At 37.0% G+C, this 71624-nt stretch overlaps 6 protein-coding genes and 3 non-coding genes across 9 annotated transcripts in view; 7 read left to right on the top strand and 2 right to left on the bottom strand.

Moving 5' to 3' along the window:
* Positions 1–3326, top strand: part of crkl (v-crk avian sarcoma virus CT10 oncogene homolog-like) — a 6478-nt gene extending 3152 nt beyond the window's left edge. Inside the window, exons 2-3 of the mRNA XM_058758703.1 lie at positions 1–124; positions 1600–3326. The exon at positions 1–124 is cut by the window's left edge and continues 348 nt beyond it. Coding sequence (XP_058614686.1) covers positions 1–124; positions 1600–1734 — 259 coding nt within the window. The 3' untranslated portion in view covers positions 1735–3326. The remainder of the gene's footprint in view (positions 125–1599) is intronic.
* A 4392-nt stretch (positions 3327–7718) lies between these two features.
* nefla (neurofilament light chain a) lies at positions 7719–16346 on the top strand. The gene is made up of 6 exons (XM_058758885.1): positions 7719–7839; positions 8393–8571; positions 13564–14747; positions 14823–14947; positions 15030–15367; positions 15449–16346. Exons 3-6 carry the CDS (start codon positions 13704–13706, stop codon positions 16042–16044), a joined length of 2103 nt encoding a protein of 700 aa, XP_058614868.1. The 5' UTR covers positions 7719–7839; positions 8393–8571; positions 13564–13703; the 3' UTR covers positions 16045–16346.
* Positions 10644–12413, bottom strand: pgam2 (phosphoglycerate mutase 2 (muscle)). The gene is made up of 3 exons (XM_058758886.1): positions 11878–12413; positions 11408–11588; positions 10644–11031 (listed from the first exon to the last, which is right to left on the bottom strand). Exons 1-3 carry the CDS (start codon positions 12292–12294, stop codon positions 10862–10864), a joined length of 768 nt encoding a protein of 255 aa, XP_058614869.1. The 5' UTR covers positions 12295–12413; the 3' UTR covers positions 10644–10861.
* Positions 16347–20458: 4112 nt separating the features above from the next.
* nefma (neurofilament medium chain a) lies at positions 20459–25760 on the bottom strand. Its single transcript, XM_058757237.1, has 3 exons — positions 24013–25760; positions 23049–23173; positions 20459–22643 (listed from the first exon to the last, which is right to left on the bottom strand). Exons 1-3 carry the CDS (start codon positions 25039–25041, stop codon positions 21275–21277), a joined length of 2523 nt encoding a protein of 840 aa, XP_058613220.1. The 5' UTR covers positions 25042–25760; the 3' UTR covers positions 20459–21274.
* Positions 25761–44989: 19229 nt separating this feature from the next.
* rpl17 (ribosomal protein L17) lies at positions 44990–47795 on the top strand. Its single transcript, XM_058758181.1, has 7 exons — positions 44990–45051; positions 45546–45595; positions 45671–45711; positions 46391–46525; positions 47067–47165; positions 47312–47503; positions 47715–47795. Exons 2-7 carry the CDS (start codon positions 45556–45558, stop codon positions 47760–47762), a joined length of 555 nt encoding a protein of 184 aa, XP_058614164.1. The 5' UTR covers positions 44990–45051; positions 45546–45555; the 3' UTR covers positions 47763–47795.
* On the top strand, positions 46242–46310 carry LOC131529562 (small nucleolar RNA SNORD58). The gene has a single exon (XR_009268131.1). It is a non-coding gene; the product is annotated as a small nucleolar RNA SNORD58 (small nucleolar RNA).
* On the top strand, positions 46577–46643 carry LOC131529561 (small nucleolar RNA SNORD58). Its single transcript, XR_009268130.1, has one exon. It is a non-coding gene; the product is annotated as a small nucleolar RNA SNORD58 (small nucleolar RNA).
* LOC131529560 (small nucleolar RNA SNORD58) lies at positions 47563–47626 on the top strand. The gene has a single exon (XR_009268129.1). It is a non-coding gene; the product is annotated as a small nucleolar RNA SNORD58 (small nucleolar RNA).
* A 1728-nt stretch (positions 47796–49523) lies between the features above and the next one.
* On the top strand, positions 49524–52527 carry nkx6.1 (NK6 homeobox 1). Its single transcript, XM_058758530.1, has 3 exons — positions 49524–50611; positions 50748–50920; positions 51605–52527. Exons 1-3 carry the CDS (start codon positions 50068–50070, stop codon positions 51848–51850), a joined length of 963 nt encoding a protein of 320 aa, XP_058614513.1. The 5' UTR covers positions 49524–50067; the 3' UTR covers positions 51851–52527.
* The last annotated feature ends 19097 nt before the right edge of the window (positions 52528–71624 follow it).

The following is a 71624-nucleotide window of genomic DNA, read 5'->3' as shown; positions in this document are numbered from 1 at the left end:
TCCTCCCATCACACCCGGCGCTGTCATCAACCCACTGCCTTCCATGCAGAACGGGCCAGTAATGGCGAAGGCGATCCAGAAACGAGTGCCATGTGCATACGACAAGACTGCCTTAGCACTGGAGGTAGGTAGCTAAATTATGGATTTCCGTAATACAAAATTTGCATTTGGCACCAGCCAAGGTGAATCTGCAAGTTTCCATTGTTTTATTGATGAGGGATAATACGAGCAGCCTTATGCCCACTAAAACCCATACCGTCATCTATTTCTTTCAGTTTACTAATTACCAAATGTTATTCAGTAAGCATATATTTTTGCTGGCTAAACTATTGGTTGATTTATAGCAATACAAGATGCAGTATTGGCTGCCATAGACACCTAATGAAGCTATTGCTCTATAGTTTATAAGATTTAACTGGTGCAATGATCACACATTTTACCCTTCATTACTTTAGGTCAGATGGTGTTGATAGCATGGAAATGTGAAATGACCAATATTTTCTTTTGATGACACACTTGTCAGCTCAGTTCTATGTTTTTGAGGGACTTTCCTTAAGACAGACCTATCGACTTGTTTGTGAAAAATGCTTTAGAAGAAAATAAAGCTTGCTGTCCTTGGTGTTTGTTCCTGTGCTCACTGACTTGCAATAGATTTAAGATGTTAGGCTATTTTCATTTTCTTCTACTTTTCATATTTTGCCATTTGCATGGGCCGCATGCGTCTCTAAGGACTGTAGCACAGAGACTCTCTCCACGGTTACTGATCAGTTTTAAGTGGGGAGGATCTATTTTGTGTTCAATTCAGTATAGAATTTATTGTTGGTTTGTTCAGTGTCTAGAATGAAATTCCATACTTAGTCATCGCACTTGGCAAGTTCCAACACTCCTCTATCCGTTTCTACATGCAAGGCCTTGTCCATTTGTAGAAAACATTACATAAGCTATGTCTTAGTCAGCCTGAGAATACGTCAGTTGATTCAGGTAGGTACAGGGAAAAGGTGGGGAAGCTCATGGATGCAGATTTACTTTGTAATTTGGCCTCATTTTATTAATTTTCTTTTTGTACATACCTGTCTACTGTATTTTACATATGAGTGCAGCTTATATATGGAAGCAAGGATTATATCACAGTTTGTTATGGCCTAAAGAAAAATGGTTTAATTTAGAACAGCTATTTCAAGCATTTTGGGAAAATGAAGTTGAATGTTGGTTTATATGCAGAGTCCTGTACAATTGGTGTCAAAATGATAATTTTATAATGGTTTTATAATGCCTAACATGCTTCAATAATGATTTTAGATAAGAGTGGTATTTTCATCAGTGTTTTAATGGGTGTAAACTGGTACCTCTGTACTGCTTTATGCACTCCATATCTTTGAAAAATGTTGTTTCTTGGATCTGATTTCTGGTGGGTAGGACATAATCTTTTCCACAGGCTTTCCCAGAATTTCTTAGATTAGGGTTTGATAATGTCAGAGCTTTCACAGCACTGTTTAAGAAGCCAGTAATATTTTTTTATTATTCTAAATGCTTTACAAGACCTGTATGTTATGTTTTTCCAATTCATCTCGTTTTTTTGTTGTTGTTTTTTTCTTATAGGTGGGCGACATTGTGAAAGTGACTAGGATGAACATCAGCGGCCAGTGGGAAGGGGAGGTAAATGGCCGGAGAGGTTTATTCCCTTTCACCCATGTGAAAATATTGGACCCCCAAAACCCAGATGAGAGCGAATGATCTGGGTCATGCGCTGTCAGCACCCCGTCAGCTCGCCGGCCGCCCCATCAAGTCACCACCGGTATTGCGCTTGCCTGCCTTGGGGCCCAGCCGTGGCGCATTTCTCAAGCAAACCATTTGCGTGGCTTCTGACTGTTTACAGCTCCGAAATCAAACGGTTCTTAATCCCCCTCACTTGGTTACAGGTGAATCAGTATTTTTTTTTTTGTGTCTGCCCTTAATATTCTGTTGTTTCCACACATCGGCCATCTGTACCTCTGACAAGGTGAAATGAGGCCTCCAACGTGACCTGAGCCTTCTTGCCAATCTCCTGCAGTTCTCTGTCTTTTAGCTTTGACTTTTGCCAGCTAAACTATGTTGTGTTAAGAAAGGGAAATGATGATCATTATACCCTCTGTTTTGATTGCCTACTGCTCACCCAAATTTTATCTTTTATTTTGTCGTTTGTTACATTTAAACAGAATTCTAGTGATACTGATCTGACCTTTGGTAGCAGCCATGACTTGAAGATAAAGGTAGGGTATAGCAGTGGCAGGTTCTTAGAGTAGCATCAACTGCACCACTCCTCCTGATTGACCTTAGAAACAGACTCACCAGGTAAAGTTTTTTTTCCACTCAGCTAGTATGTGGGACTAGTCTACTGTAGCCTTTTTATTTGTGCCATAATAACTTATATGTAAATTGCAGTAGTAGTGTAGCTAGATGGTTGTGGCTAGACTCTCGGGGGATCTTTTGAATGGTGAAGGGCTTGCCTGTGGAGCTTTTTGCATCCGGTTGTGATGCCTTAAATGCGCGATTGGGTCTGGGGAGAGTAAAAACACACCTCATCTATTCCATTGGACAAGCTGGAAATGTCACCTGTGCAATCATGAGCTCATCTCTTGAAGACTGGATTCAGTGTCTGATTCTCCCAGTCTGTAAAGGTGACAGTAACATTTGGATCTTGCTCCATTTCATGACTGTTTCTGCACATCACAAGGTCTCTGCTATTACTTTGATGGTTTCTGCCCAATTTTGATTGAGTAACCTGACATAAACATGACTTTTAGGTTTTGTCCATCTGTAATAATTTTCTTCTATTAGCCAGGTGTTACTGTGTGTTGAAATAAACTGGCGTTTTCTAAAAAGGGATTTAAAAAGCCTGCTGGTGGCCTCTGCATGACCTTCTGGCCAAGAGGGATTTCCCTCTTAGGTTAAATGCTGCTTCATGTCATGTCTTTTATTTCTGTCTGTTGATTTTTTTCTTTATTTTTCCTTTTTGAAATTAATTCACCTTTGTCTGGTTTACATCCCTAGCATCAAGTTAAGGCTAAACATTCATATTAAGCAATAGACCAACCCGAATCTTTTAAGCGCTCAAATAATTTAAGGTTTCAAATACATAAGTTTTTCTTTTTTCTAAGGCTTTAACAGTATTACTGTTTGTTTCACATTGCAAAATATCCATGTGGTCTCATTCGTTGAAAATGAAAATTTGTGCCTTTTATTTTCTTACATCATTTACATGTTAATAATATTTCCTGTGGTTAACACCCATGCTGGTATTACCTATTATGTACAGAACGAGTAAATAAAATTTATGTCTACTTCTCTGTGAGTGTATGACCAACTTTGTGTATATGGATTTGCCATGGTTATGGAAAATATTAGGAAATATAAAATGTTATGTAATTCTAAAATGCTTTGGACATTTACATAGTGAATACTGTTTTTTCACTAGTTATCATGCTATTGGTTACATCGGAATTTGAAATATTGGTACCACACACACAAATGAAAATCCATCCCAGCAGTTTCTGCTACATCGAATCCTAAAAATTAAACTTTTAATCACAAATGGCTGTTAATTAAAAAGTTAAAGGGATAGTTTGTCCAACAATGAAAAATCTGTCATCATTTACTCCTCCTCAAATTGTTTCAAATCTATGAATTTCTTTCAGATGTTGAACACAAAAGATAATACTTTTAAAAAAAATGTCGGTAACCAAACGTCAACGGTAACCATTGACTTCTATAGCACAGAAAAATTACTATGGAAGTCAATGACCTGTTTTGCTAACATACTTTAAAATATATTCTTTTTGTCAGCATGAAAAAGAAACTTGAGGGTGAGTAAATGATGACAGGATTTTCATTCTTAGGTGAACGATCTCTTTAAATAGAATGGGAACCCTGTAAACAGAAGTTCAAATATCATTCTGGAGACTTCTGAGTCCTAAAGTGGGTCATTTCAAAGCTTCTGTTTCTACAGACATTTTGTTCAACCAAACGGTGACGTAACAGCCTGTTTAGAGACTGTTCAGTATCTGGAACAAGAGGATGGTTACTCCATCTCACTTGATTTTTTTTTTATTAGCACCAGTTGTGATTGTGACTGTACCCTGGAGACAAGACATAATTAAAGAATTTTAATGAAGTGTCCAAAAAAAGAAACCCTGTGCTATGATGACCTAGAGAAAGTTATGAAGGTCAAGCTTTGCTTTTTTTTTTAGTAAATCAGGAGCCCTTCTTTTTGAGTATTTGTATCTGTGACCTTGATGTAATGTATGCATCAACATCATTATCACAATAGTTCAAACGTGATTTGGTGCAAAATGGGTTCCTCGTGCCTCAGGTTCTTTTCACAAGTATTTGCTTGTGTTTCCTTGTCTGTTGGCATGGATTCATCATGGCAGTATGCCTTAGCTATTTGAGAGCACTGTGAAGCAACTGGTGACAAAGGAATATTCGGGGGAAATTTGTGCACAACAACCTGGAGGCCAGATATGAATGATTTAAAGGTAAAGTGTGTAATTTCTTCGCCACTATATAACGGCAACAAAAGGGACTCCAGTCTGTTTGAGCAGCTCTATCATTTTCCTAAGGCTATAGTGTGATGAGTCATTTACAAATCTTATATTTCTCATACAAAATGGGTGGTTCCCAGCCAGAATAAGCTGCAAACTGGACCAGACTGGTTCAAGTTAATAGTCAAAAGAGTGACTAAACGGACGTAACGACCTTTGTTAAGTCAATGTAAATGATGAAAGATGGGAGGAATTAAATTCTGTTATGGTGGTGTAGAAATTACTCACTTCACCTTAAAAGTGGTCTCCATGTTTAAACAAACTACTGTATGTAGTCCAAATGTAAATATATCAAATGCTGGGTTTTGTTAGTGAGAATACAGTCACCAGCTAATTGTTATTTGCAAGGCGTCTGCTCATGGCTTTTAGATGATAGTGTTGGTTTAAAGATTCTTACAAACAGGTGCAGATAAGCTTGACAGAATCAAACCATTACCCAGGACTGTGTATCCGATTTGGAAGCCTGACAGACACTGCAATGGAGGACCTAAAAATAAAGCAAATTGCGCAATTGTTGCTGGGCTTTGATAACTATTGACTGATATTTATTTTAGGAAGCTTGCAGAGGGAGAAGTGGACTTTATGTCAGTTCAATCAGAGGCGCAAAAGTAACAGTAATTTGATTTATGTCAAGATTAAATTAGCATTGCATAAATTTCAGTGATTTTTTGTTTGTTGTATGGGCAAAACTCCAGATATATTACATATAGGTTACTTTTTAAAAATCTTTTCAAAGTTAACCAAAAGTGAAAACTAACTCATCCTCAGGCCATCCAAGATGTAGATGAGTTTGTTTCTTCTTCGGAACAGATTTGAAGAAATTTAGAAATGCATCACTTGCTCACCAACAGGTCCTCCGCAGTGTTTATTTTGGTGCCATCAGAATGAGAGTTCAAACAGATGATAAAAACATCACAATAATGCACAAGTAATCCAAATGACTCCAGTAAAGCGAAAAGCTGCATGTGTGTAAATAAATCTGTTTTTAACGGCTAAAATGTGAGTCCTCTATTCATAATATTCCTTTCTCCAGTGAAAACGTTGTCTGGTCTGAATATGGAGAGAAATATGCACAGATCACACACAGTTAAACAGTCCAAAACTGTTCTAAACAAATATGTCGGTGGATGTAAGAGGACTGGACAAAATGTTATTATGGATTACGCACTTGTATTTTTGCCAGAATTATTACTTTAAAAGCTGATTTATGATTGATTATATTTAAAAAACACTGGTTGTGGATTTGACACCATTCACTTATGTAATGCAAGACATTAAATGGAAACATCAAGTGAATAAAATCAACAGTACAGCATGTATAGAAACAGCAAGTCTGTCCCAATTTAAATCTATTTCACCTGAGCATGTGATGTTGTTGACTTGCTGCATAGTGATTTTTTTTTTTTAAATGTGCATGGTTATTTTAACTATAAACACACCAACACTCTCATATTTGCTGTGTTTAGAAAGCATATTTTAAAAGCATAATAAAAGACCATAACTCTCACATGAGGTTTACTGAGTCCTCTTCTCTTTGTTGAGTTAAATTTGCATAATTAAATGTGATATCACCCATCAGGAATGATGGAAATTGATTCTTTTTGAGAATCATTACTGGGCTACTGAAACAGAGGTCGATGAAGGCCCATTTCAGCCCATTACCAGCTTGTCCCAAGGATAATTCTGCTGCTATAGATTGAAACTTGCCATGAGTGGCTGGTTTGGTCTTAAAGTGACAGCCCCAATTTCAGCATAAAATTACATTTAAAATACGTAAACATAAGATTAAACATAAAGATGTGTTCTATAATCACTTTGCATCACAGTTTATCTTTTCTGTTAAGGTGCTGCAATAGGTAAACCTCATCTCACAGAAAATCTGTGCAAAAACAATCTGTGTGCACAGAACGGCAGAAGCACTTATGTCCTATATTTAGCATTTGATTAGTCTCGGTCAGCTGAACCTTCACAACATCTGTGCAAGGTAACATTTTAATTGGAACAACCACTACATGTTTCCTAGTATCATCTTATTTTAACTACTGAAATGACAGTAAAATGTGTAAAATATGCATTTATTGTTATTATAATCAGTTTGGTTATCATTTTTCTCTGTTAAAATACTTTTAAAATATCAAATTAATGGTAATTGTTTGCCATTCTGTTTGTGATGCTAAACCAGCATAATATGCTTATTTAGCTACTCTGATACACAATGAGAAACATTGGAACAGTATATTATTTAATCATCACCCCTGCTTCTGTTGCAGAGTAAATGTTAGTAGAATGTTGTCTTTGTGTTGTCTAAATCAATCCTGATCCCTTCCAGAATCTTCACGCCCCATTTGGGAGTGCTGCTGACGATTAAACATTTACAGGACATACTCCGCTGCCTTCTGCTGTGGAAATGAGGCCATGTTGAGTTATCGTGACTCCCCACTGGCTCTCTGTGGGATCTGGGTCAGATATAGAGTCAGAACCGGGGCTAAATTCAAGCCCCAGAGATCTTGCTCATCTCTGCTTCTCTTTCTATACCCTGTGCCCTCACCTAATAAGAAACTAAAATGAGGATAACGTTCTACACTCAGCAGATTTAAAGCACTATTATAATACTTAATCTGCAGCCTGGTATTACAGTTCAGTACATTATATAGATAGCCAGTAACTTCACTGAGCACTCAATGTAGGCTATCCAATGTGAGAAATAACACAATGACTGAAAATCAATAAGAATGGCATCTGTGGTACAATAACTGACAACATCCTTAGACTTGTAGATAACTCTATATCCTATGAAAAATGTCTTAATCTGAGCATAGCATAAATTTTTCCCGGGTTACTACATATCACAAGAGCTGGAGATAACAAAAAGTTTAATGCATGCGCCTTTTTCCATATATCAAGGACACTTCACAATTGAGATGCTGAAGAAATACATCAATGTACTAACGCCTTATTTTTGTACTCTAGTATTTAGGGCAACAGATTTTCAAAACGTGTTTTGAGACTCGTTTTTAAAGTGACATTAAGGTTTCAAGCAGAATGTTTTTCAGAATTGTGTTTTAATAGAAAACGTCCTCTTTTTCCCGCTCACGAGTAAAATAGACCAGTCTCGTAAAAGTCTCGTCTCGTGATTCTCGCGATATTGCTACTACAGGACTAATCTTTTAGAAACATCGCCATCTACTGGTGCAAGAAAATGTTCCAGTCAGGGTTACTACAACTCAAAACAGCTACTTGCACCACATTTTTTATCTAGGTAAGTTTCTCTTAATACAATAATGGTTTGGCGTATAACTTCCGTTATATGACTGCATGGTAAGCTTTATTTTCAATTCTTCTCTCTTTTCTCCTAATCATCCACAGCGCGCCCAGTGACCCACAGGCATGATACATCAATCAATAAATCAGTCATTATACGACTATGACCTTCTGTTTTTACGGGTGGCTCCCAATATAACTTCTCTTTTAATGAGTAAGGTCTCTGAAACTGAAGATAAATGATAAATGAGCTATGATTTTATACGAGCTAATGTATCATGCTGAGAGATTTGTTTATTTACTATGTTTTCATCTATTGTTCCTCTTTCATATCTATTACTCCTCTCTCTATGCTACTTTAATTTATATTAGAGTGAATTATAAACTCTCCAGCAGTACAGTATTAGAACAGGATACAGTGTATCTGTTTTTCAAATGGTGGTCTTTTTAAAAAATAATTTGTCTCTTGCTCTTAAGTGAAGGCAACTAAACATTAATTATTATATGTTTTGTCTTATATTTTATATCATTTATATCTGTCTTTGCCACAGGACTGAAATCTGATGAATCTGAGGAAAAGGAGAGACATCACAGCAAGTGATCACCAGAGCGACATGTAGAAACATCTCACCACTCCTGAAGTAAACCTAACACAGAGAGCTGGAATTCACTCTGTGCCTGAGGAGAGAATTCTTGTCTTCAACAAGAATGACTCCACCTATCAAGAACGGTAAGACGTTTTGGCCAGAACTGACTGTGGAAGTAAGAATTTAAGAGGAAGTAAGAACTGTTGTGGTTGTCAATGTGAACAATAACCAATGAGAACATCCTCACTGTGCTGGACTCACATGCTTTACTGCTTTATGAATTTACAGTGTCTAATTAGCTGACTTTATAAACCAAAAACATTTTTTGGCCAAACAAATCTAGTTTTATAAGACTCAATCCTATAAACAGGGATAGGAAGTTCATTTTTAAAGACGGTTAAATAGACATTTATTATAATTGGGTAGATGCCACTTCTTGTTGCTTGCCAGTTAACTGTTATTTGGCAGTATTTGTTTTGGCTCTCTAGTTCATGATTGCCCTCTCCATAAACCAAGATTTCACAAATAGATTTGGAATAAAACTTTAAATAAAATGTAGAATGAACTCACTCCCAGTACTTTTTCTGTACTTTTTCCATGGCTAACCAGAATGTTATGTAATACTATAGGTTAAACATTAGATGGCAGTATTGAGTTGATTTAGGAATGCAATTTGGAAACTCACCCATAGTCTTAGGCAAATTGTGCCATTGCACCATGTCATTGTTTAACACTATATTGCCATGATTTTCTTTTCATACTTTGCCCTTTGTAGAATTGCATTTAAAAGTGCTGCATTTGCATTTAAAATTTGATCGCTCACTAATAGCTTATTTGTGTTTTATCTCATATCCTAAATTGTGTTTAGGATTCTGATATGCTGACCGGCCTTTCAGCACTAAACCAGCATAAACTACACACACACACACACACACACACACACACACATATATGCAGGCTACTAATCTTTTGCTTCAAATATCACTTTTGTGTAGTTTTTATTTTTTAAATGTTTTTTTTTAGTAATAGTTTAGTAATTTAGTAATTAACATTTTTTAGTAATTACTACTATAGTAATATAACTAATATAATTAGTAATATTAGTATTTATTTTTGGATTAATGCTTAAACAATAGATTAAAATAAATTACCAAACCAGAATAAACAAAGGCAGATAAAATAAACACAAATTAATATTTAATAATTAATTCTAATTATATATATATATATATATATATATATATATATATATATATATATATATATATATATATATATATATATATATCCAAATTACATGACAAAAATTGTATTTAGTAATGTAATCCATTACATTACACATTTTAGGTAATTTAATCAGGCTATTTTTAGGTTACTTTCAGATTACTCTTTGACCTATCTCGTTTTTCATATTGATTTAAATAGGATAGTCTTGTACCACATTAATATAAAAATACAAAGAGTAGGAAAATGTATTACATTTGTTGTTATCAACAACATGAAGTGCGTTAAACATTATATTACCTTAAAATTTCCACAATATTTAAAAATTAAATTAAATTATAATTACAGTTACTTAATTTTTGGAATCTGATTACATAATCCAGATTACATGTAATCAGTTTACATTATATTTGAATTTGTATACATATATAATAATGTGTGAATATATATGCAGGCTACTAATCCTGCTGTGTAGTTCTTGTTTTTTTTAGTAATATAAATCGCAGTAATATTATTTTTGGATCAATGCTTAAATAATAGTTTCAATTATATGTTACTCTATGCTGTCAGTACTGAAGGCCCAACCTAAAATTAGTCTTCCTACATAATGAATTAGTCCCTGAGCAATTTTGGGGTACTGTGACTGTCTAGTTCCGACTTTGTCCTTTTCCAATCACAGACCGTCACACATGCACATCCACACACACTCCTGTCCTTTTGTCACCAGAAAACCTGAGCTGCTGCTAATTGTGGTGCTGGCAGGATGCCGTAGCCATTATGGGCCGTCTGTGCAGCGGGCTCTCGTAGAGAACTATGGCTAGATGAGCCGCCACTGCACCACAGTGTGGGACGGCTGCCAAAATGAACTCAACAACCTCTTTGGTGTGCCCTTTGGGTCAGCTTACACAGCAGCGCACCGTTCTGCTGAAATCCCTGAATTAATGCAGAGAGGGAAGAAGAGGGGGAGGAATGACTCAAGCGAAAAAGGAGGTACACAAAATGGTGCTCACTTTTATTTGCTGTGTCAGAGTGGGGCAGTCCAACACAAGGGGGTTTACAAATGGTGATGAAATGTGAGAATGTTTGGGGGGGGGGGACGGTGGTGTTCATGTCGTGTTCACTTTCATTCATTTGGTGGTCTTCAAACAGATTGGATCGAATAGTGCGCCCTAGTTTACTTATTTCAGTTTCTGGGTTTGTGTCAGCTCTTCATTTTTTGACCTTGCCCTGGGCGGCCACAGCCTCCATGGCTTTGCGCACCGTTTCTTCGTCTCCTAGGAACTGCATGGGTTTGATGGGCTTCAGGTCCTTGTCCAGCTCATAGACAATGGGAATGCCTGTGGGCAGGTTCAGCTCCATGATGGCTGCATCTGACATGCCTGTAGACACAGGTGAACATCATGTCACATAACATTGAGGTTTCAAAAGTCTCAACCTTTCCTTGACCCCTGTGACCTTTACTTCCTACAGTGCATCGCTGTCGAGTCAGAATGCAGAACCTTTCTACCGAAAGGTTGTGCCTGTAACAGGAACCTCCTCGTCTCTTCTATGAATGAATGAGGGCTATAAATAGTCCCTGTGTCATCTGGGATCATTGAGGCCTGGTGGTCAGACACGTTCTGTGTGTCTGAATGCTATATGCACTTCTTCCTTGACATGCTGAGCTAACTTGAAGTTCTATTATATAACGCATTACTCGCCCGATTGATTCCCTGAATAGTCTTTTAACTAAATGCTTGGTGGGATGATACTCACTCTCTAAGTGCTTGACGATGCCACGGAGGCTGTTTCCATGGGCTGCGATTATGACGTTTTTGCCGGCCTTGATCTCAGGTACAATAATCTCATTCCAGAAAGGCAGGGCACGAGCGATGGTGTCCTTCAAGCTCTCACAGGTGGGAAGCTCGCCCTGTTTCAGACCCTTGTATCGTCTTGACTGGTGAAAGATAGGAATGGAACATGATCAAACATGCAGACAAGCCATCATCAGTGTTTACATGAGTGACGTAAAAGCAGAGTCTCACATGCATCAAATTATATATTACACACACACACAGTAATATTTATCATAAATATATCATAAAATATATTATGATTATATATTATCATGTACATATATATTTAAATAATTTATATTCTGAAAACATTATAATATATAATATTATATCAAATTTACTTCATATATTTTTAATATTTATCTTTAACATCTGATCTCTTTCTCTTACCTCACTGATGATCTTGTGGTATGGATGGTCCTTATCCATAGGAGGAGGGGGAATATCGAATGATCTGCGCCAGATCTTGACCTGCTCCTCTCCGTGCTTGGCTGCCGTCTCTGCCTTGTTCAGACCAGTCAGACCACCGTAGTGACGTTCATTCAGACGCCAGGTGCGCACTACAGGCAGCCACATCTGGTCTGTGATCTCCATGATGGTCCATAGAGTCTTGATAGCGCGCTTCAAAACGGAAGTGTAGCACACGTCAAACTTCATGCCTGCATCTTTGATGGCTTGAGCGCCACGCTTTGCTTCCTCCAGACCCTTTTCACTGAGGTCTGCATCAAACCAGCCACAGAAACGGTTCTCCTGGTTCCAGGAGCTCTCACCATGGCGTACAATCACTAGACGATGAGCAGCAGCCATTTTGAACGAATTTGGGTTTTACTACAGTATTTTCTAGACTAAAACCACCAAACACAGCCCTCCTTGCTGTTGTGCACACACTCTGTGGCAGACAGTGAGCCCTGCGTGCCTGTGCAATGCTCTTTTTATAGCATTCTGGTATGTGGCCCGTCATATATGTCAAATCTATTCTGCTTTGAACCAATCAGAATGTTTCAATTTCAGAATGACAGCTGAACTTACCAATTGACACTCATGTGCTAGGGAGCGGACCGGATATCTATCTACTGCTCGAAGGGCAGAGGTCGTGAACAGATTCAAAATAGCAACATGACTTTTAAACTGAGAAGTGTGGAATAAAAGTGCAAAGATCAGATTAAGCTTTAGATCTCAGAGGCCATCATAGCTGAAACATAGAGAGAGAATGTAGAGGCCTCATAAGTACTGTACTATAGTACAGCAAGAGTTTCCAGGCTTTTTTGGTCACCGAGGATTTAAGTATCCTGTTAATCTTTTAATAGCTAGCTATAATGAACTTCTTAATGTCATAAAGTATTATGTATATAACAATTTATTTAAAGAAATTAATGTATGTTTAAGCAACATTTATATTTGAGTTTGTCTGCTTACAATAAAAACATAGCGTGGTCTTATTAAAAAACTCATTTAGTTTATTTGTGATATTATGAAGTTCATTATTGCTAGTTATTAAAGTGTTAAACACAATTTAAATCCTAATTTAGCAGTAGAAATAAAAGCAATTCAGTCTGCATAAGGAGAAACATTCACTTTTTTGTTCAAGTGTTTAGTTTTATATGTACTACCTCTCATATCCAGCAGAGGCGATGGTGTGTTTCCACAGGTAAAGCACTGAAAATAGAGCTGTAACCATTCCTCACTTCTTTTCCACCCCCCTCCTCTCTCCCTCTCTTCCTCCAGCTTTCATCTCTGTATCTGCAGTGGAAACTGTGTATGTATATATTTTAGCCATTTACATACCATAATTAGGTTCATAATTAAATTACATATTAAATCGAGGCAAGATGCAAAGCATGATTTGCTTAATTTTAGCTTCTTATGCAAATTAATGACCTTGGTGGCAGTTGCAGTGCGTATTCTTAAACATGTATAAATATAGAATTTTGTTTTATGATACTTTCAGAGCAAAAATCTCATAATTTCTTATCAAAATTGTATTATACTCCTTGCCTTGCACATATAACTGCACATAGCTCTCACTGTCTCTCTCCCTCTCTCTCTCTCTCTCTGCTATTGATACTGCATTGTCAGAGTTTAGAAAATCACTTGCGTCAGAGCTCCTTTCTGGCTATATAAGCTGCACTGACTGCGGTAGGAGCAGCAGATCAGTGTTTGAGGGCTGATCGAGCTGACTGTGGTACTGAGGCACAGAGCAGCTTGTCCTTGGAGCCATGAGTGCCGTCGGGTTTGACCCCTACTTCTCGTCCTCGTACAAGCGCTGGTATGTGGAGAGCAGCCCTCGGGTTTCTCAGCGTGGTCGTTCTCGCACCACTTTCTCCTCCCATGCCCCTTCTCTCTCCTCGAGCCGCCTCCACTATGCCTCCCCCGGAAGGACCTCCGCCGGTCTGTTGCTGAGCAGCCCTGGCCGCTCCGTGGACATGGACATCAGCCACGCCGCCCAGGTAAGCTCCGAATTCCGGGCAGTGCGAACTCAGGAGAAGGCCCAGTTGCAAGACCTCAACGACCGTTTCGCTGGTTACATCGAACGCGTCCATGAACTAGAGCAGCAGAACCGTGCCCTGGAGGCTGAGCTGCTCCTGCTGAGGCAGAGGCATGTGGAGCCTTCCCGCCTGAGGGGCCTGTATGAGCAAGAGATCCGCACTCTGAGAGCCGCCGTCGAGGAGGCCCGCATGGAGAGGCAGGCTGCACTGAGCCACCGCGAGAGTATGGAAAATGCCTTGCGGAGCCTGCAGGCCAGCTACGAGGAAGAGGTGGTCGCCCGCGAGAACACCGAAGGCAGGCTTCTGGAGGCCCGCAAGGAGGCCGACGACGGCACTCTGGCTCAGGTGGAGCTGGAGAAGAAGGTTGATATATTGCTAAACGAGCTGACGTTCCTGAAGAAGGTCCACGAGGGTGAGATCTCAGAGCTGCAGGCCCAGATTCAATATGGAGCCCAGATTGCCATTGAGGCAGAGACCGCCAAGCCCGATCTGTCCAGTGCCCTGCGTGACATCAGAGCCCAGTACGAGAAGCTGGCAGCCAAGAACATCCAGTCAGCTGAAGAATGGTTCCGTGGGAAGATGGGCCACCTGACGGAGAGCGTGGTGCACCACACTGACGTGGTGAGGAGCTCCAAGGATGAAGCGGGAGAGTATCGCCGCCAACTTCAGGCATGTGTCCTTGAGATTGATGCTTGCAAGGGTCTGAATGAGTCTCTGGAGAAGCAGCTCCGGGAGATGGAGGACAAGCAGAGTGCAGAGATTGCGGGCATGCAGGTTAGTTCTAGTAAGCACTATTTTGAGTAATTTAAGTTCTCATACCATTATTTTGACACCCATCCTTCCCTGCAGGATACAATCAGTGACCTTGAGGATGAGCTTCGAGCTACTAAGGGTGAAATGGCGAGATACCTTAAAGAGTACCAGGATCTTCTCAATGTCAAGATGGCACTTGATATTGAGATAGCTGCTTACAGGTTGAACTACTAATATAAAGTCAGATTTTTAGATTCATGTCAATGCTTCCAAATCGTCACATGATCTTTTCTGTTTTTGCAGGAAGTTGCTTGAGGGGGAGGAGTCTCGCTTCAGTGTGGGTATGGGAGGACTGGTCGGTGCTTACTCTGTTGGTCCTGTTTACTCCCGACCCATGTTCTCACTGTCCACCCTGAGCTCTGGCGCCCCCTACCTGCTTGGATCTCGCCTGCTTAGTGCATCCCTCTCAGTCGATGACGCCATCACATCCAGTCAAGCTCAAGAAGCTGCTGCCAGTCCTACCAAGGAAGAAGAAGAAGAAGAAGAGGAGAAAGAGGAAGAAGAGGAAGTAAAGGAAGAGGAAGCGGAAGCGGAAGTGGAAGAGAAGGAGGAAGAAGAGGAAACAAAGGAGGAAGAGGAAGGTAAGATGCAGATGCTGTTGATGTAATTAGGAATTCTAAATACTGTCAAGAAGTGCATTACTAAATTACTGTTTTACACAGGTGCTGAACAGGAAGAGGAAGAGGAAGCTGGAGCAAAGGAAGAGGAAGCTGCAGCAGAGGAAGAGGAAAAAGGAGACAAGGAAGAGGAGACTGATGAAAAGGAAGATGTTAAAGGGGAAGAAGAGGAAGGAGATGAAAAAGAGGGAGAGGAGGAAGAGGGAGAGAAAGGTGAGGAGGAGGAAGTGGCGGCAGAGGAGGATACTGAGACAGAGAAAAGTGAGGAGAAAGCTGACACAAGTGCTGATAAGGCCAAAGAGGATACAGAGGCAGACAAGGAAGACACTAAAATAGAAAAAGACAAGGTAGAGAAGGAAACTGAGAAGGAAAAAGATGAGCCTAAGGCTGAAAAAGCCAAAGAGGAAGTCGAACCTAAACCAGCCAAAGAGAAAGCCAAGGAGAAAGCTGAACCTGTACCTGAACCAGAGTCAAAGGGTAAAGGCAAGGAAGAGCCAGAGAAACCCAAAGCTAAGGAAAAGGCAGAGCCAGAGAAGCCTAAGGGAAAAGACGAAAGTGAGAAAGACAAGAGTGAGAAAAAGGAAAGTGTGAAGCAGGAAAAGGGAAAGGAAGAGACCGAGAAACCCAAGGGGAAGAAGTAATGAGTCGGATCCGTAACAGCACAAATACCAGTAGCCTGACCTGCTTCTCTAGTTCTCTTTCAATCTGTAACTATCCATATACCTTGATCAATGGTGCTCAGAGCATTTGAAATCACAGTCAACTTTATCAGCTTTTAAAACATAATGATTGTCTGATGTTACTGAGATGATCTACATATCTGAGTGAATGTATGCTTGTGAAGTAGATTATATTTTTGAATGAAGCATCAGTCTTGCAATAAATTGTAAAAAGTGAATCTTTGCTGCCAGTGCAATAAAAACATGCTTCTTGATGATCAAAATGATTTGCTGGCTTTCTTCTTGACGTTCTTTGTGGGTGTAATCATATTTAATAGTTTCCTTACTCAGAAGTTCTCTAATATTTGCTTAGTTTAATGGATGTCTTTAGATATTTAAAGCAAATCTGAAACTTTTAATATGAAAGGTATTAAAAAAATGTTGTGGATTTAATTAAAAAAACTATGCAGAATGCCTAAAGTGGGAAAACTTCATGAATAGAAAACTCCAGTGAGACATTTATTAAGAGATTTACTCTTGTGATCTTTAATGAAACTGTTTTTGTACTTTTGTACACATCTTTTAAAAGTTTTCAAAGATACTTCTAAAAAAGTCAAACTTTATTTAAATAGAACCATTTAAAACGTACTTTACAGAAACACATGCACATAAACATGCACATACATCAGGAGATAAAATTGACAGTATAAGAATAAAATAAGAGTACATATATGTGTCAGATGGGAATCTGGGTCATGTTACTGAATACACCAAGTTCAATTTAAAATAGACAGTCGTACTGACAGTCGTTACTGAAAAGACTTCAGAATTGTATTTATTTTATTTAAAATTCAGAATTTAATTTATTAGTATACTAATAAATAAAATTCTGGAAGCTTTTTATTTAATGTATCTGTAACACTGCAATAATGTAATGTGAATACATTAACATCACACAATATTAACAAAACTGAAGTTTTTTTATATTTGCTTACTTAAATTACTTAATATAGGCTACTAATTCATTTTCATATCAAAATAAAGAGAAGTAGCATCAAGAATAAACATGATTGAACTACAAATAAACAAAACCATATTTTATATTAACAATAACCAAAATGATATATATTTATTAATGCACAATACTTTAGAATGGCTATAGAAAACATGTTACATGTCAGTGGCGCGCACAGACCTCCGGAGGGGCAGGGGCAAAATGTGTGTTTGGGGGTGTATTATGGGTTTGCTCCCCCTCAGCTAGGGGTGGGCGATATGGCAAAAAATATCACGATTTTTTTTTTTTAAATATCACGATTCACAATATTATCACAATTCTTTGTCATGTTGGATTTTCTATTTTGCAAGTTGTTTGAGCATTACAGCCAGACTAATTTCCCTATTATAAAGACAAAGCCTTTCAAGGTAACAAAATATAAAAAATTATGGCGGATATTTAGGCCAAAGTGGGTGAACATAAAAATCGTTGTCATTATTTTATCTTTGTTATTAAAAAATGAGAGCAAAGATACACATTACAAATACACATAATATACAAATAAAATAAACAGTGTTTTATTGTAGTCTACAATAGGTGTATTTAGCAGGAGCATTCAAGAAATTGAATGAACAAATATAAAAATAAAACACTATATAGATTGATTCCTATTAAAGCAACTGTATTAAAGTTTTTCAGTCAAGAGTAGTGAGTGATTTTTCTCTTTGTGTTTGGTGTTTTATTAACATTAAAGGAATGATTCACCCCAAAATTAAAATAGACTAGTGTTTGATTTTTATACCTTCATTTACTCACTCAAAAGTTGTTTTAAACCTGAACGAGTTTCTTCTGCTGAAAATAAATGTTATTTTGAAGAATGTGGAAAACCAAACACTTGCTGGTCTACAGTGACTTCCATCGTATTTTTCCCCTTCTGTTAAAGTCAATGTGAACCAGCAACTGTTTGGTTACCCACATTCTTCAAAATATCTTCTTTTGTGTTCAGCACAAGAAAGAAATTAATACAAGTTTGGGACAACATGTGAGTGAGTAAATAATGACAGAATTACAATTTTAATAACTATCCCTTTAATTACAGTCGGTAGCATGTTTAGTACTGTCCCTTTAAGACCTGCACGCATCTAATATACAGGCACCATGCGTTTCTCTCAGCTGTTTACCTTCATTTTAGACATAACCAACTGAGTCTATACATAAACCTTGTGTGTTTTGACAGTATTAGCACAAAACATAACTTAGTTCAGTAATCAGGCGCTGTTTGATGGGCTTTTTAGAGCACGCGCTTTGGGCGTATGTGCTCAGAAAAGGCACTCATCAGAACAGCACACGAATGAAACGTTTAACCAGTCTGTGAAGCAGATGCAGATAATGTACTTTTGTGACTGCAAATAAGTGCAGTGTCCCGTGAGAGTAACTCTACCGCTGAGTTAACACTGATCTGAATGTATGTGGCGTTGTACAGTATATAGAGACGGCGGCGCCAGAACTGCAGCTGATAGAATGCGCGCTGAAGTACACATACTACGATATTTCTTCAAAAAAGCAAATCGTGGAGACATTTTTATAGTCCACGATCAAAAATCGTCATATCGAACACCTCTACCCTCGGCAGAAATCCCAGACCGGGGGCACCGGACCGCAAGGGCACTTTACCGTCGGACCTCAAAGGGGCAGGGGCTCGAGCCCCCCTGGCCCCCCCCCCCTTGTGCACGCCACTGTTACATGTGATGTGGTTATGTAAATAAAGCTTTCTGTCAAGCTCCACACTGGTTCTCATCTGAAAGGTTTCACCATCATCTGGTCTGATTCCAGATGATATTTGTCTCTAAATGTAAATTCTGTCCAATCTGATGTTCATCTTAATATCTCTGGGGTAGAAACTATAGTGACCAGACATCAGAACCAGCTTACTGTGATCATCAGGAGCTTTCCTGGCTAAGACACGAACATCTGGTGAATCTGGAGCAGAAAATAATAATGCAATCAAATTTTCTCTCTCATTGTGTGAAAAAAAAAAAAAAAAAAAATCTTGTTTTTATAATTAATAATCAAATAATTTAATTAGCTGGCATGAGATCCATTGTGACAGTCTTAACTTCTACTGGCACTTATCTGGCACATTTCTAATATAATTGTTGTGAAAACTTTTCCACACGTGATCAAACACTTTCATGTATTTTCAGAATTTAACCAAATTAAGGGTTTTAACATTGTGAAGGGCTGCTGATGAATAACCTAAACCCAGAAAACTAAATGAAAACCATGTTCAAATGAGAATATGTCAATGCATCAAATAAGAATAATGCTGGCAAACCTGTCCTTTACAGTTTTACATTTGCAACTCTTCATTAGTACAACATACAGTATAATACAAACTACTGCAGTACCGAGAACTACACCTAAATTACTAGTGAATCTGTATGTATTGCTGTGCCCTAATTTCACAAGTTGTGCTGCACAAATAGTTCACAAAACATGAGGTGCATATTTTGAGTCCTTTGTAGCAATATCAGGGAATTATGCCCTGGGCTGAATATATAAATAATTCTGAAAATGTTTTTGATTAGACAGAAAAGACAAAAACACTTGGATTAATGCAGTTTTATCACTTTTATTTTTTAAATGATGTATCATATTTAAAGAAATGATGCCTCTGATGACTCTGATGCCTTGAACAGTCCATTATGAATGTTGCAGTGTTGTATATCTCTGATGGTGCACTCTCAGCCTGCAATGCAGCAACACATTCATTTAAATCTTCACATACAGCTGCAAGTATGGGCAGATGTTTCAAAGCTGATTGAACAAAACATTCAATAAAAATTATGTACATATAGATGTAAATCATTTTAGGCCGATCTTTAAGTTGCTGATCTTGTAAAGAACTAAGATGTGATGAATCTCAATAACGAGATTTTTAAATATATATTTAAATAAAATATATTACATAAAGAGTCAGCAATACTGTCACATTTTAGTCACCTGACCTGTCCAACAGTTAAAGGATGTGTCTTGTGAGGTGGCTGTTTTTTCTTCTTTAAAATGTATTTTACAAAAACCAATTTCCAGAAACTAAAAATTAGGCATATATATGACTCTTTCATCCATTGTTTTACATGATTTTTAAAAGATTTATAAAGTTTAAGATATTTAGAATCCTTAATGATCTTCTTCACTTTTGAACTTGATGATTGTCATTTTTAGCTTAAACTTAAAGACTTTTTTTACAAATAGGAAATCACTTGACTTAATTGCTGTACTTTAATATTGTTTTCATCACTTACAAAGTATCCAAATACATAAACCACACTCACAAATAAAAATCCATGCATACCAATAAACACCAAACACCTGAGGAAAAAGACAAGACAAGGTAAATAGTGTATTTTAATATGGTGTTTATTGAGCAAATGCTGCTGAGAAATTCATTCAGATGAACAAAGACATGGGACTGCAAACGGTAGCACCTCATTAACGGTAAGTAGTTGAATTCAAGTCAATCCTATGCATACAAGAATGTATGTGCGCATTGACGGGTTTATTTTCAAATGCACTCATCAGGTAAACATAACTGACAACGGTAAAAAGCATGTTTAAGGCTAAGAGTTTCTTAGTTGCTTTATGTACTGAGTGTATATGACCATGGGCTATTTTCACCATCGTCTTCATCCTTTTTTTTTTTTTTTAACATTTTTGGCTCAGTTGGTGTCCTCGCGATAATATTTATAAGGCTACTTTTGTCAGAACACATGTTTCTACATCCCTCGTTGCTCTAATTGAAAGTAAATGTCATTCCCCACCGCTCTGCGTGTATTTTATATTACTGTCATACATAGGGTGGTTATTTTTCTATCTCAAAAAACGAGGAGCGCACTCCCCCCTGAGCTGGCATGCAGATGCCACATTCAAGTGACCGCCCCCCTCCCCCAGGTATTGCAATTTGAACGAAAGTGAAAGTGAGTCCCCGGCGTCCCGGACCGCATATGCAGCAGAACCCATTTAAAGCTGTCACTCAACATGCATTTTTTAGCTTGCCGCGTCTTATGGCTTCTCTCTATGCTTGTTTTTGTTTCAGTGTGGTTAATGTAATACATCTGTTGAGCTTTATGATTTCTTCATTATGTTAGTTTTGTGTTGATTGCTTGATATGCTTCCTCTCCGGTTCCTCTTCGTTCGGTTATAGTTGGACGATATGGTCTAATCTGCTTCGGTGGCCTTCGCTACCTGCTTCTCCACGGTTTTGGAGACCACCTTCTCCTGGACGGTTTCCTCCACCTCCTCTCCTTTTTCGGTGACCGTAACAGTTTTTGTGACTTGTTTGACTCCACCTTCCCCTGTGGTGATGGTCTCCACCGTCTTGGTGATCACCACCCTCTGGCTTGTTTCATCTTTGGTTGGGCTCTCGTCCACTCCGTTGGAGATCACCTCCTTCTTATCGGACTCTTTCTTCTCGTCTTTCTTGCCCATGTCTCCGTTCACGGTCGCCTCTTTCTTTTTGTCTTCAGGCTCTTTTTCTGGTTCACTCTTTTTAGTGGCTTTCTCATCTGCTGGCTTTGGGGAATCTTCTTTAGTTTCTGCTTTTGGTGGCTCTGACTTTGGGGCCTCTTTCTTGGGTGGTTCTGCCTTAGGTTCTTCTTTCTTAGGACTCTCAGTCTTGGGTGCTTCCTTTTTTGGAGCCTCTGTCTTAGGTGTCTCCTGCTTCGGGCTTTCGCTCTTTGGACTCTCGCTTTTTGGACTCTCGCTCTTTGGAGATTCTGGTTTAGGCGTCTCCGTCTTGGTTTCTGTCACAGTTTCTTTTTCCTTCTCAGGTTTGGGCTCCTCTTTCTCCTCTTTTCCTTTTTTGTCTTCCTTTGCTGCTTCTGCTTCTACTTTCTTAGGCTGCTCCTTTGCTTCTGGTTCTTTTTCACCAGGTGATCCTTTGTCGCTACCTGCATCTGCTTCATCTTTCTCATCACCCTCTTCCTCTGCTTCTTCTTCTCCTCCGCTGGTCTGTTTCTCCTCTGCTTTCTCACTCTCAGGAGAGGCCTTTGCCTCGGGTGCTTTAGTTTCCTCTGCTTCCTCCTCTGCATCGTCCTCTTTCTTTTCCTCCTCACCCTCCTCTTCCTCCTCTCCCTTCTCTTCCTCTTCATCACCCTTTCCAGCTTCTTCTTCTTCTTCTTCTGCTTCTTCACCTCCCTCTTTCTCTCCCTCCTCTTCATCCTCAGCAGGTGCTCCGGAGGCTACTTTGGCTTGGCTAGAGGCAACCACCTCCTCCTCTGCTTCTCCTTCCTCCTCACCTTCACCTTCCTCTCCTTTCTCACCTTCCTCCTCACCACCTTCTTCATCCTTACCCTCCTCCTCTCCTTCTTCTTCTCCCTTGGCAGCGGACAACTCTTCTGCCATCTCAGCCAAAGCCTCATCCATCTCAGATTTCTCATCCTCCACCCTGGTCTCCTCGATGATCTCCTCTACGAACTTGTGTTGCACTTTAAGCTTTGGAGGCTCACTTTTGACCTTGGGGCCTTTGGTGACGGTCTGGCGATATGGGAAAGTGCTAAAGTGGCTCTCCTCTCCTTCAAGAAGTTTTCTACATAATGAGAAAAGGCATTGAATTGCGATTTAGGCTATTATAAATTGTATGTAAAGATTACTTGTTGTAGACATTTCTCTGAAATATGAATAGCTATATAATTTGCCAAAATACAGATAATTAAATGTTAAAAAACACTGTCACTTTTTTTTGCATAAAATAATATATATTCTAATTCTCGTATTTGCATTAATAAATATTTCAATAATAAAGTGTTAAATGATAATTGTTAATAAATATGAGATATAATATTTACATAATAATAAAATATTAAATATTAAGCAAAATATTAAATCTAATAATAATACATTTGCTTATTTTTAATAATAAATTATAATATTACTAACTAAACATAAAAGGTATTTACACCATACTCATATGCAAAATATTTCCTAATCTTACCTGTATGCAGCAATCTCTATATCTAGTGCCATTTTGACATTCAGGAGGTCCTGGTATTCACGAAGATGCCGTGCCATCTCCCATTTCGTGCTCTTGAGTTCATTCTCCAGCTGGTGGATGGTTTCCTAGTGCGTCAGACACAACATTGTGACAGTTTAGTCAAATAAATCTGTTGCTAAAGACAGAAAGAAACTGTCGTATTCTCATGATAATCATTTGAGTATATATATATATATATATATATATATATATATATATATATTTATGTATTCCTGGCATGCTTCAAGGAACTTTTTGTGTATATGATTCTTATTATCTCACAGCACCAGTTAAATTACAATTCACAATATCACTGTATGGCTTCAAGGGCAACCACTAGGTGCAGTCAGTCTATGTGTATGAGGTGATTCCAGGACACAGCCAATGAGCGAACCCTGCCTCTGCTCTGACTCAGCAAACAGCGGGGAGAGACTGCATTGTGGGTGTCTGCCTCTCCTTAACCCTTTCTAACACCATTCCACTGCACCTATGATGTAATGAAGCATCATATGCAAATCCTCTTGTGGATGACCAGTCAGTTTCTCTGCTTTCCATAGTGAGCTCAGAGGAAAAAGCATTACACAGCCATGCAGACTTAACTGTGACTTGATTTCATTATTGATGATAGCAGCAGCACATTTTAAAAGCCAAATTGATTTATGATGCACTACAGTACAACTGCCAGCAAGGCTGCAACCATTGTTCACCACAATATTCATAGTAGTGGTCTAGCAATATGAGTTTTCAGTGGCAATTGATGAACATTATTTTGATTATCAATCAAAACTATACAAAACCATACACATGCTATTGTTTTTCAACTTTAAAGCACGTTTAAAATGCACGATAAGTCTTGCATATCAAGCTCCCTTGTTGTTTAAATGGTAGCCTATACTTATTGTTTTTAGAGCATGCGTTTATGTACCTGAAGGCTGGCAAGGTCATTGTTGTGTCGGTCCTCTATGTCGTTCAGTTGCCTGTCCAGAGACTCTTTGGTTCCTCGAACAGACTCCAACTCGATGGTTTTGGACTGTAACTGACGGCGATAGTCTGAGATCTCGTCCCGTGCGGATCTGATGGCGCTTTTATTTTGCTCGGCGGCCTCCGTGAGTTTGGAGTAGCGGCACATGAACCAGTCTTCCACCTGCTGGAGGTTTTGCGTCGAGTGGCCCTCCAGCTGCGAGCGAATCTCCCGCAGCGCTTCGGTGATATCCGCCTTCTGGTAGTCCCTCTTCTCCACGGTGATCTGCGACGCTTGCACCTGCGCCAACAGATCGCTGATCTCCTCTTGGTGGTTGTTGCGGATAAACGCGATCTCATCCTGCAGGGACTGCACTTTCTTCTCCAGCTCGGCTTTGACAAGTGCTGAGTCACCCGTGTCCTTCTTCAGGGCACGGACTATCGCCTCCGTCTCTTCCCTGATGCGCGCTTCCTCGTCGAAGCGGTCCCTGAGGCGCTGGATGTCATCGTCGATGTGCTCGGTGTCCAGTTGGATCTGCGCCTTCTCGTGATGGATCTGCTCCAGCATGGAGCGCAACTCCTGCAGCTCTTGGTCGTAAAGTTCGCCCAGCTGAGACTGCGACACCTGCTTCTGCCGCAGTGCCTGGATCTCCGCCTCGATCTGCTTGTTCTGCTGCTCCAGAAAGTGCACCTTGTCGATGTAGCCGGCAAAGCGGTCGTTGAGTCCCTGGAGTTGCTCCTTCTCGTTGGAGCGCTTGTAGTCACCATTGAGGATCGCGGTTTGGGTGTAATCGAGGCTGTCGGTGGAGCTCAGAACTGTTGAGCCGTAAGCTCGCGCCACCGGGACGTTGAAGGTCCTCTTGTAGGAAGAAGAGCTCGGGCTTGCCCGTGACCAGGTCTGGGAGCGGAACCCGCTGGAGGGGCTCGAGTAGCTCGTCCTGGTGTCCATCACCCTCCGGTAGGGGCTTCCTATAGTGTCTATCGGATAACTCATCCGGACGGACGGGGTGTGAGCGTGCAGATGGACAGAAGAGTGAGGTAAAGTAGTGTATAGGTGCAGGGTATGTGGCTCTCTCAGCGCTGGATAGCAGCTCTACCTGCCTTTATATACTCCAGGCGCTGTTGCGAAAAAGCTCAGGCTTGTTTTGACTGGACCATTGATCCGACGATGTGGGAGGGTCCTGCTTGCTACACTTATCTTTATCAGTGTTTCAGCTTCCTGGTCACACTTAACTAGAGTTTGGGAGGCTAATCCAGTGTGCGATATATTATAAAAATAACTTTCAAAAACGTTTTCTGTTCTAAAATGTACTTTTAAAGACTTTTTAGACTGGACACTAAAAGGTTTGTGATGCATTTGTGGTGTTTAATCTAAGTGATACATAATCAGTAGGCCTACTTATGTTTTATCAGCCATCAAAATGTTTAAAAACTCAGTCAAAATGTACATCTACACTTTTATGTTTAACGAATGCTAACAACCTTTTCTGTTGATAAGCCCCAAAGCTCCATTATTCGCGCCATGGGTGGATGTGAAACGCTTAAAAGTACAATTTCTTACAAAATATAGTAATAGATATGTTGGTTTGGATAGAATTGCATTATGCTTATAGGACTACAGTTACAGTCGACGTGACATCATTGGTACTCTGGACAGAGTCTGAGCACGCAGCCCAATCACTGACTGAGCGTCTACAGTCAGCACCAAGGACAGCGGCTCGTATCAGACACATTCAAGGGCGTTAGCTGCACTGTAGTGTGCTAATCTTTCTATGTAACGACGCTATGTTCTTTTCAGAATTTGTCATTGTTGAATATATGAAATTAAATGATACTTAAAGTTAATTTTATTTCTTACAAGTAATAACTGAGCAGGCATCTGTTTTTCAATGTGCAACTTATTTATTTTAATAAATGTCTTGACTCAATTTAAAAGATGCCATGCTATTCCTGAAAGTTGTGCTAAAATGAGTAATATAGTAAGTTAACAAACAACTAAATCAAGCAGGAAAAAGCAATAATAAATTAAATATATTATTTAAGTTTTTTATTTGTTCACAGCATCTTTTTTTACAGTGTTATATTCATTTAAAATATATTTCAAATGCACAATGACATGCAATTATAATTATATATTGCCAACATTATGTCTTAAAACTGAAAATTATTCAAATAATTCAGCCATTATATATGTGTGTATATATATATATATATATATATATATATTTACATTATATTACTTTTATTGTATGATCTTTAAAGTATAGGAATACCAAGTATCTGTTGCACTGCTCTGGTCTGCTGCACAACATTATTTGATGTGTAATTCTAACTTTGGCTTTTTGCGCTGGTTGATGAATTAACTTTTCTATTAACCAGAATCCTGCCTTTTCAGAATAGACAAAATGTCATGTTGGACTGGGACATGTGAGATAGTGCTGACTGCCTCTAAAAGAACACCTGCTATGCATAGAAAGCACTCTACTTCTTACCTTTATTTGCTTTACATGGCCAGGCTTTGAATATACAGTATATGATAACCTAAAGGACATATGACAAATCTGCTTATATAATCTCCCTTTTTTTATGAAACCTGAGCAAAATCAGTATGATTGCTGTAGACAGGCTCAAAATATTCCAAAAATATCAAGAATGCACACTGCTTTTCAAAAATATTTTAAAGTTTTAGTATTACTGTTTTCTATCTGAGTATACATTTTAAGATGCTCATAAGTAAAAGTGATGAGATGGTAATTGATTGATCCAGAACTGCAGCTGCTGTAGATAATTCAACCATTTGAATCTGTGCAGTGAAAGTCATTTTGACCTTATACAGACATCTAGCATTAGCAACAGCTAATTTCCAGCATTTCCCATCGCTCAGCACAGAGTTTAATCATATCACCAAAAATTCAAAATGATTCATCGTAATGTTCCAAGCCAATCCTATTGAATCATAAGAGGACGATAAATTTGTCCCGCTGAGAGAACTAAAATGAGATATTTCCAATTAATTATAGGCCTTATTCTATTTGCTTTGTCATTGGGTTTGCGTCCGAGCATTAATGTGAAGCCAGATTTAGCCTGTGTGCAATCATTCAGAGCAGCAGCAGAAGAGCTCCTGAACTCAGTGACCTTATGTCTCTATCGTCCGGCCCCAAGTAAAGACCATCCCTTCAAAATGTGCAAATCATCCCTGAGGAGCAGGGCGCCTGTCGCTCAAGGTGCTTTTGTGGCCATGCAGAGCAGTGCGGTTTAAAATTCAATGCAGGCCACCAGTAATGCTGCAGAGCACGCCCTTACAGTACCAGCCTACTGTGATGCATTATTAGAGATCCAGCTATAATGTGACTACTTTACGGGCAGTGAACTCCGAATCAGTATGACAGTGAGAAGGCACGTACGCAAGGAGAGAAGCCTGTGATTTATTAATAAACAATGCTTGAGGGAGGCATGCGGTACATTAGTGGAGTGAGATGAGCAGAAATTTTAACGTAAGGCATCAAATGGGACCTTGTCGTGTGAAAATGTTTGGTGCAAAACCAAAAAATTTGGGTTGCAAGATAAGCTCTGGTGCAAATGCAGAGTAGTGGTGCAAGAAATAGAGTGGATGCTGATTTAAATCTCTTGAGGATACTGTTGTTAAATCAGCCTTGAAGGGATTCTTTTGCTCGGTTCCTTCCCCTGATGATACCGGATGACTCAGCAGTAATCTGTAGACAATGTGAGAAGTGCTTTATATCTGAAAGCATTTGAAAATACATTGATCTGCGTAATTCATGACTCATTCAAGGTCCCACCTAACATCAGCTGAACATTTTCCATTCCTTGCCCTCTCAATGTGTTTTTCTGCCTGCCATATTTTATTCATGAGAGTGTGAGAAAGGGTTAATGTGTGTGTTGGCACTGAAAGTGTGTGTAAGGGATAGAGAGACCCCTGCTGGTGTCTTTTTAGCTGTGATTTATGGCCGTATTCTTATCAGCCCCCTGAGGTGGTTAGCAGAACGAAGACGTTGGGAGTCAGCATATCGATATGGAAGCAGAGAGCAGCATCATATGAGCAGAGAGCCTTAACGATCTGTGTCATGGACAAAATACAATCCTCATTAGACACACCTTTAACATCATGTGTGTATACTCATGCAGTCAATGCACTTGAGAGTTGGTGAAACAAAAAAGTGCTTCAACATTATATTTGCATATATGCTGCAAGAGTAAAACTGCAGTAGATGTTATAAGGGTTGTGAGTAAAATGCTGTAAATCCATGAGCCTGATTATAGCATAATAAACACTTTACTTTTCAAAGAGTCAGTAAGATTTTTTTTATTATTATTTTTTAATGAAATTAAAACTTTTATTCAGCATTAAAGGTTGCATTAAATGGCTCAAAATAAAGACATGTATGACTGGTTTTGTGGTCCAGGGTCACATTTCTGATCATTAGAATGATTTCTGAAGGATCATGTTACACTGAAGACTGGAGTAATGGCTGCTGAAAATTCAGAATTGCCTTCACAGAAATAAATTACTTTTTAAAATATATTCAAATAGAAAACGTTTACTTTAAATTGTAACACTATTTCACAACATTACTGTTTTTACTGTATTTTGTTCAAATAAATGACGTTTTGGTGAGCATAAGAAAATTTTAGTGACCTAATCTTTCACTGGTCTGTGTGGGATCATGTCTCATAGGTATCTTTGATGAGAAAACTGGACTGATACTAGAGATTTAAAGAAACAGTTCACCAATAGGCAAATTGTTGATATATTGTTTTTTCTTTCTGTGGAATACAAAAAGATCATTTTCAAACATCCTTTCCATTTTTTTTCCATTTAAAGGAAATTTTTTGTAGGGTTTTTAATTTTTTTGAAATGCCAAGGACCCCCAAATATGATAATACTTATGCAAAGGCCCCCCCCCCCCCCTTTTTTTTTTTTTGTATAAAGACCCAAGATTGTCTAAAATATTGTTAAGAAAATATTTCATTTGACAACTTTCTTTTTTTAAATACTTTTTCTCTAAACATTTCCACTTCCCCTGATGAATTATGCATTATATAAGTCTTCTGAAGCCATATGATAGCTTTGTGTAATGCCACATATGTTTCTCTGCCCTGGTCCTGGTCTCCCTAATCAAACACTCCTGATTTAAAGGGATACTGTAGTTCACCCAAAAATGAAAATTCTGTCATTAATTATTCACCCTCATGTTGTTCCAAACCCGTAAGACCTTCGTTCATCTTTGGAACACAAATTAAGATATTTTTGATGAAATCCAAGAGCTTTCTGACCCTTCATAGACAGCAACACAACTATCATGTTCAAGACCCAGAATGGTAGTATAAGGACATTGTTAAAATAGTCCATGTGACATCAGTGGTTCAACCTTAAGTTCATGAAGCTACGACAATACGTCTTGTGCACAAAGAAAACAAAAATAACTACTTTATTCAACAATTCTTCTCTTCTAGGTCAGTCTCCGCCACCATTCACTAGAGTACCATGACGCATGCGGAGAATGACACAGAAGAGAAGATTTGTTGAATAAAGTTATTATTCTTGTTCTCTTTGCACACAAAAAGTATTCTCTTCATAACATTACGATTGAACCACTGATGTCACATGGACTATTTTAACAATGTCCTTATACTACCATTCTGGGTCTTGAACATGATAGTTGTGTTGCTGTCTATGTAGGGTCAGAAAGCTCTTGGATTTCATCAAAAATATCTTAATTTGTGTTCCTAAGATGAATGAAGGTCTTACGGCTTTGGAACAACTTGAGGGTGAGTAATTAATGACAGAATTTATCCCTTTAACTCATCAGCTAAGTAGCAGAAACTCCTATATCAGATAAAGAAGACATCCAAATAACGACAAAAATAAGGAGTTACATTTCAGTCTGCTCCTTACATAAAACTATTATATAGCTTCAGAAGACTTGTAGTATAAGGCTGAATTGCTCTTCAGAAGACCAAGTCCAGGATACTTTTATAGTACTTTTTTTCATTTGTTGAGTGCGATCACTGTCATTGTATGGGGAAAATAGAGATCCTTCAAGATTCTCCATTTTTGTGGTTCATTCTTGTGAAACCAGTGCATTTTTTCAGGCTTCTTTGATGAATATAAAGTAAAAATGAATACAGAGTTTTCATTTTTAGGTGAACTATACCTTTAAAAAGAGCAGACAAAGGTGGCAAGATTCTGACAGTCATTATTATCACCCCGTCCTGGAACATCAGCTCAATGTTCTCTCCTCACTCACTCACTCGCTCTCTCTTGCACTTGGGTGTCACAAAGCCAAACAGATTTGTTAGATCTGAATGCTTGCTCAAACTTCCCAAGAGAGGGCTTTTTATTGAACTAAAATGATGACAGGAGAAGCTGTGTGTTCATTTAGCACACCCCCAGGAGCGTGAACTACTGGTTGCACAGCTATTCCTCACAGCTATTGAACACACTCCCTGACCCCATGCCTGCAAAGGATGAGTAGCACAAATTATATTTTAAAGCAAATACCAAGGCAGAGGAGTAGAGGTTAGGTTGTGGCTATATTTTAGGGTTGCCAGATCTCACATAGGGGGGAAAAAACATTAGCCTGTAGGCTGAGTCACATCTCCCTCACGGGAATCATCAGGTTGGAGGATGTGATGATGTCATATAGAGAGAGGGAGGGTGTGTGTGTGCGGGGGGGTGCATATGGATAGAAAAGGGAGGGGTTGCCCAGTATACGCAGTTTATCTGCAATGCATCAGCAGCTTCCTCTTGCCTTTTCCTTCTTCCCTTCCTCTTTTTCTGATGATCATTCTTCAGCTACTGCTAATGGAATATATGCCTGTATCACAATTAATATTTTCCTAGAAATTGGGCGTATTTCTATTACATCTGCAGAGTTTAGCATTTTATTTGTGTCCTAAAGTTAGCTTGATCTGTGGGTGGACCCCTCCGTCATGTGACCTATCTAACCAATCCAAACTCGAGTCCTTCATCAGGTGAGAGCGTTCGAGGAGTGTCATCGCATCACTGATGACTGTGTCGACAAATTGTCCCTCTCAAGGGACAGGAAAGGAGACCGCTTACCCTTCATAGATTAGATTAGCCAACAAAAGATGACTTTCAGCAGAAAAGGAAGGGGATGCATGCATGCGTGCACACAAATGCACTTGTATGGACTCTTGCTGTCATATCCCTGATATATGCAACTGTCTAAATGATGCTGTAACTAAGTTGCTTTTGATTGCACCTCTCTAAATAGTTGTCTCCACATGACTGCAGTTTCAGTGGCTAAACACATGCACTGATCAGTCATCGTGTCATAAGACTGTGGAAGGCTTGCTTTACTTTTTGATGAAATGACTTTATCCAGCAGACTAAAACAAATGATAGCAATAAAGCATTGATAAATGGGAGAGAGAAAGTCTGCGACATAAAAAAGTCTCTGTGCTCTGAGACGTCTAGCTTTATAATCACGTTCTGTCACACGTGCTGCTCTTGGGCCCATTGTGTGTTGTGTAGTTATTCCTACTTGGATTCCTACTGTGAGCCAATTCTTTTGGGTATTTATTATGCAGAACTAGTCCTTACTTCTCTGTACTATAAATATAGATCTGAAAGATGGATTTGTTGCATCATTTGCTTTGTAGTTTTGCTTGAAAGTCTCTCCTTTCTCTTTTGCAAATTCATTTTAATATTATTACTATTTTCAAATCAACTTAAAAAAAAAATTTTCTGGAAAGATGTCTCTTCAAGGCATCATTTATTTGATCAAAAATAGAAAAATAGTAATATTGTGAAATCCTATTAAATTAAAAAACAACTGTTTTTCATTATTCCAGTCTTCTGTGTCACATGATCCTTCAGAAATTATTTGAAATACATGATATGATATATAATATGCTGATTTGCTGCTGAAGAAACATTTTTATTTATTATCAGTGTTAAAAACAGTTGCTGTTTGGTATTTTTGTGGAACCAGTGCATTTTTTCAGGGTTCTAAAACACAGCATTTATTTAAAATAGAAATTTTTCTAACAATGTAAATGTCTTTCAATAAATGTAATACATCATTGCTGAATAAAGTATTGCTTTCCTTCAAAAAGAATAACTTACTGACCCCAAACTTTGGATAGTGTGTCTATTAATTATTATTTTTTTAAATCAGTTGAGCAATTATAAATAAAATAAGCAAAACATTTACACTGCATTGGAGGCAGAAACTGCATCTGGCATATATGCCGCAAAAAAAGTTAACAACAAAGGGATCAAGGTTTGAACTGCAACTATTCTGTAAAATTCTGAAAAAGAGCCGAACATGTTCATTTCTGATGTTTCAGTATAGGCCTACTATTCACTGTAACTGTAATATGAGGCCATGTTTTTATTTATTTTGCATCAAATATCCCATGAAATAGTGCAACTTGAGAAGGTCCACAGATAGCAGGTGCTTCACCTGCTTGTCAGAGCTGCTGTCCCCGCCAGGATCAAGTTCAGTACATTTGTCACATAGTCAACGACAAATACTGTCCTAGAACTCGCCCACACCCACAGTCACCTACATACCAAAATGCCTGTACAACTAATAAGATTAATAATTAATTACACTAAGAAGATGGGTAAACTATTGTATAATTAATTTGTTCAACTCTTTAAGAAACCACAAAGCAAGGCATAATAAAATAAGAAGGGTAGGGATCATAAATCTTTCACTCTCTTGTTTTAAACAGCTGGAGGTCCAATGATTCCACAGACTGTAAGCAGATTTAAATATATGTGAGTCTAAAGCAAACAATCATCTATGCAATAAAACATAGGATAATCGATTCCTTACACCAAATGCATATAAATTATTCTTCATACCACAATCATTTACGATGTTTGTAGTTAGATGCTGGGTGATCCCTGAAGACAATTGTTCTCCAATTCAATTATAAAATAATCAATCCACAGCATAAGTCTGAGAACAAATATTCTATATTTTGCATTCTGAATATATGCACAATGATAATTTTGAGTTTCAGAAGCAAACTAACTTGGCACAGAAAACCTAGTTTTGCCATTTATATTGAAATATAAACAGAACACATTATGACAAAGCTAGGATTTAACTTAAATAAGATGCTACAGTATGGTTCAAATATAACCATGAACCTGATTCAATTCTGTTGGCATAATTACATTTCTTGATACTTCTACAGTAGAGATTGTTTCAAAGCAGCTTCACAGTAATAAACAAGAAAATAACAGAGTTAATATTGCCAAATGAATCAATTAGTATAAAGGAGCTCTACAGAAAGCAATAGTGTCATTATTCAGCTCGGTTTAGTTCATTCAGTTCATTTCAGATTTAAACAGTGGGAGACTGTGAACAAATATTGACCGTTTTGGTGAATAGAATCAAAAGATGTGAGCCACTAGGCCCGAATCAGAATGTGTTTGGAAATCAAGCAGTCCTGTGGAGTTGTTGTCCAAAAACTTTTTGCAACCACCGTATGCTATGTTTTATTGCATTGCATTTATTGTTCACCCCATGTGCTATGCAGTTTTATGATGTCCTGGATTGTATTGAGCTGTGTTGCACTTTCTGTATGTATTATATTGTGCTGTGCTGTACCATCCTGTGCTTAACTCTGCTGTGCTGGCCTGTCTTGTAATTGTTAAAGATGTGGCCTCATTGTCTCATGCATTCTCAGACACTGTGACCGTACCCTTTCAAAAGGCACAGCTTTGTGCCTTATTTATTCTTAAAAGTTACCCAAAGTATACATATTAGTAACTAAATGGTACATATATTAGTACCTTTTACATCTCCTGTACGTCTGTATATTTTTAGGCTCTTGTACAGGCTCCCTGCCTGCCAGCAGCTTCTAACAGCACGTAACAGAACAGACAGTTTCCCCCACTTTCATCTCAGTAATTTGTTTTTGTCTTAGCCAGAGCCAATTAGATAATGAATGTTTACACAGACAAGCTCAACATGCCAGGAGTTTCTGAAATGCACTTGGACTGTATTCTTCAACTGCCTCTGCAGGATCCCAACCTATTTTGTCTGCCTCTATTACATAAAAATGATGTCAGAATTCAAAACATGCTCATATCCGTGTACAAAATATCATTTTGCAGTATTTCCTAAGGAGTAGGAGGTATATGTGTGAATTAGATCACTGCAGATACAGCTGAGGGTGGAGACATTGAATTTTCCATAGGGTGATGCCACTGGACAGGTACTGTATATTTACATTCTCTGTCTCCTTCCTGCAGGCGCAGTATCTGATATTTAATCAAAAGCTGTAATGCAATGCTGTCTCACCTCGCGGAATGAGGGAGATTTATGGATGTGATTAGTTTTATGGCAGTGAGGGGCAGCCAGCCTGTCTCACTGCAGCCCTGAGTCACACCCAGAAACCCCAGCCGGCCCACAGTAACATGCAGCTTTAAAGAACAAATAGAATCAGAGAAACATAATATGATTTAATGTAATGTGAGTCACGCTGCAACAGTGAACCACAGATCAACTTGACAATAACTATTGATATAGTTATAAATTTAGGGGGTTCAAATATGGAAAATTACACATTTATAAAATTGTGGCTCTGACATTTTATTACTTCATCAGTCGTTTTTCACAAAATGTAGAGTAGCCTTTTATATATAGTAGTGCTGTCAAATGATTAATCGCATCCAAAATAAAGTTTTTGTTTACATAATATATGTATGTGTACTGTATATAAATATATATATATATATATATATATATATATATATATATATTTATATACAGTACACATACATATATTATGTAAACAAAACTTTATTTTGGATATATAATATATAAATACACACACAGGCATGTGTATGTTTGAGAAAAATATGTTATGTTTATATATTAAATATATTTATATATAATATAAAGATATGAACATAAATATATACATGTAAATATTGTCAAAATATATACTGTATGTGTGTGTCTTTATATATACATAATAAATACTGTATACACAGTACACACACATATATTATGTACACAAAAACTTTCATTTTGGATGTGATTAATCATTGCCCAGCATTAGTTTATACAATTTATAGTTTATGGGAAGATTGTTATAAATTCACTTAAATTAAAATTTGTGTTTTAAAAAGCCTATTAAATGTTAAAAATAATGGCTTTCAATTATACTGTAATGTTGAATGGCTAAAATTGAGGGGGAAATGCATATATAAGTAGAAGTGTTGGTACCAATGATAGCTTTCTTTAATAATAGAAGCACATATTTCAAATGTACCATCTTGTTTCTACATTCATTTGGAGATTCAATGTAAATTTATGACAATATAAGTATATATGCGATAAATCACCATTAATTACAGAAAAAATGTTTAATCGGTTGACAGCATTAATATATACAAATTTTTTATTATTGTTAAGTGTTGTATTGGTGTTCCAAATAAACATGTTTTGTAAAGTGTGCATTGGGACCCCGTGAATCGGAGCCCAGCTAAAGTTTCTGCTGCTGTTGGCTCCGGACTGGGCCGGTCTGGGCTGGGGGAAATGTGCTGCGTCCGCAGGCCCACTAGCTGATATCCGATGTGAGATGAAGGTGTAATTGATAATGGTGCAGCCTCTTTTCTGCACTGCAGAGCTGCTTTACTTCCTGTGTGTTCATCTGAGCGTGTGTTTGTGAGATTTTGTTTTGGTGGTGCTCTGCTACATTCAGCTACAGATAATGCTGCCCTCTGTTGGGCAGCGAGAACACAGGGGCACTATAGTGCTGACTTGCAGACTTGAAAAATTCTGCTGAGACAGCTGCATAAGTGGAGAGCATACTGGCTTCATCTCTAAAATTGTTTCTCAATACATAGCTGCATATTTCTCATAAGAGCCATAGCTATAGAGCTGTCCGTGGGCTATGAGATAATTTGAGGTGACCTTGGGAAAATGCATGCTGTGTAAGAATGGACAGAGGGAAGAATATTGCTTAGTGGAAAACATGTGAGAAACTAAGAGGACATGGGAAGGAGAGGGGGCAAAAGTAAAAGAGAGAATTAAAAAAAAGTTATTGATGAACTGATTAAGCATTGTTTGTTGTTCCATCGCCTCCATACTCAATATGGAGGTAAAGCCTTTCTTCTTTTGAAGAAATGATCCCTGTATAAATCCCTCATTCAATAATATGGTATAACTAATAATTTAGGCCCTACTAATAATTTTTCAATAACAACAACAAATAACCTTATTTTTGATTGTGTAAATATTTTTATTTAAACATTATGTCACGGTGTTGTTGCAGGGAGAATGCAGGAGTCGAGGAGTAAACTTATAGTCTTTAATAAATGAAAACACAGGGGATAATCCAACATGAAAGCTTGAACATTAATGAAAGAAACACAGAGTTGACCAGACAACGGAGAATTACAAAACAGTTGCAGGGGATTAATCAAATGAAACTAAACAAGGACAGGAAGGTGACCAAAAAGGAAACAGAAAGAACTCAGGGCAAAACAAGACCAAAAATGTGGTATTACTACTCCCTCCCTGAAGGCGTGTCCCGCGCCATAACAATACCACCGGTGAGGGGGGCTGGGCACCCTGGAGGCTGGTGCAGAACAGGGACACGGGGGAGGCCTCCAGGGTGGATCAGGGGACTCGGGAGGCCATGGTGGAGCAGGGAGCTTTAGGGAGCCATGGCGTTATAGACCATCCGGGGAGCCATGGCGGATCAGGGAACCCAGGAGGCCATGGCAGATCTGTCTCCGAGGCAGCAGCCCCAGCCTCTACAACCGGAGCCCTACCCCCCCCACCCCAAAAAAAAAACACTTGGGGAAATCCCGGCTCTAGAGGCCCTCCATGGGCCAGGCATAGGAGCAGGAGCCCTCCCTGGGCTGGATTCGGGGGCTGGAGCTCTCTCTGGACTTAACTGGGGGATCTGAAGCTCTAACATGACTCTGGTCAGGGGCTAGAGCCTGCACTGGAGCGAACTCCGGGGCTGGAGCCGACATTGGACAAACAGCTGAAATGTGACGTGACTCTGGAACGGCCGGCAGACTTAAATAAGCAGCGGCCGGTGGGCTTGAGCGAGCACCTTCCATGCCACGGGGAAAAACCAGGAAAACAAAAATGAGGAGAAGAGGTGCCGCTTACTGTCTTAGTCTGGTCATCTGTCACGGTGGTTTTGCTGTGAGAACACAGGAGTTGAGGAGTAAACTTAAATAGTCTTTAATAAATGAAAACACGGGGGATAATCCAAGATAAATGCTTGAACATAAACGAAAGAAACACAGGCAACGTAACGAGTTGACCAGACAAAGGAGAATTGAACAGGCAGCAACTAATATACACAGGATAATTACAAAACTCAGGTGCAGGGGATTAATCAATGAAACTAAACAAGGACAGGAAGGTGACCAAATAAGGAAACACAGAAAGAACTCAGGGCAAAACAAGACCAAAAACGTAGTTATCCTCCAATGCTATGCTAATTGTTGTTTATTTATGCAGTTCTCAATAATAAATAAAAAAATTAATTAAATATTTTCTGACATAATAGTGTTTATCTGAGACATAATAATAATAATAATGTTATTTAATAATTTAGGTTTTTCATTCTATCATCATGACAAAAATATGTTATGAAGGCACATAATGAACAGAATGATCAGAAGAACATCTTGAGTTTCATTTGAAGAATATATGACCGGCTGTACAAAGAGTTCACATAAACAATGTCACATTTACTTAGTTTAGTGATATACCTGTAGACATATAGTGCACAATATTTAATATTTCTTATGTCTTTTACACAGTATTGTTCAATTGTTAAAAATCATAAAGCATATCCCCAGGTTTTAATTAGATACAGAATCCCAGATTTTCAATGTGCTCTCAGGCTTTTGGACCCTGCAGTCTGACTGCTTTGACCATCCTTTACATTGCATCACCAAAGAAATGCGTTAGAGTTCTGAAACATAAGGATATAAATAGGAGGAGCTTTTTCAAATGTGAAAACTTTTTTGCTTTCTTCCCACATAGTTTGCCTGCTGTTTAATTCACCCTGCATCGCTTTGAGATCAAAGACACGACAGTATCATAGGCCATAGAGCACTTCTCTCTCCTCTCTGGGGAGATGAGCTTTGTGCTCCTCCTCTGAATGCTGTGGCATGAAGAACTGTGCGTGCCTCTGTTAGTCATGGCGCATTTGGCTGAACCTCATGAGATCGGCCCAAGTCCTTGATGAAAAGCCCTTTGCGAATGTCCCCAAGCAGCTCCTGCGGTATGATGAATGCAGGCATCTAGTCTGGTCTCTGCAGATTCCTCTCATTAAATATTTAAAACTCTAAACGCAGCTATTAGTAATCGAGATACACAAAGCTTCCTGATTCCTTACCAAACCCCTGTGCTGGTAAAATCCCAGCAGTATTGCAGAAACTTTCAGAATTTCATGCCACATATTGCAGAGTTTGAACACATAGTTAAAATAAAAATCACATTTCCGTTGGGAGTTATGCTTGAATCGTATTTAATCGTGTTCATTGCTAGGTGGAACTGCTCCTTGAGATTTGACTCCGCCTACATCCTTTGATCATGCAATATCTTCATGTTGAGTAGTAAGACAATATAATCTTTCTTAAAAAAAAAAAATGTTATTATGAAAGAAACTTTAATCTCTTTAGCATATTGTTAACTTTTTATCTTGTATGCAAAATTATTCATTCACAGTTTGTCTTTTTTGTGTCTTCCACTTTTTCTTGTTAAAGCTGCAGTCCGTAACTTTTTTTTTTATTTGAGCAAGTACATAACCAGCCAGTGTTCAAAACTATTGCCTTACTTTTGCCCGATTCACAACTGTTATCTTATAATAATGTTTTCTAATTTGAGTGGTATGGGTAGGTTTTCGCGGGAAATTCGAGCATGGCACTGCGTCATTACATCACGTCTGTAAACATAAAGAAGTTGTCCCGGCTACTAGGCTACCGCATGTGAGGATCCTGCAGGGGAAGATCGTTTATAGCCTGTTCTCACAGCAGCTGGAATAATTAAATGCATAATTTTGATTGCGGATTGTAATCCAGAAATTATTATGTATTTATACACATGTGAATGAAATTAAATTATATTCCAGTTTTAAATGTGCTTCTGATTACAGATAGCCTGGGATTACACAAGATAAAGAAAACCAGTTCGAAGGGAGCATAGTTTGCTTTTTGGGTTAAACATTTTTTCTTAATATGAAATTCAAATGGCATGACAATTAGAGATTAGACTGTACAGAGAAATTGAAATCTACACGCTAATACACACTATACTAATTGTTACGCAATGCTGATGTTGTTAACATTAATAATTTGAGAATACAGTATAACAATAATAATAATGTGCACGGTTTGATGTGATATGAGCTATCCAATCTAGTAACCAATCACCATAGGTAGCGCGATTTATGGTAGGCCTAATGCTTTTTTCCTCAGTTGGTCAGAACAAACGTGACTGACTTGTAACTTACTTGTTCAGATGACAATGTCCGGTGAAAATTCTTATTTGGGTCATATATTCCAAGACGTAGACTAATCTGTGATTCCTAAGTACAGTAAATATCCACACCGTTGCGGCGAATGACTGCCACACATTGACCTCAAAACATTCCGCTAAGTAACTGCAATTCCAGGTTTTCAAACATAGATGGCGACAAAGAGGCAAAATTTACGGACTACAGCTTTCAATTTAACTCTAATTTCGTCCCTCAAACTTATAAACAACAAAAAGTACATTTTCGATTCTTTATGAAATCTTATTTAAAGATATAATTTAACCTTGATATTGTGCTTTTGCATACAGTGTATGTAAGTCCATATGTCTATGTTTTTTTGTTTTTTTTTGTTATTGTAAATGTTTCTTGTTAGAGATACGACTGTGATTTCCCTGATCATGTATGTATTTATATGTTCTGCAAAACAAAACATAACAAAACAAAAATCAGTATAGTCTTCGTTTCTAGGTAAAATATCCCATAATAATAACAATAATAATAATAATTTAGCCTTAGACCTAATTTTTAATTCTGGTTGAGTATAAACTGTTCATTTATTTAAATATATTTGTATTATTGGTAACACTTTATTTCGATAGTCCACTTTAGACATTCTACTAACAGTAAGTAACTTTGCAACTACACGTCAAATAGCAGTCATTAGAGTATTAGTAGACTGTCAGCTTAATATCTTCTAACACTTTATTTTGATGGGACCACAACTTACAACATACTGACTATGAGAAACTTTGCAAGTATATGTCAGCTTCTTCTACTAACCCTAAACCTACCCTACTGAGAGTTAGTAGACATGTAGTTGCAAATTAATGAGAAGTAGTTGACATGTAGTTACAAAGTTACTTATAGTTAGTAGAATGTCTAAAGTGGACAATCGAAATAAAGTGTAACCGTATTATTTAATATATATTATTTAATATATAAATATATTTATAATATATTATCCTCCAGTGCCAGTGGCAGTAGTTGTTTATTCATGCATTATGCCATGGTCTGTCTGAATACTCGATTCTGATTGGCTGGCAGTAAATCAAAAAATAACAAATATTTTCAGTCATCATAGTGTTCATCTGAGACAGTTCCTCATTGTAATGAATGTTTCTTAAAAGCTTTATACAAGCTTTTGCATATAATTTTGTAATTGATTCTTCAATACCATGTTAATTTTTATTTATGCAATTTGCAATAATAAATATATTTATTTTTGTAATAATTATATTGTTCTTCCGAGACGGTTCCCTATTATAAACCTTTTTCTGATTAATTATAAACGACATTCATTCACTTTTTTCAATATTTGTCATGTATTTTTTTCTCCATGCCACGCTTATTCTAATTATTCATATAAATTCAATCATTTTGCTATTGCTTTATTTATTTATTTTTATATTTTACTTTTATTTCATTTATTACATGCATCAGTCCCGTATTGCACTGTATGTAAATGGTTAACTGATACCATGAAGTTGAAAGAGGTCACTGAAAATCATCAATAAGCAATTAAATGCTCATTAACTGTTGACTTAAAGATGTCAGTTGCAGTATTTTTCTCAGCAGTACTGAAGTGTTAATACAACCTCTTCTCTCTCTCTCGCACTCTCTCTCTCTCACTCCCTCTAGCATTTAATCCTTCCCGTTTTATCTCCTCTTTTACATTCAGTCGTTCCACTGGGCCTCATTTATTCACCATCTAGCATTGCTCCCTCTCCTCAAATTCACAGCCAACGCCCAGCTTCTGCAGTACTGCAGTCTCTCCTTTTCCAAAAGTCTCACCCCTCCTCTTGATCACTCTCTAGTTATCTGCAGTGAGGAGGAGGGAGAGGAGGAGAGATGCCGTGAGGAAGAACACACCTCACGACTCACGCTGCTGCTGCAACACACCCAAGAATCACACCGACAGTCTGGCAGTTCATCACAATTCATTCCACCGACAGTCACTTGCATGACTGTCCTCCCTCAGGCCTCTCATTAATCAGAGCTCTCTAACCCACCGCCCTCTCACAGGAGAAACAGCATCAAGACCTTGGTTCTTCAAGCTAGGATGGGATATATATAAAAAAGAAAAACTCTTGGGAGGTTCTCTGTAAGCTGACCCATCGCATTGCAACAGTTTTGCCTGATCTAAGCCTCACTAACTTGCATAAAATATTAAGCAAGGCTAAACTGCCTTTTGCTGCATAGAAAGAATGAATGCCTTGATTTCTTTGATTTATTTAAGCATAAACTTATGAAATTTTAAATCAGACTGAATTGCATCTTGCTGCAAATTATTTATAATATATGATTTATTTATATAATATAAAAAGATATAATCTAATCTAGATAAAATATGATCTAATCTAAATTATTATATATGTATTATATTATATTAGGCTATATTTACATTTTTCACATATAGGACCAATTGTTTTAGTATCAATGATACACTATTATAGTATTTATTCATAATTTGAATTCCTTTTTTATTTTTATATTTTCAGTTTTCATTTTAATTTTAGTTTAGGTAATTTTGTATTATTATTCATTTAATTTACTTCTTAACATTTCTATTTATTTTTTATTATAGCTTTTTTAGCTCGGTTTTAGTAATTGTACTAAATTTACTTTTAGTAATTAAACAAAGTTATTTTATGTATTATTCTACATATAGATAATACTTTTAGTGAACAATAACAGCATTCTCTTTTTTACACACATATCCAAATATGTGACTGTATTCTGGAAATATTTCACTATACTCTTAAAAATAAAGGTGCTTCACGATGCCATTGAAGAATCTTTTTGTCTAAATGGTTCCATAAAGAACCTTTAACATCTGAAGAACCTTTCTGTTTCACAAAAGGTTCTTTTGGTGAAAGAAGGTTCTTCAGATTATAAAAGGGTAAGAAAGAGATGGTTCTTTGTGGAACCAAAAATGGTTCTTCTATGGCGTCGCTGTGAAGAATCTTCTAAGCACCTTTATTTTTAGGAGTGTATAGTATCCAAATCCTGCTGAGCGATTGCAGGTAAATTGCTAAAGTAGGACTTATTTGATTGCATTTATTTTGTGAATTTGCTGACTTTATTAACTTGATGTAATATATCTGACTTTTTTCATATCGCAGTTTGACAGGTGGACAAGGAGTTCTAGAAAACGCCATATGATCAGTCCAACCTGGGATGCCCTGAACTGGAGAGTAACTGAGGACCTCTTTCAGATTGGGCCTAAATTCAATCAGCAAAATAACGAGCCATCAATGCAATGGAAAATCGCTCAAGATATTTCTGGAGATGTGATTAGAATAGATTGTGCAATTCTTAGAAACTCCTACCTGACAAAGACAAATGTATTAGATTAAGGTTTCTCTGGAAATATACCGAGGTTTCCAATTTAAGAACAGGAACATGTCAGAAAAATGCTTGAGCGAGTAGGACAAGGTACCATGAGGATATGACCGAGCAGAAACTAATGCAGTGTCAACAACATTCAGATGTCCAATAAGTAGCAAAATGCTATATTTATAGTAGAGAAAAATCAGATATTCGATGAGCTCAGCATATAAAGGCTTAATAACAGAGGTCTACAGGTTTATTGGATCAATATATAGTTGTTGCGCTGAACAAGGCCGTGCAAGGCTAACAAATCTGCTGTAATGTAATGCTGGGCACACGTCGACCAGTCGCAGCACTAACATCATCCTGAAGTTGTTTCTCAAGGGGCGTCGTAATTTAACCTGCATGTGAGCTTCAGCAGATTTCCGAGCAGGATACAAGAGAATCGGTTCGATACTGCGGAGTGGGAGGCTCCAAACTCTCTGGATATGTTACCTCTGTGCAGGTAAGAGTCAGCAAAAACACAAGCATCTTAATGGGAACAACATGAAATTCTACAACGTCTACCTGTGCCAGTTCACATCCACCGTCTCTCAGTCCAAGAACAAAAGCACTGCATTAAGGAGAAACAAAGGAAGTAAAGATGGATGGCTTACTGATGCAGCAGCAGTATTCATTTCAGCAGCTTTTTACACGCTGAGGGAAAAAAGTGAGCTGGCATTATTCCTCTTGACAGGAAATGTGGTTGCAATATTGAGTTTTTGACTCTGGCTACAAGTCTCATAAAGGTTTTCTGAGTTCTTGCCCAGTGTTTTGTGCCAAATTAATGCTTTGACTGATGCCATGGGGTTTCTGCTGCATAGTCTAATTGTCCAAGCTATTACTTATGACAATAGGCAGTTTCATCATGATACAAATTTCTGTCCTTATTTGTACAGTTACAGACAGCATCTGTGGGCCTGTATCTCACTTAGAAGTGTTTTGTTTCTCATAATGGATTGCTGAATTCATTATCAATACAGTACATTATAGCCTATCTTTGACCACATCAGCAATACTAGACACAAGCACATACTATACAACATAAAAGTAAAAGGCACCATAACACAATCAAAATTTGGAATATCAGAAAATCTGAGTGTCATTTTTAAGCCTTCATAAACTGAGACTGAGCCAGAAGTTTTACAGTCCATTCGGGTTCCACTATTTGTAATTTTGTCCTGTGCTGCCCTCTAGCGCTGAAAACATTATTTTACTATTTCTAATATGATGAAAGATTATGTATGGTTGAGTAAATAATAGTAAATAATCATTTAAATAATCAGTTATGTTTTTTCTTTTTTTAATAATCATATTGTTCTTCCTAGACATTTCCCTATTATACACTTTTTTCTGATTAATTATAAACTAGTTCATTCACTTTTTTTTTTAATAATATTTGTCATGTATTTTTTTTAATTCTAATTACCTTAGTTTTTTTTTTTTTAAGTCAGCTATATATATATATATATATATATATATATATATATATATATATATATATTATTTTTTTTGTATAACAGGCAGATTTATATTTTCAAGTATACGGACCCAATTTATACTGTGAAAAATTTATATTATAAATATGCATGAAATATTAATAATAACTAATATGACTAGTAATGCATTGTTAGATGTATTATTTATTTATTTATTTATTTATATTGAATTATATTGTATTTTACTTTTATTTATTTTTAATGTATTCATTAATTATTTAATTTAATTTATTATTAATTTATTAATTATTTGCTAGTTTAATCATATTTTTATGATTTATTTTTACGTTTTTTACACATTTTCCCCCCTAAACTTTTCCACGTATCCTTTAGCACTCCATTGTTGGGCACCTTTAAATGTTTACATGTTTTCATTTAGTTTATATTATATTATCTGAAGAGCTCTATTACTGCCATTTTTATAACGTTTGTGTGGTTTGTCACGCAATCTCTTTCACCTGCCTTCAATTAACTGCTCACTGATCCACTGGGCGGCGCTACCAATTTATCAAAGCGCACATTTCTACAGATGAGATTCAACGAAGAAGCGAGAACGGATTTGATCTCCCAGAATGCCTTTCACTTCCTCTTCTCTTCCGCGGCCTGAGAACGTAAGTGTCATTAAGAGTCCCACTGCAGCGATGTTCAAAATAATCCCTTTTGTATCACAATCATCACAAGTTTTTATGTCCAAATAATACATCGACATGTTTACTTACTTTATATTTAATGTTTTCAGAGAATATGGTTCGGCGTAAAGTTAAATTCCTAATGGTATGTTGCTGAATAGATGGTCGCCTGTGCTCTGCCATTTTCTAGTGTAGGCATTGCACAGTGACTCGTCTTTAGATGAATGTAGCTACATGTGCGCGAGTTTACTAACGTTAATGAAACGCAGAACTCCAGATTCTGGAGACATTAGATACTGACAGGTCTAGCTACAATTTGTCTATGTAGCAATGTGTGTCCCATGCGGTGCGCGTAGTATTTGCGCAAATGTCAATGTTTTATTTTTCTGTGACTCTTTTGAACGGTTTTTTTTTTTTGATTTTGGTGTCTCCCTAAGCTTTTTCTAACCATCTGATGTCATCCATTCTCTCTCTAGATCTCTGAAAATGGTCCGCTACTCACTCGACCCAGAGAACCCGACTAAATGTGAGTTGGCAGCTAGCTTTAACCATATGGCTACTCGGTATTGAACCTGCGTATTAATAGTTTTGTGTTCTACAGCATGCAAGTCGAGGGGCTCCAACCTTCGTGTTCACTTCAAGGTAAGAATGAACCCGTAAACGCTACAATTCACTGAGTGCGACCTTGTTTGTAAAAGTAAATTCTGAATTTATTTCATAGGCGTTTAAAAATTCTCTTGTAATTTGTTTACCCGACAAACTGAGATTGATCGCATTAGAATCTTTGTTTTGAAGCATGGATGTTTTACAGTTCCCTCAAAACCCAATGGACTTTGGGTTTTGAGGGAACTGTGCACCAAACACAAAAAAGATGCTAGTTCATGGATACTTGTTTACAAAAATATGCAATATATAGCGAAAGAGTCAAATATTTAAATTTTGTATTGAGATTGATTTTGATTGGCATCATTTGACATGATACTGTTTATTGGTAAATTCCAGCAGATGCTTTGATTATGGGAGTGTAATTCTTCTCTTGCATTTTTTTTTTTTTTTGGTAATCATTAAACATCAGGACTCCTGGAGGAAATGAATGTGATTTATTACCTGATGGATGCACTGAGCATAATTAGTTATAGGTTGAGCAGATGATTTGCAAATGTACAGTGTGGCTGCAATGATGACTAACTTAGGACACCTTTGATGTATTCATGAAGAGAATTAAGTACCTTCTGAGTAGCCACGTTTCTAGTTTAAGGTGATGTAGGCTGGTTTACTTGGTTACCTGTTATTAAGTAAATGTGTGATGTTTGGTCCTCAGAACACCCGTGAGACCGCCCAGGCCATCAAAGGCATGCACATCCGCAAGGCTAACAAGTACCTGAAGGATGTTATCGTGAAGCACCAGTGTGTTCCCTTCCGTCGTTACAATGGTGGTGTTGGCCGTTGTGCTCAGGTGAGGTTTTGTCCTGTTTTAAAACTGCCTTTTAAAACCATTCCGCCCATGTTGCTGTGATGACCATCTTAGGACACCTTTGGAATTGACCATGAAAACACCTATTAGTCTGAGCAACATGTACACTTTGAACTACAAGTTCAAAAGTTTGGTTAAGTCTCATGCTTGCCAAGAGTTTTTGATCGGAAATACAGTATTACAGCAATATTGAGATTTGCTGCAATTTAAAACCACTTTTATTTGAATATTTTAATGTTGCTTATTCCTGTGACAAAGCTGAATTTTCAGCAGTCATTACTCCAGTCTTCAGTGTCGCATGATCCTTCAGAAATCATTATAATATGCTGATTGGTGCTTCAACATTTCTTATTGCTTGCAAAACCATGATTTTTTTTTTATCTTGTTTCTGACACTTTTGATAATTAGTGTTGAAAATACTATTACTCTAAAAATTTAGGGTCAACTTAAGAAATTAAGTTAAAGCTCAACGTGTTGCTCAAATTAAGATAACTTAAGCTTTCTTGTGATATTCTGTTTTTAGGCCAAGCAGCATAACTGGACTCAGGGGCGTTGGCCTAAGAAAAGTGCTGAGTTCCTGCTCCACATGCTGAAGAACGCAGAAAGCAACGCTGAGCTCAAGGTAAGAACGTATGAACCATTACACTGTGAATGAATCTTTAGAATTAAACCGCATCTTTGTTTGAGTACGATTTGAAATCTAGCTTGCATGGATGCAGCTTTCACTGCTGTGGGGGCTTTATATCAACACTCTTCTTGATCTTGTAGGGTTTGGATGTGGATTCTCTGGTGATTGAGCACATCCAGGTGAACAAGGCCCCAAAGATGCGCAGGCGTACTTACCGTGCGCACGGACGCATCAACCCCTACATGAGCTCCCCATGCCACATCGAAATGATCCTCACTGAGAAGGAGCAGATCGTTCCCAAACCAGAGGAGGAGGTTTCTCAGAAGAAAAAGGTATAATCAATGTTTTTCTGAATTTAAAAAAAAATAAAAAATACAAACTGTACACTTGGCTGTAGTGATGACCACTTAGGACACCTTTGGATTAATGATGAAAGGAATTATATTCTGAGCAGCTGTTGTGCATTAAATGTATGGAGGACTGGATATCTTAGTAACTGCTGTTGGTGAACTTTCCTTAACCAATTTTATTTTTTTTTCACAGGTTTCTCAGAAGAAACTGAAGAAGCAGAAACTTATGGCTCGGGAGTAAATGTAAATAAAGTCCAACATTCGTACTACAAAATGACTCTGTTCCTTTTTTTGTGAATTCTTTTTTTTTTAATTTGACATGGACATAATGGCTTGAAAATGACACAAGTAAGCATGTGATTTGACTACTGTCATTTTAAAAGGGGAAAAATTTGAATCTGGTGTAAAGAGCAGTGCAGTACTTAACCTTGGTATGGCTGCATTATTTGGTTGAAAACTGAGTCTTTAGTGTTTGAACCCATCATTGAGGTCTTTTGAGCATGCTCTAACAAATGTCTCGGTGTTCGGCTTAGTGGTTAAAGGTCATTTTAGGATGTTAAAATCTTGAGTTTAGATAATGTTCCTAAAGGGAGCCTAATTTATGAATTAAGTAGCTTTTCCTTCATTTAGTAGCTGCTTTCTTGTCCAATCAAACATGTTGAGACAAACTATGCGCACAGCAAAGTCAAACAATATGCATGAGGAATACAGACATTACAGATACATATGTAAAAAAATAAAGATTCACTTTTTTTTTTTTTCCTATATACATTTATATAAACTGTATATGTATAGGAAATACATGCATACACTATTTATTTTTAGGAGGCTGGGTGGCTCAAACTGATTTGGTCTTGTTTACACTTCCAAGCATTTTAGTTCCAGAAGATATTGTTAGTTTCTCCAGTAGAGGGCAATATAGCACAGTGAATCTGCTCATCTTGCAGGGTATTTTTCTGCATATTTTTGCTGTTTCTGGGTTTATTTATACTCCTAAAGGAATTTAGTAATCTAGTTTCCAATATTAATAGTCTAAATGTTTGTAACTAATAGTTTTTGTAACTGTTAATCACATTTGTATGTATAATACGTACATTTGTGTGTGCATATATTCTGTAGATAGATATACCTACTTATATTTGTGTGAATGAGAGTATATGTATAGTGTGCATGTAAATATGCATAACTGTTAACATGAATTAAGGAATTTTTATTGCAACGGGAGGCATAGGTGCCACATCCCATTATATACAATTTAATAATTCTTTACATTTACATAGCGCTTTTCTGGATCCTCAAAGCGCTTTATATAGAAGGGGTTATCTCCTCATCCACCACCATTTCCCTTTTTGACCACTAGGTACTGCAACACGTTACACTTTGCATTTGGCCTTTGGCATTGTTGGTTTTATTATAGGCTAGAGAAAGAAAGAAAAAAAACCCCGCTATGACACAAATAGTTTACATTTGATTGTCTTGCAGAATATTATTTCAAAAATTGATGCAACTCCAAATCAGCCTCTTTTTTTTAATGGACTGAAGTGATTGTGTTTTGTAAATTAGGTAGTCCACATTTCTTGATACACTGTAGACAGGCAATAGCCTTCTGTGGCTGGCAGTAACACAGAAGCTTAAAGACTGCAGCTGCCAGTTTCTAATGTTTCACGAGTATTCAACTGGCATTTAGTTTATTTAGATGAAACCATAAAAAAGCAATACTTTTGAGAAAAATGGCAGAAAAGGTTTTTTACGAGGAGGTAGGAAACAGCTCAAAGTTGAAGTAAAATGATAGTGTTTATTCAAGCTTCATCATTCTGTGATTGTATTGCGATTTATCTGTGGAGTGTTTAAGCCCTGTCCACAGAGACTTTTGCGCGCGCTCATAAGATATCCCACTGCCTCACATGACCGGCACGCATGCAGATGTCCTTTTATTTAAGAAATAGATCTCAAATTGACTAGATTGATTTTGTCCCCTTTTTGTATTTAATAGCGGGTCGGATGGCAGCTCTTTTAATGTGCAAATGAGAACCAATGAGGACAGACTCCTAAATTCAGTTCAGACACTCAGCTGACACGGGCCGCGTCACTGCCGGCCTTAGCCAATCACATCCCACCGAGCCCCTCTACTTTCCCAGGCACGCTCTCAAAGTTTTGACTTTTTGCAGCAAAAGACAGCAGGTTGATGAAAATGTTTTATTATCTTCCAGATCTTCATGTGAACTCCCTAGAAAGACTCTCTTTTTATTTATAGATTTCAAAAACACTCTCATTGAAAGGACGCAGTTCTGTTGTATCATGCAATATTTGCAAGAACAGAAAGAAGGGAATGGATTTTGCCAGAGGAGATGTGTATGAAGCTTCGGTGCAACTGATTGGGATTTTTTAGAGAAAAGATTCTTTTTTTACTTAAGGCTTGAGTATTTTTTGTTTTTTCCTTTCTCTCCCTCATTCACTGCTATTTTACGTTTGTTTTTACGTTTGGCGCGGGTCTCCACCGTCTTGCTTCTTGCGCAATATTTAGTTAAAGTTGTAGTTTCTTGGTAATGTTAGCGGTGGGGCAAATGGACGGGTCTCGCCAGAGCGCTTTCCTACTCAATACCCCACCTTTGGCTGCTTTACACAGCATGACCGAAATGAAAACACCACTTTACCCAGCCTACCCGTTATCTTCCACTGGACCAGCATCCTCCACTTCACCGACAGCTACCTCTCCGAATCCAGGCGGTATCCCGGTCTCGTCCCCGGGGATCAAAACATCCACCGGACTCTCGACTCTTGTCTCACCCCATCAGTGCTCGATCGCCACACCTCACGGAATAAACGACATCCTCAGTCGACCCGCGATGCTCACCGGAGCGGCGGCGGCGGTGGCATCTTCTCCCGCTGGAATCTTGTCTGGACTGCCCCGCTTCAGCAGCCTGAGTCCTCCGCCGCCTCCAGGGCTGTATTTTAGCCCCAGTGCCGCGGCCGTGGCGGTGGCTCGCTATCCGAAACCTCTGACAGACCTTCCCGGCAGAACCCCCATATTCTGGCCTGGAGTTATGCAAAGCCCACACTGGAGAGACGCCAGATTTGCCTGTTCCCCACGTAAGTGCACGATTAACTTTCTTGAAGGCTGTTAGCGATCCAAAATATTACAATAAGCACAAATTTAACTAACACAACAGAATAGGATGTAATAGCCTAATATCATTAGGTGAATTTTCTATCTCGCCCCTGACAGATCAAAACTCAGTGCTCCTGGACAAAGATGGGAAAAGGAAACACACGCGACCAACGTTTTCGGGGCAACAAATTTTTGCCCTGGAAAAAACATTTGAGCAAACGAAATATTTAGCTGGACCTGAGAGAGCGCGGTTGGCCTACTCTTTAGGAATGACAGAGAGCCAAGTCAAGGTAAGACAGTCCTAATAGTTTATGAATGACAAGGAAAAACCTTGACTGAGTCGATTGTTTATTATTAATCCATGGCACCTAAAAAGAGAATTAGATGTGGGATCGGCCTATAGTAGCTAAATGTGTTTATTTAAACCTTCCTATATCTCTTTAATTTAGAGATTACAACATTTATAGGCTATATAGCCTACATCTATTTATTTCTCTACAGCAAATTATTTCAATTTAATGCAAAGACCTCGTGGAGTAGCCTAGGCAACCAAAATGTATTATTTTCATTCATGTCAAATTTATTTACGTATTAAAGTTTAAAATATTGCAGTATGCACCACTGCAATTGTTTATTAATTAGGCTGTTGCAAGAAAACAATAGAATTGCAGTTTAAAAGCCACTTATTTGTTAAAATATTTTCAACATGTTTCAGTAGGCTATTTTATTTATTCTCACAGACTGAAGGTGCTTAGGCTATATTACAGATATTTGAAGAGCTATCTCTTCGAATTATTTTTTATCAGTTCTTTCAAGTTAGACAGGAAAAATCTGTTTAATTTGCTTGACATGTTTCTAAGCGATTTTTTTTAAATAAATCATAATTCCCATTTGGTATGCCTACTTTTTGATGGAGATAAATCACTATTTCTGTGTGGATTAAAATACGTTTTTATCTCATTTTTATTGTAAAGGTGTGGTTTCAAAACCGAAGAACAAAATGGAGAAAACGGCACGCGGCTGAAATGGCCTCGGCGAAGAAAAAACAAGATTCAGAGACCGAAAGGCTGAAAGGGGCTTCGGAAAATGAAGACGACGACGACGACTACAACAAACCTTTAGACCCAAACTCGGACGATGAAAAAATAACGCAGTTACTGAAAAAACACAAACCAAACTCAGCTCTTATCATTCACACGTCGGAAAACGAGAGCTCGTAAAATGGAAACGGGAAATTGGTTGTCAAATTCTTCAAGAGGTGTCAAAATATAATGTAGGCTACTGTTTTTCACCAAGTTTGAGCTCTGGTTTGAGAGGAAGGATGCAAATCAGAGGAATATGCACTATTGGTGGAGCTGAACGTGCATCAGTGTCTGCAGTAGACACGTTTCAACGTAAAGACAACGGTACTTTTTTTGTAAATTAACGGCGTGACTTGTATCGCATAGGAATTATATTACTGTGAATATTTATGTGTAAAATATTTTGAATAGTAAACATGGCAGAATTCGTTCATTTCGCTTCAGTTTAATTTTTGGTTTAAGCTTTGTGATTTGCATTTTCATATAATTAATTTGTATAGGCCTAGGTGCTGATCACCCTGAGTTATTATTATTATTATTATTATTTTTCTATGGGTGTAAGTTGCCTCAGCCCTTTGATTCTTAAAAATAATCAACAATGGAAATAGAGAATAATTTTCAGAATTTACCACTAATGGTAAAAGACATCTGAGCGACAGCCTAAATTGAGGCTCAGTCAAAATATTGATCTGGCCATAATACGTGTAAATAAACAAACACCTAACCATATATTTGTAATATAATGCATAGTGCTCGTCTCCCAATGTTAGAATGTTTCTTAAAAAATTTTCATGATTAATTTATGATATTTTAAGTTTGTAACAGTGTTTGAATCCTGCAAAATGCGCCTTGCAGGTTCATGTGTATTGCACTTTTATTTAATAAAATGTTAAACATATGGGATATTTTTCTTTTTGTTATTATTAAATCGAATAGGCCTATTAATATTTTGTGAATAAATTGCAACAACGTTTTCAAGCATTAATAAATATGTTTGCTGATGATTGATCAATTAAGTTTCGAAACTGTCTTTCGCTTCGGTAAGAAGTTATCAACATGGCAACGCTTATTCAAAGACATTTTAATATTTTGTATGTATTATTATTTTTTATTATTATTCGTTTTAACAGCCCTATTTATATATATTTTTTTCCATTTTATTAAATTAATAATCATGCTCTCTCTTATTGCTCTGTGTGAACACATATTTTACCTAATCGTTTTATTATAAAGAAGCCATTACTCTGCGCACTTAGCTACATTAAAATTTGCTCAACTTTCCTAAAATGTTGATCATTGAGAAATGTCGATGAAAAGGCCATATGGCACATATATTGGCGGGATAGTAATACTTGAAAGCGGTTTTTGGCGGTCTTCAACTGATCGCGTCACAGCTTCTATATGTCAGCTGATTCGCGCGATTAGATCACCATGTTCTTTGGAAATTGGAAATCACTCAACCGATTTGTTCTCAACAAACCAACAGAAAATTTAATTCATAAGGTGAAATGATGCACCATGCACAGTTGTACTATCAGAAAATATTTTGAGCAGGTATTTTCGAAGGACAACAGGTCCAGTGCTTCTCCACAGGTTACTCAACCCAAATGAGTCACTTTTTGGAAGCGATGCAGCATTATCTATTAGGTTACATTTATCATTGCAGGCAGACCTCCAGTTAACCTAAAAAAAAAATTTATTCATTTTGAAACATTCTAAATATAATATGCACGCATTTATTTAGATTTTGATGCACAACTTAGATTGGGGGGGGGTCCCAATGGACACGAGGGGTCCATAGCTGCCAAATAAACGAAATAGTTTAAAACAGTTATTTATCCTAAAAAAAAAAGAAAAAGAAATATATAGCCACACACACAAGGACAGCCTTTAGCTGTTCAGCGTTTTACACGTTATCGAATTGACAAAACTTAATCTGCCTCGTGCACTTGGATGTGTGCTCAGTGTAAATCGTGTTTGAAATACAATATTTTAGAATGAATTAATAACTGGAAAATGAATGCTACTAATCAAAGAAAAGATACGTAATTTAAAGCATCTCAAGAAGATAAATGCCTGATGATTTAGCTAGTGCATCACAGAATGGAAACTGTGATAAAAATGGCATTTTAAGTTTTTCGAATTAGATTTTTATTTTTATTTTTTTTTTTTTGCGCAAATTAAACGGTAAAAGAAAATTATCATTTCCATTCCCTAAATAATTTTGTAATTTACACGCGTAACGTGAGAGCAAACTTGTTTCAGCTGTTATCTTCAAACCAGTTTATCTAATCGAGAAAAGCCAAAAACATTTAAGCGTGCCAGCATTTGACCAATTTACAACTATTGAACGTTTGATTGCTGTATCAATAAAATAAAACAAAACAGCGTTGTATTATTGCTCAGTTTTGGCCGTTTTCCCCAATTGTCCAAGCTTTTCCATTTCCCTCCATTTCAGTATTTTTCTACAATACAGTTTCTCTTTTATTCCTTGATGGCGTCTATCAAATGGCGTTTACCCTGCTAGACTTTGACTTTCCTATTTAATAAACAGAATTTTAAGAACATTTTCAATACGTAAACTTCACTCTATATATTTTTTTCCCCCTATTTTCTATATATCCGTTCAACGGTTCATTTAGTTTTACAAAACCATCAATATTGTTTTCATTGCATTTCATATTATTATCTTAGGCTCAAGGACTGAAGATTTCAGCATGTCAAACTCTAATGAATCTATCTTTATTTGGCTACATGTGTAGGCCAATGACCTGATGTCAATAAGGTATCAAATTACTGTTGAGTGAGAGCTTAATGAACTCTCATCTGCAATAATTAATCTCTGATTGCTTCACATTAAAATACATTCATGAATATGCTCATTACTGTACAAAGCCATTTCCAGTGAGGACATCATGAAATTATCTAAAACAAAAGAACTAGCCATACTGAATGGCGACTGAAAATTAGTGAAAGTAAATTATTTTGAACACACCAATATTTACAAACACTAAATTAAAAATAATAAATCAAATAATGAAGGTTTTGTATAGGCTATTTTAATATTGATTAAGTATGCTTAACAGTTAAACCAATTCCTAATTAGGCTAAACAATAACCATTCCATTTTAACTTCATTGTAGATTTTATTATAGACAAATTTTCAACTCAAACACTTGCATATAACATCCTTACAGTGTATTTGAGCAAGATGAGGAGGCATAGCAGGTGGACCAGTCATAGGCAGGAAAGATCTGGTTCTGCTGGCTTGCTCGTTCTTCTGATCTGTGTAGAATTATGATCCATCAGCATGGTCCAGGTGTGGTGAACATGGCGTGTGTTCCTCGAGGGAGATATCTTAGCATCTGCTGAGTGCCTACTGATGTAGTGCTGTGACTGCACTGCTCCAGGAACAGTGCTGGGGCTGCAGCTGGCCACATGATCCTGGGTCACTGCTGCTCTCCCATCAGACACTTGTTGGAAGTGAGGTTAATTAGTTGAGAAATAGCAGTTGCTTTCCACAGCCTTTACTTGAGAAGACATGCATATCTGGATTGGGCAGTGTATCACCAGTTTTTAGTGCACAAATCAGAAATGCCTTTTGAATTCCTGAATTTAAACTGAGCTGCAAACAGGATGCAGAACTGTAATTTGAATGTAAGGAAGTAGAATTAAAATTAATTGAAATTTAAATAAATTCATAGAGCTGCACATTTTATTGTGCTGCAAACAGGATGCTGAATTGTAATTTGAATGTAAGGATGTTGAATTAAAAAACAAAACAAAACAAAAAACACCTTGAAATATAAATAAATTCACAGACCTGCAAATTTTATTGAGCTGCAAACGGGGAGCAGATTGTTCTTTGAATGTAAGGATATAGAATTAAATTAAATTGAATAAAAAATAAATTCATATAACTGCAGATTTTATTGAGCTGCAAACAGGTTGCAGATTTGTAGTTTGAATTTGAATGTAAGGAAGTAGAATTAAAATGAATTTAAATTCAAAGAAATTCATATAACTGCACATTTTATTGAGCTGCAAACAGGAAGCAGAATTGTAGTTTGAATTTGAATGTGAGTAGAATTAAAATGAATTGAAAAAAAAAATCATATAACTGCAGATTTTATTGAGCTGCAAACAGGGTGCAGATTTGTAGTTTGAATTTGAATGTAAGGAAGTAGAATTAAAATGAAATGAACGGCAAATTTTTAATTTGAACTAATATTGCCTTGATTGAAAGTTCTGAAATTTAAACAAACAAAAAAAGGAAACTTAAAAACTTAACAAAAAAGATTGTTATTGTTATTAAAATGATTTTTAAATGGATTTCTTTTTAGTGTAGTTTATATATGAATATGTAATGAATACTAGATGATAGATAGATAGATAGATAGATAGATAGATAGATAAAATTGCACCCAGATATTTGCGTTCAGTTTATATCATATATATATATATATATATATATATATATATAATGGATAAACTTTTGTTGATTAGGGTGGAAATTCATTTCCCAGAATGCATTACCTGTGCTTAATTGCAGTAAATTCAGTAAATTCCTCCTCCTGTTTTTGCAGTTCAACTTCCTGTGGAGTGTGGCCTTTTAAATTAAATTCAAATCCTGGCTCATTAACTGAAAGTAAGTCAGTTTATATTTTTCAGTTCTGAATGTTGCACAACTCTGATTTTTTTTTTTTTTACTCCTGCAAACATCATAAAAAGACACATTGGATCTCATCTGTACTGCAGTTCCCAAGCGTTTTTCTCTGCACATCTTCATCCGTGGCACTTGGTAAGATGTCTTTTGACATTTAGTGATGTGACTAATTTGCTGATAACTGTGTTTTGGATAAAGAACCCCATTGATGTGCTCTCAGCTGAACGTGTACTACAAGAGATTACATACAAGACTGTGTCACAAGAGGCTGCAGGCGTAGGGAATGAACGCTGGCTTACATGTGCCTCAGGCCTTATCTCTTTCCCAACCATTTGGAGAGTCCTGATAAAGAGCACCTTGGGATCCCCTATTATGAATACCCCGGGTGCTTGTCACAGGGCAATGAGCTCCCTGCGATATTTTCAATGCATGAAAGGTTTTATCTTATTTCGCCTTTTAATTCTACACTTATGATTATACAGTGTCCATAATAATACAGTTTAGGCTTCTCCCATGTTATATTAAAGCTGTATTTACACATTATCTATTTTTAAAAAAGCAAATGAACTGTCTGGTTAATCATTGCTCTTGTACTCATAGAGGTGCAGGTGATCGTGGAGGTTTGGGTTTGAGGTTGCTGTGTGGTCTCTTGAGTATATTTGTATTGTTCTCCAGGAGCTGAGGTTTCGGAGGGCATCCTGGGTGGTATGAACACACTCTAGTGTTTATAATCTCCTGTAATCTTGTCTAATGATGTTCTCATAATCTGTCAAAGCCTCTAGTTGCAGTGGCTTACAAACAAATCTGGATTCACAATCAGATGGCGGTAAACAACCTAAGATAAGCACATTTAAACTAATCTGACGGAAGGACTCCTACACTATGGAATAAGGGGCGGGTTTTGTTTCATTCAGCTTAATTTCTATGTGCATTAGTCAACATCTCATATATAAAATATCATTCATACATTTGGGGTTAGTAAGATTTTTAATGCTTTTGAGTCTCTTATACTCACCAAGGCTGATCAAAAATACAGTCAAAACAGTTCTATTATATTTAAAATAGCTGTTTTCTATTTTATTCCTGTGATGAACAGCTGAATTTTCAGCAATCATTACTCCAGTCTTCAGTGTCACATGATCTTTCAGATATCAGGTTCACATGCTGATTTGATGCTCAAGTAACACTTCTTATTATTACCACAGGTTAAAAAACTGTGCTGGTTAATATTTTTGTGGAAACCGTGATGCACATATAATCTTATTCAAAACCATAAAACAAGCTGTTGGCATTTTGTTTAATGCTTATGATGGTGGGGGTCTGGGGGGGAATAATGGCAAAATGAGCACCTTCAATAGATGGCTCAGGCCATGAATAAACTGCCCTCATCGGCCAAGTCCTGCATTTTATTAGCACTAGCCATGCTAAAATAACCTGCTAACACGTAGCATAGTGCAGCAATAATAACCTCCTCAATCATATTTTAAAAGTCACGTCAAGCCAGGCCTGTATAATTCATCTCTATGCAAATACATCAATGTCAGCCCATTAGTGTTTTGCTAAAGAGGCTTTTTATTAAAATGCATTCTTGCCTTGTCCTTTTTTCTTTTTTGTCTTCTATTTTTTTTTTTTTTTTAACTCACTCCCAATAAAACATGAGCCCTATTGGCCAAGAATTATAGCAACTATTAGAGTAACATATGGACAGCATGCACTCTGAAAATAAAAACCAACAGATAAAGTAGCAGGGTCATGGTAGGGTACAAACACTTAGGAAAATGGCAGTGGAGTAATAGATTTCTCCCTGGCTGGCTGAGGAGACCCAGCATGCCACTGAAATCAAAGCCTTATTATACATGCATTTAGGGCTGTATTGTGTGGCAAGATGCGTAGCCCCCGCTCGCCGGGAGAAAAGTTATGGCCGACACAAAGAGGACCAGTGCGATGAATTAAAAAGACAATAAAAAGGTGATAAAGTGCTCCCTGAATGTATTATATCTTTTAATGAAATTAAAGTAGTGGAGAAGCTCTGTCACGTCTCGTATCATTCAGCAATAGTGACATTGAACAAGAGAGAGAGAGAGAGGATTATGGGTAGAGCAGGAATCAGCTGATAGTGTACTTCCTGCTATTGGAGGACACTGAGACGAAGCCAAGCAAGTGTCATCCAGCTCCAAATGTTTGATCAAAAGTGAGTATAGAGAGAAAGTATATATATATATATATATATATATATATATATATATATATACATATAGATAGATAGATAGATAGATAGATAGATAGATAGATAGATAGATAGATAGATAGATAAATAGACAGATAGATATATAAATAGATAGATAGATAGATAGATAGATAGATAGATTTTATATAATACACATATATAATTAAACGTATATATATATATACAGTATACTGTATGTATATCTATATATCTATATCTATCTATCTATCTATCTATATGTATATATATGTGTGTGTGTGTGCGTGCATATGTTTGAAATAATATTGATCAGTACATACATGTTTAATATATAAAATTATTAATATCTTGCAAAATTATTTTTAAATGGATTTCTTTTTAATGTAGTTTATATTATATATGAATATGTAATGAATACTATAGATAGACAGATAGATAGATAGATAGATAGATAGATAGATAGATAGATAGATAGATAGATAGATAGATAGATAGATAGATAGATAGATAGATAGATAGATAGATAGATAGATAGATAGATAGATAGATAGATAGATAGATGTAGATCATCTGTTATAGATAAATGGAGTAGGCTAATAGAAAAAATAATTATATATATATATATATATATATATATATATATATATATGGATTGGATGGATGGATGGATAATATATAAATATATGATTGATAGATAGATATATACAGAGATCTATCTATCATATTATATACAATTTGATGTATATTTAAAGTATATTTATATTTATTTTTAATTTTAGATATAAATTATAAATAGGCTATAATAAAAACATTAACTACACTTACTAAACTTACAACTAAACAATTTTCTATATATTTTACTGTATATATTTAGATAGATAGATAGACAGATAGATATAATATAGCCTACATTCATTATATTATATATTGTTTTGTTTTTAAATCAATCTATATAATTTTACTTTGCCTATTTTGTATATAAGATTAATAATAATTTAAAAAATACATTTTAAAAATTGATTCCTTAATGTCGCAATCTATCAGTTATATTATACCGTTATAGTTCGTTGTATAGCTAAAGTATAAATTAATTATTATTTTTTTTGAAGCCTCTGGGGAAACCTGCACAAAACGCGATGAGGTTAGCTAGAAAAATGTTTTATGAACCGCGCATAGTACAGTGAGTACGGTACATTCCCCACGCCGTTTGCCGTGTTGTGTTTGGCTGGATGTTGTGTTTTCAGGGCCTGATTACCCCCTTATAAGTTTAATGCTTTAGCAGGGCCAGAGGATCCTGTCATGCCTGCGTGAACAGTGGATTTTTCTCCTTTATGGTGTCATTAATTTAACGCGGATCATTAGCTCTCATACAAACCCATGTTTTGACAAATGTAAGCAGTGAATTATGTACATAATGTACCGCGCCCGTCCGTGAATGAATCACATGATAAACAGGAACTGCCCTGGCATATTACCCAAATGTGTTTCAGGGGGTGTCTCTCCCCAGACTCGTCACTCCATTACAGAGACAGCTCACTCAATAGCGGCTGTGTGTCTGACACATGCGGCCATTGACAAGCTTTTCATTGTGACCGCCGGTGCGTTCTGGCTAACAGCATTAAATATGGGGTCTGATGAAAAATGATGAAAAAGTGAACATGGAAATGATATTATCCCGCAGCTCTGGGGTGGTATTCTTCTGCCCCGCGTGCTCGCTTCTTGAAATATGGAATTTTAAACCAACTCGCAGCGTGAATTTCATTGACGAGCTCGGGCGTATCTTTCTATCATTTGTCTCAAGATGTCGTTCATATATTTTAGCTAGTGGTTTAAAATGATATGGATACTAGATTGGGTCATGATGCTGCGATGTGTTATCGTTGCAGAAACACTGATGTGGGCAACTTAAACATAGGCTAGTGGTCGATACTAAATATCGGACTGAAACACTAATGTTAATATCATTTTATTTAAATAACGACAAACAAAACAATAAACATTAAAAAAGAAAGAAGGAAAAGAAAATCCAAGCACAGCAAAGCAAAAATAAAAACATCAACAAAGCAAATGGAAAAAGCTGAACAAAACAAACAAATGAAAATATTTGAATTCTAAAATGCAGTTGTTTAATCAAAAACACCAACATATCAAAGCAAAGATAAAATACAAAAAACAAAAAACAAACAAAAACCCAAACAAACAAATGAAAATAGTTTCTCAAAATGTCAGCAAAGCAAAGAAAGAAATCTAAGCCCCCCAAAACAAAACAAAATCCCAAACCAACAAATGAAAATATTTTAAAAAGTCAACAAACAAAACAAAAACAAAGCGAAGGAAAAACAAAAATAAAATAAAATAAAATAAAAATAAAAAAACCCAAACAAACAAATCTAAATATTTTAACTCAAATACTGAGTTAATCAAAAAACATCAACAAAACAAAAGAAAAAATGAAGGCCAAAAAACAAACAAACAAACAAACAAATAAAAAGAGTTTAACTCAAAAACTCAGTTGTTTAACTGTCTATCATCTGTCGGAGGAGACTATTATCCAGCCTTTTTCTTTCTCCTTCTGCCTATTGAATTTAGATGATTCATGAATATGTTTCTCAGTTTTATTGCTAGGGTGAGAGCTTAAGTGAGAGACCAGAGCATGAACTCTGCGCAGCCTCTTGCTGACCGGCGCTAATATCTAAAATGCTTCTTATGACCTACTTATGAAGTCAATCTTTGAGAATCTATTGATCTGAATGCCAAATCTAAGTCTGTAGCCTCATGCAAACGGATGGAGGACCATGGGCAGAGAAAAACTTAAGTGCATTGCTCTGACCTCTTCCCTCTGATCCACCACATGACCAGAACCCCAGACGATCCTCTCTGTCAAAAGTCGGAGGTCAAATGTTCCACAATAAGGTCATTCGCCATCAGTATGGCCCGTGCTTAATTTAATATTTGGACAATGGAGTAAATACATAAAAGAATGAAATGCTTTTAAAGAGGAAGAATTTAAGACAGGGGGCTGCTAATTAAATGGACTCATGATTTTACTGCCAAAGATGTTTTGGTGTGTATTTAATCAATGCTTAAGGCTCATAAAATCCCTAGGTCATAGTCAGGCATATTTCCATAATCAATAATGACGGGACCTCAAGTTCAGCAGGCTATGATCCTATTCGTGCCTCTTTATTTTTCATAGAGATATTTGTCACTATTGCTGTCACTGAATATTGGAAGCAGTATATAAATGCTCCTCTTGAAAACCAAAAATTTATGTTTTGTGCACTTAAATCCTATCCAGATTATTGTGGTCAATAACCTTTTCAGAGAAATGCGTATCCACTGGCTCCCCAGCTAAAAAGGAACATTCACAGAATTGTGGCTAACGTTCTGAATAAACGTTCTTCCAGTAACATTAATAGAACATTCGTTCAATGTTATCTGATCTTTTGAAATGTTCTCAAAACATTAGCAAAAAAAACTAAAAATTATTTACAAATTGTTCATGGAATGTTTTTTCTTAAATGTTTTAGTTGGACGTCCATCTAACGTTTTTTATTTTATTTTTTAAATTTTATGTGTCAACTTGTTTCAAAATGTTTAAAAAACTTTCAAAAGTAACGTTTTCAATAAATAAAAAAAACATTTTGGAGTATTTAAAAAACTGGACATTTTGACGAGAACATTCAGAAATAATGTTTACCAAATGGTAACAAATAAAGTGTTGTGTCCATCAAGTTTGTGAAACAGAAAATATTGAAACGATTGAGATCTACATGAGACAAACATGATGTTTGAGCATGTTAAAGTGATAAAACTAAACAGGCCATTGCTACCATTTAATCACCTGAGGTTAATGGTTCAAATTTTTTTTACTTCCCATTAAGTTTGAGGTGTTTCTCATCTCATTTTTATTTTACTTCATTTTGTTTGATTTTATAGGCATCTCTTTAGCACACATTGATGCCCCAAGCTGTTAAACTCTAAAGAGCTTCAATAAAACACCTCTGTCAGTGGCCTGCCAATAAAAAATGAAAACCCATTTAACTCTAAGGAGGTACAACTCTGGTCTGTGGCCAGTCAATAAAACAAACACAAACCGTGGGTTCTTGCTGAAATAGACATTGCTGGTTTGCAATGGAGATTGCAAGGTCAAACAGACAATTCTAACAAGGCCAAAAGAAAGACATTTCAGGGAAAACCATTGTTTAGATTGAAGAGGTTCATGAGCATGTGTTGCTTTTCGCATATAAAATCAAAATAGATTAATACACAACTACATGGATTTTGTCTTTTAAATGACTTGATGTTAAATCAACAATCTGGGGAACATACTAAGAAATTATACATGCTTTAACACAATGTGTTTAGATATCCATCACCCAGTCAATTTAGTTATTTAATGCACCATTGACAAAATATTGGTTGGATGACTTCTATATTAAAGACAATAGCAAGAACTTCTTCTCGTGGAAGAGGGCAAAATGTCAAGTCCCTCTGGCTCTGGACATGATCGTCACACTGGCTGCAGTAATGAGGCCAGGATCTCTTTCCTCTAAGTGTGTGAGGAGAATCTGGATGAGGCATCAGAATCATTGTTTACACTTGGAATGATTCCATCTGAAATGAGCCCCATTACGTTCTCCTCAAACACTATCAGCTGTACCACAGTGGCCAGGGGTCAAAAGTTTAGATTCGAAAGGCTGTGTCAAGCTTCTGAGCCAACAAAAGGCGTAGATTATATATGAACGTTCCTGTTCCTGTTCCACCATAATTTAGAGCTCAAAAGTATCCACATTAACTGAACTCAGTGGTTTGTTTTGGACTATGAATTTTTTTTTTAATTGTCAATCTGTAGCGGTATAACAATTCTTAATATTCATCACCATCCATGGCAACACTGCAGTTTCACACTTCATTTTTGGAAAATTGGTGGCCAATTTATAATTCAGTCAGACATTTTTACGATGTTTAGGTTTGTGGTGGACCTTCATGCTAACATTTTTTCCCTAAAAATTTTATATTTCCCTACAAATCATACAAAATCTTGACTTTATGACTGACTTTACATTATGTTTTCTAATGAGATTGAGATGATCACATGCCTGCATTCTCAATAAGTTACCCTTTAAAAAGTTGTAAAGAAAACAAACATTTTTGGAATATGTTTAACAATAAAATACAATTTCAGTCATTCTACTTCAAAATTTCATGCTTAATTCAATGTGTTACTTGACATATCTTTGTAATTGTAATTTCTGATTGAAAATAGTTTCTATGCTAAACTGTTTTCAGTTAATTTCATATAAACGCAACTGTTACACTTCAGTTATGGATTGTGGTGAAAATGACCTCAGAGGTCTTAAGTATTAAATGTATGGTTCACCCAAAAATTTCTTTTTTTTTTTGTCACCATTTAATTACCCTCATGTTGTTCCAAACCTGAATTTCTTTCCTCTGTTGAACACAAACAGTTTTTGGTCCCCATTGACTTCCATAGCATTTTTTTTTTTTTCCATATATGGAAGTCAATGGCTGCCAGCAACTGTTTGGTTACCAACATTCTTTAAAATATCTTCTTTTATGTTCAACAGAACAAATAAACTCATACAGGTGTGGAACAACTTGAGGGTGAGTAAATGGGTGAACTATCCCTTTAATTTTACTGAAAGATTGTTGCAGTGGTTGCAGTCTTGTTGATCGGCAAATTGTTTTGTACGTTGTAATCAAACTTTTGTCAGCTTTTGTAATGGATTTCTTTTCTTTAGTGGAACCTCTGTAAAATATTACAGGTAAAATGATAAAATAATTTAACTCAAAACAATATTTCATGTCCATGTTTAATTTTTTTCGATGTGTGTAGCCATGTAATATGTACGGGGATGATGTACAGTCAGTCTGTCACTATTGCAAAAGCAATAATAGTAGGCTAAGCGTCCAGATGTGCCGGCCACTTACAAGGCGTAGAGAGCAGCTGCCACATGGGATATGTCAGATTCCTCCCCGTCACGGTGTAAAAAGCATTAGATTCCTGCGCTGTCGCTTTCTGACCTCACAGTCTTAATTTCCCCTCTCTGAAACAGTCAAGGATTGAGAGAGGAAACACCGAGGCGCCTCTCCTGCTCCTCAACAGACAGGGGTGACATAACTAAAGAGGCATTAACACCCAATTGCGACATTGCTAAACAAACGACAGGGCCTTGGCGAGCATGGGAAAATAGCATTATAGCCCGGGAGCAAATTGACAAGGAGAAAAAAAGAACAATTTGAGCCTTGTTTTGCTCACCCTATCTGCGTGGAACTGACAACTTTCTATCATGTATACCAACTTTCCCAGGCAGGATTAGGTACATAAAAGACTGCTTTCTGGGGAGCACGGCCATAAATCAAGCTCTCCTGGGTCTTGCCTCTCTTTCACCTCTAACTTGTAGACAACACAAGTTGTGTCTGTTCTCAAGCAAGGCCAGGTCTTGAAGGCCTGTGGGACAACTGTGAGAGTAAATATTAACCTTCTCTGGACCAAAGCACAAACATATTTGAAAAATCAGACCGGAGCTGGTTCATAAATCAGGATTTCAGTTGCGTGGTAAGTTATTAGTTTATTTACTGTTTTAGAACTGGAGCTGGGCTGAGAAACCACATGAAAGTGCAAATGAAAGATTTTTAAACACTAAATTCTTTAAAAACAACAAAATAATGAAATATATATATAAAAAAAATATATATAAAAAATGACTATTTTTATTGATGAAATTATTTTAGATTTTAAATTATTTTTACTTAGTGGCATTTTTTTGGGGGGAAAAACAAAGGTTGTTGATAAAAAGAAACAAATTCTCCCAAACTTTGTTGCACTAAGCCGCACCTTCCTCCTTAAAGAGGATCAGTATCTTAAGAGTTTTCTTGAGATCTCATGCTGAAAAGACGCTGGCTGTCACTCAGATAATTCCCTCAGCTTCATTGTTCATTAAGCTTTGCTCTGGTTTCCTGCTGCTCTAGTGTGTGTGCTGTGGAGAGCGGCTCAATGGGGCCTCATTGTAATCCTCTAAAATGGAAAATTCACAATTTGTAGCAATTTGTCTCACAGCAGCCCAGGCAGTTAAAAGAACCCTGATCCACTCCCCACCCAAGTAGCCAAGACTTCACATGCCTATTTTGAGTTATACTTTTAAAGAATTATAATATAATATGATATAATATAATGAATCTTTTCAATAAATTGAAATGAAAATGAAAAATTTAAGTTTACATGCGCCCACTAGCACATCCCAAAATGAAAATAAAAGGCTTTAAAAAATCCCAAGTCAGCAGATCAATCTTGTTAAGCATGTTCTGAAATGTGCCTTTACTTTATTTTCTTGGCAAATCAGCTTTTATTTGTTTTACCTCTTTTATAGCAGTGGAGTTTATGGCTCTCAACCTAATTCCAGAGGCTGAAGTAGAGAGTGAAGAGAGTTGATGTACCCGGTAGAATTTTAAATTCCAAACAGACTGGGTAAATGGACGCAAATTAAGTTAGTAATAAAATCCTGATTTTACAGATTATGTTGTTAAATCTTGCCAAATGCATGCAAGATCTCAGGATGCTTCTCTTTGTTTTCTTGTAACAATCAACAATCCACTAAAACTGCGGATTATTTGATATATTTCAATATTAACAGCCCGCCACAGTACACAATTTCGGCAGGTTCATGCACAATTGCTTTTACTTGACAGAGTCCTTTCAGCGACCACTAAGAGAGAAGGAACACACTTAAGAGCATGCAGAAATGTAAAACCACAGTGAAGAAGACAATCAATCTCAGCTTCCACCCACACACACCCTGGAAGCCTCAATATATTTGACCCTGAAAGCGATAAAGTGTTTTAATAATTCAGTTTTTCTGAATTATCTGTTGTGAGTAATATGGGCAGGGATGTTTGTGCTGTACAGTTCCTCACCCTCAACAATGCAACAGGCGAGATGTCTTGTTTTATATATGTTTCTGGAAGAGGTCACTCACTGGCACATTATAATAGCTCAGTAAAGTCGGGTGACCTCAAAGTCTCACCAATTTACAGCCAATGAGTTAAAGTGTGTCCAATCTAATTCTTAGGTGTTTATGGAGTGGAAAGTGCAGCCCTGCTCTCAAAGTGAATTGAAGTCTTTCTTCTCCGTATGCTGCTCACCTGAATAAAATGATATTGAGTTTCAGATTGATGACGGGTGGATACAGGAAGGTAATATTATTAATAATATAAAATATTAATGTTATATTAATCAATCAAATAATTAAAAATGCAATTAAACTATGTGCATTTCATTAATTCTTTTTTTACATTTTTTAATTGAATTTAAAATGATAAACAATATGTTTATCCATTTGTAGAAAATAACTGAACCACAAAATGAAATCTATCAAAATCAAATGTGAGACTGGGAAACTCACACCTCAGTCCCAAAGAGCAACAATCCAGCTGTATAAATTGGAAAAACTCTATATGAAATGTAAACAGTGCTGGTCAGCATGGGTTAAATAAATAACCTGACGTAATTGCATAAGGAGGTCTTTTTTGTTGACCTAAATTTACACTTCACCTCATTAGCAACTGGGCTGAATGATGTGAGCAGGCCATTTCAGTAATGAAGCATTAAAAAGGACTTTCAATGATTTTTGGTCAAGCTGCCCAGCTAAAGGTACTGCTAAAGTATGTTATAGTGCTCACCAATGAAACCATCATGAAAAATCAATACGGACAATGGCTAAGGAAGATGTCAGCATTTATTAATATGGATCTTTCCGACATAAGCATCAGATATTTCTAATCCAAGATCTGTTCCTTCATTATAATACGGCTTTTCGATAAACATAAATCATTTAAAGTACATCGTAGTTGGTTTTAAGTTTCATTTTGCAGACTGCATTCAACATTTTAACTTTAATAAGCCGTTCATCTGTGGCTTTTATTGCATATTATTCTCCATCTGAAACCTCTGTTAAGGTGTCTAATGTAATTGGATCCATTTTCAAGTTAAAACCTCCATGCCACGTCAAGCCCTTGGCAGACATTCACACAAAATAATTTGTTTCACCACCAGTAATTTTGTTTTGATTATTTTCTAGTTGGCTGTGATAATGTTTGGCATTTTGATATTTAAATGCGTATGTAATTGTTCCAGCCGTCGCGTTTTGGGTCCGCCCTACCATCAAATCTCGCTTTTCTTGTTAGTTTTTTTTTCTTTGTAAACCGGGCGAGCAAACAATCCAATCTCTTAACCGAACGAGAACCTCTTCCACGGTTTGATTGCAGCCACTCACACACAAAGAAGAAACACTTCCGTCTCAATTTATTTATTTATTCCCTCCTAAAGTGAGCCGTGTTGTTAAAAAATGGTTTTATATTAATTTCATGGATTATTTGCTCATTAGGCATTAATCATAGTGCCCCATCTGGATGGGACTGCCGTGACTACAGGAGAAACAGCTATTCTGATCTCAATTAGATTATGCCTCTCTTCTTAGGCTGCCCATAAATCATTCCCCCAAAGTGAAATTAACAGTTACTCGAGCGCATTAATAATCTGCGTCAGGCATAGGAGAAATTCAGCAACTGGAACCACCCGTCCCAGCCAATGGTGAAAACATCATTTTGTTTATGAAATATAAACATTCCACGGTGGGGTTCCTCCGCAAATTCCTCCCCCCTCCGTCCGTGACAGGGAAAAATGATGGTGTGCCGTGTGCCAGATGAGCAGTCACCCGGACACAGTGTGTATAGCCACACAGCTTGATCGTGCTCCAGATGGGCTTGTGGTGGCTGGCTTTGCTGCAAACATATACTCTGCATATAATCTTAGATTGCTTTTTGATAGGATAGGAGGAAATGCATGAAGATGTGTGTTGAGGTTTAACGGGGTTGATTAATTTGAGACCTTTTTTTGTTTGTTTATGAACACATCCTGAGCTTTTTCCTTTGGATATTAGCACAAGGCGTTTAAAATGTGAGTTTTTATTGCCAAAGTTTTTATGATTATTGCAGTCAGAGTGCCATTATCATTAGGGTCAGTGAATAACATCTTAGCAGGATATGGATCCATTAAAGGAATCCCAAATGAGCAGAATATTGACACAGCTAAATGGATGGGGTTCACTTATTTTGGTCCCCATGTGGCATGAAACACGCGTGGCGGGGGGACTGGATGATGTCCTACAAATTTCAGTCTCCTCTGAGGCTGTAAGCCATGGCTGGGGCAGGACTCTTATTGCAGACATTGAGATATGGAGAGCAATCGTGATGATTACCTGAGTGAAAGCGCTGGGAATGAGTGATATATGAAGACCACTTAAAGCCTTTGTGTCTTGTACATTGCATCTTTGAGAGATTAGAAGTGTGACATTAAAATGGAAATCACTTCACTCGGGCATGACAAGGGACACTACGTGACCCCCAGCGTCCCAGTGAGACTGGCTGCTGACCGAATGATCCTTCTGGGAGGGAGGCAGTCATGAAGCGCTCCGCAGGGAGAGGGGGAATAGGGCGGTGTGGAGGAGAAAGATTTTCTTCAGGGGGAGTAAACAAATCAGTCATCCTTCTGGGCCATTCTATGAATCGGGGGCCTTTTCTATTTTGAGTTATTTTGAATTTTTTGTAATAAAGTAGTCTAATATAAAGTTATGCTTCAGAAAAGTTACAAGGTTAAAGAGTAATAGTTGTCTTGTTTAATGTTCTAAATATGTACAATATAATATATATATATATATAGTGATAAATTACAGTTACTGTATTTTTGTTGATCTGTTATATACAAATAGAATCTAGAAAAATATAGATAATAGAATATACTGTATGTATAAGAGATATATATTGTGTGTATATTGTTGGATTGATGGATGAATAATAATAAATAAATATATTAATATATATGATAGATAGATAGATAGATAGATAGATAGATAGATAGATAGATAGATAGATAGATAGATAGATAGATAGATAGATAGATAGATAGATAGATAGATAGATAGATAGATAGATGGACAGATAGATAGATAGATATTAGTTGTGTTCAGAAAAATCGAAATAAGTAAATAAGAATTCCATTTTACTATTTTTATTTTTAAATGATTATAGTATTTATCAGTTTGGTCGTTTTTAATTAATATAATGGAATACTTTATAAAATGTAATACATTATTTTTTTGTTGATGTTTAAAAAATTTGTAATATGATCTACACTTTCTGTCCTTAAAGACATTAAGCAGACCCTAGTGAAAAATAAATATACTAAAATGTATTTGAAATACATTTATTTCATGCTAAGTATACTACAAATACATTTACATATTTATGTGCTTAATAAAATTCAATTGTACTTAAAGTCTGCTAAATTGGAACAACTAATTTTATTCTAATGCACTTTAATTGTGCAGAAATAGTGCTGAAGTCCAACTAAAGACATACTGAAGTATATTTGATTGTGCTAAAGTGGAATTATTGCATGAATACTTCAGTTACACTTTAAATATCTTGCATTTAAAGGCCGATATTTTTCAAAGATCATGCAATTCTCATCAGTCGTGACATTAAAACACATTTTAGGATTAATATTTTAAAAAGTGCATTGTGCACAAGTAGTACTTCAAATAAAGTGTAATTTTTATATCAGTAAGTCTCAAGTGATATGTCAATAAATATGTTAATAGATTTGAACTTAGTATAAAATAAATATATTTTAAATATATGATGACAGCCTTCAAGAACATCATCTACCTTTCAGATAAAAAAACCCCTCTCTGAACAGCCTGCTCTACTCACACTCATCTATAGATTCATTTGAAAAACATAAATTTTTACCCATCAGCTGCAAATGAGAACAAGTCCCTTTTGACACTCAGCCTGTTTCTCCATCCCACAGCCTCGTCTTGTTACCCCGTCCAGGGAGCTAAACTGTGCCCTATACTAATCTCAGTTTGAAGAATGAATGAGGAGCGAGTGTATTGTCAGAAGTATATCAGTTGTAATGGCAGCCGTGAAAAGAGAGAGAGATGTAGAGCCTATATACAGGGCGGAGGTACGACAGATAAAGAAATAGATCTGGGGGCCGAGGAATTCCCCGAACTGCTCCGAAACCTCCTCTCACATCTGTCAGAGTGAGCGGCACAAAGCGGCACGCCTGGTTCCTCTCACCAACGACCCGACACCACTATCTATAATTAATTACATCATTTACATTAGACTATTGACTAAATAAATACATAAATCACAGGGCCTCGAGTCAATAGATGCAGACATATTTAATCATGTTCTAAATAATGATCACTGTTCCCATAATGCAATAATTATTTTCAGCAGCTGACTGGAATTAATCTTGTGTCACTATGCCATCGGAGACCTAGAGAGAGAGAGAGAAAGAGAGAGCGAGAGAAGATGATAAATACAACCTCATTTGGGAGGCTGCTGTGTGAATGACAGCAATAGAGAAAGTGGCATGTGAGAATCCCAGCTTGTCTCTTTATGTGGAGTGACAGGTGAAAAGCGGCTGTCTAGAAATGCACTGGATATTCGCTGTTTTGTTTATCAGCTGCCGGGCGGCGAATGAAAGAGGAGTAACATGTATTGCCTGTCCCTCCACCTTTTCATCTGCTGTTTAAATGGGCCAGGGGATTGGAGAGTGAAGTTTATTCCACCCATTCTCCCCGACAGTGGAACCATTTATAGCGGAGCATGAAGGAGACAGCGCTCTGTCACTGGAGACACTCCTTCAAATCAGGTCTGGAGATGGCTGCCTGTTTAGGTCACATTTAGCAATCTTGCTACTCCTCACAGGGCTCCACTAGTCTGTTGCCTCTTCATTTGAAAAGATTTTGTGTTGCTAAGCCTCATAAAATAGAATATGGTTAAAAGTAGAGTGGTTCTCAACTGGTTTTGCTTCAGGACACGGATTAATATAGTATTGATCTAATATAGTACCAAAATGGCAATTATACAACAACAACAACAACAACAAAAAAAAAATGTATGTGAATTTAAAAAACAATGCCATTAAAAACTTTTTGTAATGT

Source organism: Onychostoma macrolepis, chromosome 21 (genome assembly GCF_012432095.1).
Source record: "Onychostoma macrolepis isolate SWU-2019 chromosome 21, ASM1243209v1, whole genome shotgun sequence".
NCBI classification, from domain to species: domain Eukaryota; kingdom Metazoa; phylum Chordata; class Actinopteri; order Cypriniformes; family Cyprinidae; genus Onychostoma; species Onychostoma macrolepis.
The sequence above is the reverse complement of the archived record's forward strand: the minus strand, read 5'-3'. Positions and strand labels throughout refer to the sequence as shown.

Coding starts and splice junctions, on each gene's coding strand:
- nkx6.1 (XM_058758530.1), top strand. CDS start 50,068: ATGTTAGCGGTGGGGCAAATGGACGGGTCTCGCCAGAGCGCTTTCCTA. Junction 50,612..50,747: donor CAGATTTGCCTGTTCCCCAC/GTAAGTGCACGA, acceptor CGCCCCTGACAG/ATCAAAACTCAGTGCTCCTG. Junction 50,921..51,604: donor TGACAGAGAGCCAAGTCAAG/GTAAGACAGTCC, acceptor TTTATTGTAAAG/GTGTGGTTTCAAAACCGAAG.
- pgam2 (XM_058758886.1), bottom strand. CDS start 12,294: ATGGCTGCTGCTCATCGTCTAGTGATTGTACGCCATGGTGAGAGCTCC. Junction 11,589..11,877: donor ACCACAAGATCATCAGTGAG/GTAAGAGAAAGA, acceptor ATCTTTCACCAG/TCAAGACGATACAAGGGTCT. Junction 11,032..11,407: donor CATCGTCAAGCACTTAGAGA/GTGAGTATCATC, acceptor CTGTGTCTACAG/GCATGTCAGATGCAGCCATC.
- rpl17 (XM_058758181.1), top strand. CDS start 45,556: ATGGTCCGCTACTCACTCGACCCAGAGAACCCGACTAAAT. Junction 45,596..45,670: donor CCCAGAGAACCCGACTAAAT/GTGAGTTGGCAG, acceptor TGTGTTCTACAG/CATGCAAGTCGAGGGGCTCC. Junction 46,526..47,066: donor GTGTTGGCCGTTGTGCTCAG/GTGAGGTTTTGT, acceptor TTCTGTTTTTAG/GCCAAGCAGCATAACTGGAC.
- nefla (XM_058758885.1), top strand. CDS start 13,704: ATGAGTGCCGTCGGGTTTGACCCCTACTTCTCGTCCTCGTACAAGCGC. Junction 14,748..14,822: donor CAGAGATTGCGGGCATGCAG/GTTAGTTCTAGT, acceptor CCTTCCCTGCAG/GATACAATCAGTGACCTTGA. Junction 15,368..15,448: donor AACAAAGGAGGAAGAGGAAG/GTAAGATGCAGA, acceptor TGTTTTACACAG/GTGCTGAACAGGAAGAGGAA.
- nefma (XM_058757237.1), bottom strand. CDS start 25,041: ATGAGTTATCCGATAGACACTATAGGAAGCCCCTACCGGAGGGTGATG. Junction 23,174..24,012: donor ATGACCTTGCCAGCCTTCAG/GTACATAAACGC, acceptor CTGACGCACTAG/GAAACCATCCACCAGCTGGA. Junction 22,644..23,048: donor ATAGAGATTGCTGCATACAG/GTAAGATTAGGA, acceptor CTCATTATGTAG/AAAACTTCTTGAAGGAGAGG.